Source organism: Peromyscus californicus, unplaced genomic scaffold (assembly GCF_007827085.1).
Source record: "Peromyscus californicus insignis strain IS unplaced genomic scaffold, ASM782708v3 Scaffold_12__1_contigs__length_115047231, whole genome shotgun sequence".
NCBI lineage: Eukaryota > Metazoa > Chordata > Mammalia > Rodentia > Cricetidae > Peromyscus > Peromyscus californicus.
In genome coordinates this window covers 50388040-50460128 of record NW_026294413.1, presented here as the reverse complement: position 1 = coordinate 50460128, position 72089 = coordinate 50388040, and the positions used below count along the sequence as shown (strand labels likewise).

Sequence of the window (72089 nt, the reverse complement as noted above, 5' to 3'; positions counted from 1 at the left end):
TTATGTGTATGAGCGTTTTGCCTGCAGGTATGTTGGTGCCCATGTCTATGCTTGGTGCCTGATGAGGCCAGAAGAGGCACAAGCTCCCCTTGAACTAGAGTTACAGACAGTCGTGAGCTGCCATGTGGATGCTGGGAATGGAAGCCGGGTCCTCTGGAAGAGCAGCCGGTGCTCTTGACCCCTGAGCCATCTCTCCGGCCTCTCTTCACACTTTCTTATTCATTTACTATCTTCCTTGTTGCAGTGATGCAGTTCCTCTGCCTTGTCTTCGAGGCCTAATACTCCGGCCTCTGCTTGATTCCATCTGTAGGGGAGGCTTTCCGTTGAAGTTTTTATTTGAATTATTGAAATTTTCATTTCCAACACGCAATTTGGTTCTTTTTTTTCGGTATTTCTATTTATTGAATTCCGCTTTTGTGTCATTTATTGACTTGCTTCTTGAGTCTGTTTACTTATGTTCTCCTGCCATTCATTCCGGAGTTTGTGATTTCTCTGAGGTCTTTGAGCATTCTTGTAGTCATTTGAATTCTTTGTCTGGGGTTTCATTGAGTTTGTGGCACTGGAAGCCACTCCTATTTGGATAATAGTTTTTGGAGAGTTGTGGTACCTCGGTTTCTCATCTTTCTTGTGCATTTGAAGTTACGCCAGTTGTTGAGCTTTTTAAATCACCCTTATCCTTACAGTGGAAATGTGAGAAACTAGGTTATGTTAGATTCGAGGTGCCATTTTCCCCTGCTGGACCCACGTTAGTACTCTTAGTACTTAGTACTCCTCGACGATAGAATACTGTGTGCAAAGCCAAACTCTTTCAGTGGGTAGGCCCACTATGAGAATACAGTAATAATCAAATAAAAAATAAATATTTCCTAAATGCCAAGAAATAAAGGAACACTGTATTGTGTGAACTAATATATTAGTTACTATGGGTGTAAATGGAAAGGAGATAAAGCAGAGTAAGACCAGTAACTAGTAATGAGTTACAGAGAAAAGACAGAGGGGAGAAAAGTAAATAGAAAAGGGAGCAGACAGGGAGAATAGATGGTTTTGGCCAAAGGTTGAATGAAAAGAAAAGTTAAAGAAATGCAATCCAGCCGGACGGTGGTGGCGCACGCCTTTAATCCCAGCATTCAGGAGGCAGCGGCAGGTGGATCTCTGTGAGTTCGAGCCCAGCTTGGTCTACAGAGCGAGTTCCAGGAAAGGTGCCAAAGCTACACAGAGAAACCCTGTCTTGAAAAACCAAAAAATAAAAAAATATAAAAAAATGCAATCCAGTAATTCAAAACAAGCCCTGCCCTCAGAGGCTGAGACATGCAGACTACAAACCAGGCCAACTAATGTTCTCTCTGGAACACTCATCAAAAGGAAAAGGAAAGCAGAAGAGAAGGTATGTGGGGGAGTGATGAGAACAGAGCAGGACGAAGCGACCCACTAAGCTGACACTGGGTATTAAATAAGATCACCGGCTGTGAAGGGAGAACTGGGTAGAGATGTGGACTCTGAATGCAGTCCTGCCTGCTTTCTGTTCCAGTTTTAGATTTCCAAGAACTTTCTTCTGGGGCCCTAGATGCCTCTTATGTTCCCATGATCCGTTCTGACTTTAGGTCGCAGAAGTTGGGCATTTCCGTGAGTAGTCCTTCCTGAGTCAGGCCAGAGAAGCTGACGAAACCTCCTCAGGCTTGGGTTGTAAGTGCTGTTCTAACTTCTGCTAAGATGGGACGTGGATGGGATGTTTGTGTCTGTGAGTGGTCCTCCGTGGGTTGAGTCACAGACATGGGTTGTACCTCTGGGCGGTCCCTCAGAGACAGGTTATAAATGCTGGAACCTGTGTCTGTGTTTCCCTGCAGCCTTTTTCCAGCCAGATTCTCAGCTTGCCAAATACAATGATTCAGAATTCCTTTCCCTAAGTCTGGAGGTATTCTGCTGGCCAAGTGTCAGCACGTAATCCCAAAAGTTTGGTTCACTGAGGTTCTGGGATGGCCAGACTGCTGATTCAACAGGTGTCTTGTTAAAATGGAATCTCACCGCTGTTCTGGTTGGCAGTGTCAAGATTCCTCCTCACACTAACTCAGGACACTAAGTCTGTCTCCCTAAGACCTCCCACATGGGGTTGGGAGATGGCTCAGTGAATAAAGGCCTGGGGTCATGGAATCAGATTCTCCCAAATTCACATTAAGGATCTGGGCACAGTGGTATTACACAGTGGTATTACAGGATTACATCTGTAACCCCAGCACTGGGAGGTGGAGGCGGAGGATCCTTTGGCCTCACTGGCTAGCCAGTTTAACTGAAATGGTAAGCTCCTAGTTCAGTGAGAGAGCTCATCTCCAAAAGTTAAGGTGAAAAAGCAATTGAGGCCAATATTCTGACATCATACTCTGGTCTCCGTATGCTTCAGCATGGGTGTGCACACCTACACACATATGCATACCACACACACACAGACACACACCCTCCTACAGGAGGAGAAACTGGAACAGAAATCAGGCAGGACTACACTCATGAAGTGCATTGAAACCACAGAGTTTCAACAGTTTACTGAGAGATTTCTTAAAGGGCTAGGTTAGTCTTTTTGACCTTCTGGGAGGATTGAGGGTGTTGGATGTCAAGCTATGTGGAAATAATCTTTAATTTTGAAAGCCTCACTCAGTTCCTGAACGTTATTAAAAATGAAAGCCTGGCCATAATCAGCCTGGTGGGAGCAGAGGAGCCTGAAGTGTAGAATATTATACTCAGTGAAGATGGTGGTTACCTCTGAGGCTGTTTCTATTTTAGTAGGAAAAGCCTTTCTCTCCCTGGTGACAGCATCCACTAGAACCAGTTGTTCTCCGAGTCCCTTGTATGGGGCCATGGTTGAAATCTATTTGTCAATTTTCCCTGGCACAGTTCTCTTACGCTGGGCTGGCTGTAAACGGGGAGGAGGTCTGAGAACCCTCTCAGGATGGGCCTGACAACAGGTGGGTAAAGCTTTGGAAATGGAGCAGGGGTCTAAAGAATGCCTGTGCCTGTGGAAGAGGTTCAGTTAGAATGTGAAGGGTGTTGTAGTTATTGTCAACTTGACACAAACCTAGACATAGCTGGGAAGAGGGAATCTCAGTTGAGGAAGTGCCTCCATCAGACTGTCCTGTGGGCATGTCTGTGGGGTATTTTCTTAATTGCTAGTTGACATGGGAGAGCCAAGCCCAGTGTGGACAGAACCAGCCCTGGGCAGGTGGTCCTGGGCTATGTGAGAGAGGTAGTCAAGCAAGCTTGTAAACAGCACTCCTTCATGGTCTCTGCCTCAGTTCCTGCCTTGCCTTCCTGTGATGGCTCTTCCTGGTTGTCAACTTGACTATATCTGGGATGAACTATAATCCAGAAATGGAGGGCACACTTGTGATCCGGATCTTGAGACAGGTAGACAACATGCCTTTGATCTGGATCTTGAGGCTGGATGGGACACATCTTTAATCCAGACTTTGAAGATGGAAGGCACACCCGTAATCTGGGCCACACCTTCTGTTGGAATACTATATAAAGACAATGGAAGAAGGAAGGGTGTTCTTTGCCTGCTTGCCCTCACCTCTGTCAGTTCATCCATTCCTTATAGATCCAAGAAGCTCAGCTGAGACACCCAGCCTCATGGGACTGAGCTGATACTAGATTCTTGGACTTTCTATTCACAACTAGCCATTGTTGGACTGCAGCCTGTAAGTCATTCCAATAAATTCATATGAATTTATTCCATAAGTTCTGTGACTCTAGAGAACCCTGACTAATACACTTCCCTTGATAGTAGACTGTAACCTGTAAACCAATAAATTCTTTCCTCCTCTAAGTTACCCTTGGTCCATGTTTTATCACAGCAACAGAAACCAAACTAACAGAAACCCAAATGTGGCCTGGTGAAAATTGTTCAGAGTTTTCCATTATGAGCATCCAGGGAGCAACAGCTTGTTTGCGAGGTGGGTGGTGGTTGGGGAGGTGTCCATAAAAAGAGATGATCGATACTGCATGGTTGCTGTGAAGCCCTGATTTAAAGCCTGTTCCATCTCTTGAGGGTGTATTGTAGATGAGGGGGAGTGTGATTGGGAACTAAGGCAGCCTTCGGTGGAAGCGGAGCCATTGGTTTGGTCTGTTGATCCACCTGGTTGTTACCCAGAGAAGCATCAGAGACCTCCTGGTGGGTTTCGCAATGAATGACCACCTGATCTGGAAGCAGCAAAGAGGCCCTTTCCTCTGCAGAATGGCTTCCCATGAACAGCACAGAGGAAATCTGTGTGAATAGTAAGTTTCATCCCCAGCCTATGGTCTCCGTGACACAGATGTCACTAACACCTTATCTTGCCACATAAGCCTGTTTCCACCTGTGATGGCCTTGCCGTGGGGAAGTGGAGAATCTCACATATCCAGTCCAGGACTGGGGGGGGGGTCACAGGAATTCTGTAGAGGCCTCACAGGCAGGTCTGGCAGTAAGGTCATGATATTTAGCCTCTGGAATGTCTTACCATGTGCTCTGGAGTTTGTAGGAGCAGTTCTGGCACTTGTTCTACCAGCTGTGACTCAGTGGAAGGCTCTGGAAGAGTTTCAGAGGTCTGATGAGGCACATAAGCAGTCATACTTAGCCCTAGGCTTAATTTAGATTTCTCTGCTGTTCAAGGAAGTCTAGGGACCATTTTATTTCCAGGGCTTACCCTACTCACTCTCCTTCTGGTCTCTTTAAGGCTTCATAAAGAGATTTAGCTTGCAGGCCAAAGTGGGGAATCCAATTTCTGCAAAATCCCAGCATGACAAGAGAGTCCATTGTCATTGTTTTCTGGCTGGGGTCCCCATAGTCAAAATGAAATCCTTGTGGTTACTGGAAAGGCTCCTTGTGACTGGAATTAATATAAATCCCATTGACTGGCTCTTTTGGTACAAGATTGGGGCTTGAGAGAACTGTACTTTGATCTGGAGTGGGTCTGGGCTGCAGGTTAACATGTCATCCACATATTGAAGGGGTCTCTTCCCAAGGGGAAATTAAGGAAGGACAGGTTTCTAATAGGGCCTGTCCAAAGAAGCAGGGACTTTCTTGAAAGCCAGGGCAGGGAAAATAGTTCATTATTGCTTTGAGTGAGCTCCCACTTTGCAGACTGGGCATGGTTGGCCATTGAGAAAGCTCAATAACCCTATGTATGGCCTTGGGCACTCTTGGATTAACTGTTGTCTTAGGGTTAGTATTGCTGTAATGAAACCCCGCAACTAAAAGCAACTTGGGGAGGAAAGGGTGTATTTCACTTACAGTTGCATGTAACATTCATCATTAGAAGCAGTGAGGGCAGAAACTCAAGCAGGGTGGGAACCTGTAGGCAGCAGCTGATGGAGAGGCCATGGAGGGGTGCTGCTTACTGGCTTGCTCCCTGTAGCTTCATCAGCCTGTTTTCTTATAGAGCCCAGGACCACTAGCCCAGGGATGGCACCACCCACCATGGGCTTGGCCCTCCCCCATCAATCACTCACTAAGAAAATGCCTTTCACCCAGATCGTATGAAGGCATTTTCTCAATTGAGTTTCCCTCCTTTCAGCTAACTCTATCTTGTGGTCCTGTTGACATAAAATTAGCCAGCGCAGCTATCTTAGTTGACCACAATGACAGCAAGAAAGAGTCCTTTTACTCAAGTCTGGGTTGGCTTTCTGGGTGAAAATCCATGATTTTCTGAGATGGGCAAGGAGAAAGCAATCGCTACTGCCATTTAGTCCACCCGCCCTTTTCTCCCTTTCTTCCTCAGTTTGACAATTCTGGCCCTCAAGTCCCTCCCTAGTTAATAGAGATCTTAGAAGCTGTGTCTAATGAAGTAGAGAGTGGAATCTGGGGTCTCTGGGCTGGTTTTTGAAGCCTTTGTCTAATACTCAGGGAAACTTAGCTTATAAAATGTACAGCCAGGTCAGCTTGGCCCTCTGGACTCTGGGTGAGTGTACTGTGCATCCTTCCATCTATTCAGACTGAAAGTGGCCAGGGTCTTCAGAAGATCCCCACATGATATCCCGTAACTTGCTAGAGTTAATAGGCTAGATAGTGGCCCTTTTCATTCCCCCTAATAGAAATGTAATCATATGGTTTCAGCAAATCCTTTCCCACTAATCCTTACATTGCTGGTCTGAGCTGATCGGCAGGGCTCTGTGTTGATCATGGCAATGAAGCCTGAGCAGGCTGGATCTGGGTTATGAGTGTGACCCTTATTTTGCTGGTGTGCCTGAAAGACCAGATTGGGGACTTTTCCTCTTTGCACAGACATACAGCAGGTGGTCTGATGACACAGGCATCATGTCAGGTTATGTCAAAAGCCATAGTAACGTTTTGGAACTCTCTAATGAAGGTGGCAGGATTCTGGCTAAATGACCCTGATCTGGATTTGTCCTTGGAACAGGCCGGTCACAGGGAAGGGAATATCTTGAGTATGGCAAGGTTAGCCACTTCGAAAAGCAGGTGTTTTTCCTGGGAAGAGGGAATGGCTTTTATTTATTTTCGGCATTCCCTGTATGATGTTTCCCAGTGAGTGTGTGACTGAGAGTTCTCCTGGATAGGGATGGGGAGATGTTGGAGAGAGCTCCATGAGTGGAGAGAGGGAAGGAGGGGGGAGCAGGGCTTGTAAGCGAAGGAGTGGCTATTGTAGAGAAGTCAGAGGTTAAACAGGGGCTGCATGAACACAGAGGAAGGGCCATCAAGGCTGTTGTGTGTTGGTTTTAATGTGGCAGCGCTGTGTTATTCATTAAGCGGCACTGTTACCGTGTGAGAAAGGCCACCAGGCACAACAAAACCCATTATCAGAGCTTTATTAGAAGAAGAGAGGGACAGAAGAGAGCATGGCCAGGCCTGTGGAAGACGTGCAGAGAGAGAAGGCGAGGAGGAGAAGAAGAAGAAGGGGAAGGAGTCTGTGATTCGCTTCTTATGGATTCCCCGCACATGCGCATGTGGGCTGATGGAGCTGCGTCACACATGCGCATAGATTTCGTGATCACGCTGTGAGCAAATTATGTGAACTCGCAGTGCACGGATTACGTAGGATATAAGGCCCCTTGCTTGGCTACTGAACTGCGCATGGGTGGTCATATCGCTGGGGGAGTGGCCGGGAATTCCAACATTGTGGAGAGGGACTAGCGAAGGAGAATCTGATGAGGCACTTATGGCCTCTCTCCCCTAGCTATGGGACCTCTTGGCCAGAGGAATGACAGAGTCCTTTCCTCAACCACAGTGCAAGAGGCCTACCTGTAGGCTATTACTGCCGACTGTGCCGCTAGGAAGCCGCGGTTCTTTCTCCTGGCAGAGTAGGAAGGCCAAATTTTGTTAGAAGGAAAATAAGTTTTCTTTTTGAGAATCAGAGACTCAAATTTGTACATTCTTTTTGCGGGGACATTGTTGGGGTGAGTCCGAGGAAATAGAGGATGGGGCACTTATTGGGGTCCTATCAGAGGTGGAGCACTTACCCTGGAAACGTCCCAGAGAGTATCAGATCTCTCTGTGTGTCTTGGATAAGCCCTGGTCTCGTTGAACTGACTCCCGAGCAGTGCTCTCTTTGCAGACATACCCAAGAGAAGCAGCAGCCTCCCAGCCTATGAGCTAAACTGGCCCAACTAGTCAGGCCAGACCAGCCTGGAAGGGATACCCACAAACTGAAACTGGCCAGCGATTAGCTTTGAGGGAGAGGGGACCCTCCCATCCTAGAGAAAGTGAAAACATGTGGGCATCTTGGATCAGGAACATGGCAGATGTGAGCACTACAGCCGCACACAAACACCATAGCCACGTGTCCTGTTTCCTCCCACACTGAAGCACAGAAGGGAAAAACTGAGGGGAGGCAGGACTGAGGGCGTCCTCAGAGATTGTGTGCACCTGCCCTGGACAAGCTGCCCTTGGCAACACTCCTTCATGTTGAGAGTGAGATTGCTCCCGGAAGGAAGAAAAGTAGCCCCCTTGCCTTTACAGACTGTGGTAGACTAACTTTAACTTCATTTTTCTGTTGTCTTCTGGGTCCCACTAAAGCCTTGGGCCTTGGTCAGGGCCCTTCCGATGCAAATAGAACATAAAGCTTTCTACAATAGGCGGAAAGGCGTTTCTTAGCTTTTACCTGAGGGGCAAAGTGGTCTGGAATTCCAGCTCAGAGGCCTTCAGATCCTACTAGAGAGCAGTCCCAGCCAGAGGTCTTTAGTTGCTCCTGAGCCAGTTGGCCACAGAATGGAGAGGCCAAGAGCTTTAAGGAGAGGTCCCAGCCAGGCCACCGAACATGTCATTCCAGGAATGAGGAGTTCCAAGTATGGGGGTAAGTGTTTGCCAGATCAGAATTGATACAAAGATTTTTAAAAAGAATACATGCGTTAAAAAGATTATACACATTGGAGAGATGGCTTAGCAGTTAGAAGCACTTGGTGCTCTTGCAGAGGACTTGTGTTGCTTCTCAGCATCCACATGGTGACTCACAACCATTCTAGTCACTCCAGTTTCGGAGAAACTGATGTCCTCTTCTGACCTCTGGGTACCAGGCATGCCTGTGGTACACAGACATACATGAAGGCAAAATATTCATACACATAAAATAATGAATACTTTTTTAAAAATAGAAAGAATATACCCAGTAGGGGTTGGGACAATTGCTCAGTTGGTAAAATGCTTGCTGTTCAAGCATGAGACCTGAATTCAGATCCCCAGCACCGAGGTAAAAAGCCAGGTTCAGCTCCCACACCTATAATCCCAGTGCTGAGATAGGTTTTCTGGGGCTTGTTGGCTAGCCAGCCCAGCCAAATCTTCAAGCTCTGCAGTTCAGTGAGAGGCCCTGTGCCAAAAACAGCAATGATAAAGTAGAGTGTGATTAAGAAAAACAATGGATACCTTGAGGGAGTGGGGAGGGGCTCTATGGATAAAAGCAAAATGAGAGAATTCTCAGAGAGAAAATCAACTCCCTCTCCAAGAGGGTATGGTGTTCTTTTATGGCAGTTAAAAGAAGTGACATGGTCTTAAGTGGGCCATCACTATCTTATAAATTTTATTTCATTTTTTGACACAAAGTTTTTCTATGTAGCCTTGGCTATCCTGGAACTCTCTTCACAGACCAGGCTGGCCTTGAACTCACAGATAGGAGTGTCGTGATTAAAGGTGTGCACCCCCGTGCCCAGTGCCCAGCTCTTATACATTTTATAACGTCATTTGCCTTTCCTGTGTGTGGCCATTTGGGGTGAGGCTATACTTGTTGCTGTAAGTGTAAGTGTTCCAGCTCTGAAGGGAAGGTATCCTGGCAGTCGGGAGCCAAGGAATTACCACAAAGTCACACTGCAAAACAAAACTCATACAAGAGATTTATTGGGAAAAACACAAGGGGGTGGCTCCTCTGCTCAGGCGAGAAGCAGCAGAGAACTGAGTGGGAGGCAGGCTTATATAGGGTTTCTTAGGGACATAGTTTTCCATGGTAGAGATTTCCAGGGTGGGGATTGGTGGGATTTCAAGTCCTGAGCTTGGGGTGAGCTCAGAGCTCAGGGATTGGTGGGGTTTCAAAACTGGGTGGTGAGCTCAGACTTTTTACCTCACAATAAGACAATACAGGTCACTGGGTCAGGCTCCAAGCAGTCAAGGTCTGATTGAAATAAAGTGTGGGAATTCTGGTTTTTATTTTTGGTCTTTTTTTCTCTATAGAACTTTCAATTGTTTTTCTGGGACATGAACTTCTCATGAATTCTTCTGAGCTTTGGTTTTTGAAAGTCAAAGTTTAACTTCTTTCAGTTCAAAGCCCATACATTTATTTGCAACTTAAAACCCGTCCTTTGCTAACATATATTCCTTTAGAAATTAGAGATTAATACAATCAATTGATTGACTAATTAAATGGAATGAAAGGTAGGAGGTTAAAAAAAATGACAGGTGAGATGCTGGGTGTGGTGATGCTTGCCTTTAATTCCAGAAGATGCAGGTGGATCTCTGTGAGTTAGAGGCCTACATAGTAAGTTCTAGGACCACCAGGACTGCATAGAGAAAATCTATCTTAAAAAAAAAAATATATATATATATATATATATATATATATATATATATAGAGAGAGAGAGAGAGAGAGAGAGAGAGAGAGAGAGAGAGAGAGAGAGAAAGAAAAGAGGTTCAATAAAATGATGGAAGAGTTATGAATCTCAACTGTATTCCAATTCTCATCCTACCACCAGAGTTGGAAACAGCCAAATAGAACGTGAGATACTGGATGACTTACATATTGTTTCTCAGCTTCCACTTTCCCTCTGTAAAATGCAGGGTTGGAGAACTACTAAGAAAATATAAGCCGGGCGGTGGTGGCGCACGCCTTTAATCCCAGCACTCGGGAGGCAGAGTCAGGCGGATCTCTGTGAGTTCGAGGCCAGCCTGGTCTCCAAAGCGAGTTCCAGGAAAGGCGCAAAGCTACACAGAGAAACCCTGTCTCGAAAAACCAAAAAAAAAAAAAAAAAAAAAAAGGAAAATATATATAAGAACTGAACTACCTGTCCAGCAGGCAGCTGTTATTCATGTTGGCCCTCGGGAAAGGTTTGGAGTGAGGAGGGTTGTTTCAGTTTTCTCTACGACACTTTGCACTTTGTACTATTGGTCATTTTTTTTTTTTAAATTCATCTGTTTATTTTACATCCTGGCTGCAGCCTTTCCCCAATCCTCCCCTTCTAATCCCTCCCTCCCATCCCCCACATCCCTCCCAAACCCCCAGCACCCTCCTCCTCCAGGAAAGGGCAGGTCTCCCATGAGTAACAAAACATGGCATATCAAGTTGCAGTAAGATTAAGCACCTCTCCATGTATTAAGGCTGGGCAAGGCAATCCAGTATGAGGAGTGGGGTCCCAAAAGCCTGTAAAAGAGTCCCTTAGTCCCAGCACTCAGGAGGCAGATATCAGTGGATCTTTGTGAGTTCCAGGACAGCCAGGGCTGTTATACAGAGAAAGCCTGTCTCAAAAAAACCGAAAGGGGGAAAACAAAAGAGTCAGAGATGAGTCAGAGACAGCCTCTGTTCCTACTGTTAGGAGTCCCACAAGAGGACCAAGCTACACGACTGTACCATCTATGCAGAAGGCCTAAGTCAGTCCCATGCAGGCTCCCTGGTTGTTGGTTCAGTCTCTGTGAGCCCCCTAGGAGCCCAGGTTAGTTGATTATGTGTATGAGCCTTCCTGTGGTTGTCCTTGACACTTCTGGCTCCTACACCTCTTTCTCCTCCTCCTCCTCCTCCTCCTCCTCCTCCTCCTCCTCCTCCTCCTCCTCCTCCGCAGGATTCCCGAACCCTGCTTAACACCTGGCTGTGGGTCTGCATCTGCCTCCATATACTGTTAGTGATTTTTAAGTCAGCAGTAAGACACAGCTGGGAAGGCTGTGGCCCTGGGCACCAGAAGATGAAGAGGACAACACTTCAGTGACGGGGAAAATTAAAGCCTCCCCCCACCCCCAAGACAGCACATTCTCTCTTCACCCTGCCACTCTTACCAGCCCAGCAAGGGAAGAAGCACAGTAGAGGTCAAAGGTGAAACTCTGTTGCACTTGGCGGACATTTTTCATTTTCTTCTTTATGGCAAAGCCAACTCGGTTTCTCTTCTGCTTCTCACCCTGCTGTCCTGTGCCATCCACTCCATCCTTGAATAAATGTAGGTTACAAACATTTTTGCTGTGAAAAGCATCTTTTGGGTAAAGCAACTTCAGCCTTAAAAAAATAACTCGTATCTGCCAGTTGCATCACTGATATCTACTAATTCATATTAATGGGTTTCTGTGTGGGATTTCCACACTACATCTGTGTACTGAGCAAATGTAACCTCCCTTTTTACTCTCCCTACCCAGTCCTCCCTAGCTTCTATTTTACCTTCAGATCTTCTCTTAACTTGTGTCAGGGCAAGACACTACAGAGGTTCCTCCATCTTGCGTTCTCACTGAAGCCATTTTAGGTTTAACTGGAATTTTATCTACTTGGTGGACAATCCCATTGTAAATTACACAACTCTATCCTAGGAACCCAAGGTCAAGATATCCCAGCTAATTTATCTTAGCTTCTGTTAAACTGATTGCTTGCATAACCACCCCCTCCCCCACCAGCTGTAAAGAGAGATACTAGAATGTGGGTTTTGCCTTTAAAAACCCCTTCCCCTGTGCATATGTATTGTACACATATAATTACATATGTGAATGAAGGAAACAGCAAGGTAAGCATAAATCATATATGAACAGAAATATGTAGATCATACACATATAGTTAAATAGACAGCCAAGGAAACAGCAGGATAAGTGTAAGTCAAGAAGTATTCGTTTCCAAGGCCCTAGAAACTATCTCTAGCTCATCCCCTCTTTGGCTCCAGGGGGAGCCCTGACTATTTTGAAAATTATTTCCTTGTTTTTCTTGGTAGGTAGTGACCTGTGGCAAGGTCCTGTGCTGTTGTTCCCTTTGTGGGAGGAGGGCCAAGTAGGCGCAGAGTCAACAACACAGACTCTGGGAAAGTGTCGAGACAAGCAGCTCAGTTTATTTAGGAAGAGGCAAGCCTTATATACCCTCCACCCCACCCTGGGGGATGGTCTGATGAATATGCATCTGCTGGTGTAACATGGCTGCCTCTCACTGGTCCAGGTCATCTCCAGATCATGTCTCAGCTGCTGTTGCTAAGGCCCTTAGGCAGATCCAGGTTGGCTCTCAGAAAGTGTCTTTATTTTTTTACTGGTTTGGGCTGGCTGGCCCTCAAGTGGGTTAGGGAGTCATCCCACAACAACCGTTGCCAACGCTTTAACGCACAGACTGATGGGTTCTTCTGAATGTAGACTGTGAACATGCTTTTAGGTTTGGGTTCAAGATTAAATTTGTGAGACATAGCATAACCTCTAACGCTGTCTTAAAGTGTCCAGGATTTGCGAGGGACCTGTCTTGTTTTGTTCCTACAACTTCGCATGTTCCCCAAATCTATATGAGGATTACCTGACTTAAAGTGTAAATAAACCTACAGCAAAAACAAACAAACAAAAAACCAAAACAAACAAAGAAAATCCTTCCCCTAAGTGCCTAGTGCCACACTTGGGTCCTGAATACCTGAGTGTAGTCCCAGCCAGCTAGAATAAAGGCTTTCTATTGGCTATAAATTATGTCTGAGTGCTCATCTCTGTTGGGCTGCCCATAATAAAGTTTCCCATGTAAGACAGAGTATTTGGTACTTGTCTTCCAGTATCTGGCTGATTTCTGTTAACATGATGTCCTTCTGTTACCATCTAGGGGTCTCCACTGGGTTTGTTTTCTCTGCCAGTTAAAGAATTAAGAGGCAGGAAAAAACTGGAGCGTTATAGGTAGCAGCAGAGAAATCTCGAACGCGGCCCACAGGAGCAGACAGAATCCACAGTTGCCGGAAGGCTTTTGTTAGGGGTGAGGAAACGCATTTACAGCAGGCACACAGGGGAAAAGACCGTCCACCAAGCACAGGGAGACTCAGGGGGCTGAAAATCCAGTCTCCTCTCCAGGGCTGGGGATTTTAAGTCTCTGAAGAGTCTTCCTCCCCTGATTTAGGGTTAGTCAGTTTGAAGAAAAACAGGCTGGCTGATTGGTCCACAACCGTTTCGTTTTGTGATCTTGTCCTGATTCTCCATGAACTTGTGGAGCTGCTTACCAGCAGGAGACATTCACTGGCAGAAGGAAAAGACCACAAGGCCCTTGTTTCTAGCTGCCAGACTTTTTTTTCTCAGGTTAGGAAGGTAAGGAAAAAGCCAATCACCTTGGAAATTTACTATCTCTATTACCTAGTCATGGCTCCTCTCCCTATCTATCTGCCTAGCAGGGAATCTGTCTATCTCTGAGTTGCTCACTTCAATCCTCTAATTTGCTTTTTGAGACAGGGTTTCTCTGTGCAGCCCTGGGTGCCCTGGAACTCACTCAGTAGACCAGGCTGGTCCAGAACTCAGAGATCTGCGTGCCTCTGCCTCCTGAGTGCTGAGATTAAAGACATGTGTCACCATGCCCAGCTTCAGTTCTCGATTTTAAGGCTGTTTGCCTAATTATAAAACAAAGTTGGCTGGTTCTGGGGAAGCAGTCATTCTTCACCTTCCTAAATTTTTTAAATGGGGTATCTGGGCACACAGAGTGTATAGTTCTAGGTTTACCCACATGTCCTTAATTGCCTTGGACTCACACGGTTAATTGTGCTCTGCTTTTCTTGTTTGTTTGGTTGGTTTTTTTTTCTTTTTTTTGAAACAGAGATTCTCTGTGTAACCCTGGCTGTCCTGGAACTTGCTCTGTAGCCCAGGCTGGCCATCACTAGGGAGGCAGAGGCAGGCAGATTTCTGAGTTCAAGTCCAACCTAGTCTGCAGAGTGAGTTTCAGGACAGCCAGGGCTACACATGGAAACCCTGTCTCAAAAAACCAAAACAAACAAACACAACCCTGCAAACAGATGTTATCAACCTATATCCACTTGTTGCTTCCAGCATCTATAGGGTATTTGTTTTAAGGTTGTTTTCAACTTTTTGGCTGCTGTCAGCAAATGAGAACCACAACACACACACACACACACACACACACACACACACACACACACACACACACACACTGTTCTGGGTCAGGGCATGAAAGAGTACATAGCTTAAGAGTAAAGCTAAGTATTTCACTTAGGTTGTAAAAGTTGATTATGCTGGACATCCAAGACATAGTTAGGTTGGTACATTGTACTCCTAAAGATAGGTTAAACTCGAAACAGGCTAAGCACACAGTAGGATACGGCAGGTTGAATACATAGTCTTAAATGCTCTCAAGGAATAGTATTAACTCAGCTGTGAAGTCTGGAAAAAGTTCAGTCTCTTTGCTGGCAAGAGGGCTTTTCCAGAAAAATGTTATCACCACATCCTGGAACTTACTATGTGGCCAAAGATTACCTTTGGACTTCTGATCCTCCTGCCTCCAACACTTGAAATGCTGACTCTGCAGATATGTGCCACCGTGCCCACTGGTGTGGTGTTGGAGATTGAAACCATGGCTTCCTGCATGCCAGTTAAGCAATCTGTCAACTGAGTTACATTCACAGTACTTCTTCCACACAAGTCAAAACTCAGTGATCCTGGGAAAGGGAGCAGACCCCAGTCATCTGGCTAGCAGGGGGTTTTACGGCCAGTGCATGCTTTTGTGATGGTTGGCTTTAATTATGAATCTGACACAATTTAGAATTACTTGGGAATCGAATCTCACTGAGGGATTGTCTAGATTAGGCTGGCCTGTGGGCATGTCTACGAGGAATTCTTGATATAGGTGGCACTGTTTCCTGGGTGAGGAATCAGGATTGTATGGGAGTAGAGAAAAACAGCTGAGCAGTTGTGTGTGGGCAGTAACCCATTGATTTCTGCTCTTGACTGTGCAGGTAATGTGTCTAGTTGTTTCAGGTTCCTAGCATCTTGATCTCCCACAATGATGGACTGTAACCTGGAACTAGGAGCCAAACAACCCTTTACTGTCTTCAGTTGCGTTTGTCAGAGTGTTTTATCAGAGTGCCAGGAAGTGAAATTAAGATGATGTATGTGTCTGCTCCACCTAGAGACTCTAATAAAAATGTTCTAATTTCCCTTGCGGTGGGGCCTGGGGTGCTTTTCTTGCTTTGCTTTTTCATTTCAAACATTTTAATTAGCATATGTTAGGATATATCAACTATACATAATAATAGGTTTCATTACAGCATTTCATACTTGTTTTTAATACATTTTAAATTTTCATTTTATATGTATGGGTGTTTTGCCTGTATGTATACCTGTGTACCTGTGTACCACTTGCATGTCTGGTGCCCTTGGAGGTCAGAAGAAGGCGTCAGATCCTCTGGAACTGGAGTTACAGATGGTATGAGCTGCCATGTGTGTGCTGGGAATCACTCAGTAAGTGCTCATAACTGCTGAGCCATCTCTCTAGCCCCAATATAGAATGCATTTTGGTCACATTCAACTGTTTTCTTCTGTTTCCCTCCCAATTCTGCAGATCCCCTTCCTCTTCCCAAATAATCTCACTTCACTTTCATGGTTTTTCTTTGATGACTGAATAGGTTTCAGTAGACTCACTTAAAGGAGTATAGGCTACTCCACTGAAGAAATTGGCCATCAACCATTAGCTGTCAATTAGTCTCAGGGAGGGGTGGGGCCTCCTGAGACTCTTACCCCTTCCATGACAGGATGCTGACGGGTCCCATTTATATTGGGATATTTCCCCACTTTTTTCTCTTCTCTTCTCCTTCCTTCCTTCCTTCCTTCCTTCCTTCCTTCCTTCCTTCCTTCCTTCTTTCCTTCCTTCCTTCCTTCCTTCTTTCTTTCTTTCTTTCTTTCTTTCTTTCTTTCTTTCTTTCTTTCTTTCTTTCTTTCTTTCTTTTTCTTTCTTTCTTTCTTTCTTTCTTTTTCTTTCTTAAGACAGGGCCTCATTCAGTTTAGAGTAGTCTGGAAGTCTTTAAACCTGCCACAGCTTCTGGTGTGCTGGGGGGTCGCAGGCATACATCACCAGGCATGTGTAGGGTGGGTATATTTTTAAAAACTAGCATACAGCTAACAGGTTTCCTTACGACATTTTTATATGTAGTTTTGGTTGATCCCCTCCTCTCCCTTACCTCCCTGCCCCTTCTCACCTGTGTCCTATTAGTTACCACACCCCCCACCCCAAGCATATTATTCTCTCCTCTGTGGTTTCCTGGCCTTAGCCTTTACTCACACATAAATACACATAAAAATGTAAAGATAAGATATTTAAATGAGAAAGAACAAGTAACATTTCTTTCTGGGTCCTGGGTTATGTCGCTTAATATATTATCCAATTCAGAAGTGATAGTATTTTCTTTTAATTGTATGTGTGTATTGCTGTATGTATGTGCACGCGAGTACAGGCACCTAGGGAGGCCAGAAGAGGGTTTTTACCTGCAGGTCAGATCTTTGAGTTACAGACAACGTTGTTAGCTGCCAGGTGGGTGCTAGAATTTGAACCCAGATCCTTTAGGGAGAGCAGTCAGTGCCCTTAACCACTGAGCCATCTTTCCAGCTCCCTAGAAGAGGGTTTTTAGATCCCATAGGCAGTGGTGTGCTTCCTGACCTGGGTTCTGGGAACTGAGCTTAGGTCCTCTGCAACAGCTTGTACCGACTCTTAACCACTAAGCCATCCCTCCAGCTCTCTTTCCAAGACATTTTGCTCATGTTTCCAGATTGTAGTCAGCTTTGGTGAGTGACAGACTTTCGAGTATCAGGGCGCTGTCTATTTTTATTTTATTTAAGCTATTTATTTTATTTAACCTAAAGACTCAAAGCATACATTCACTATCACGAATTAATCTCTCTTTTTTTTTTTTTTTTTTTTTTTTACAGGTGAGGCCACTAGGGCTCAGGAAAGATAAGTGGCGACGCTGCAGTTCTCTAGGAAGCGTTCCGGTGGCCCTCTGGCCACAGGGCACACTTTGAGGCTGAGGTGAAAGTTCTGAGGGTCAAAGTTTGCTCTCTCTTGGCCGAGCCAGGCCAGCCCGGCAGCGGCAGGGTTAACCCGAGGCCCCGCCCCGGAGCTTGTCCAGGTTCGCGGACAGACTCCGTGCGCGTCGGAGGCACTTGCGTCTCTGCGCCTGCGCGGTGCCGCGGGGACCGGTCGGACTCAGAAATGGCGGCGTCCATGTTCTACGGCCGGCAGTTGGCCGCCGCCGCCCTGAGGAGCCACCGGCAACAGACTACGCTGCGGGCCGCCGCCCAGGTAAGTCCGCTCGGTCCACTTCAGCCTCGGGGGGGCGTGGGCGGGCGAGGCGCGGGGCGGGGGTCGCGGCCCGGCTGGCTGGCTGCGGGGCTGTCCGCGGCGCTGGCACGTCCCGTCCCGGGTGCGGTGCGGGGCTCGGCGGTGGGGCTGCGAGCCAGGAGTGCGAGCCGGCGCTTGGGCAGCTCCTCTCCGCTCCAGCCCGCGTCCCCCGGAGGCCCGGCCCGGCGCCTCGGCGGCCCGGGCTTCGACTCCAGGAACGTGGCAGGGCTCGTCGAGAGGAGCCCGGGGTCGCCCTGGCCCAGGCCCGACGCTTCCGGGGCCCCTTTTGGGTTAGGGGGATGCCCTTCAAGTGTACTTTGGTGTCCCGGGAGCTGTCGTTGCGGGGAAGGACTTTGGAACACTAGCAGAGTCGGCCTACCTCCCCTTCCCCAAGTAGTTGTGTTCTGATCAGTCAGTCCTGGTAGCGAGGGCTAGGGACGAGTTTTAACTTTTCCAGCTGATTAGCCGGGAGAGTAAGGAAGGAATCTTTTAGAGGACTTTATTTCTGGACAGACTCTGGAGTAGTACCGACTTCTTTTTTGTTGCTTTGTTTCTTGATGTTTAGAGTGTGACAGATGTTGACCTGAGGTCATTAGGCTTGTCAGCAGCACCGGGGTTGTCATTAAGAACAATTGTCATTGATGATGATCGTGTGGCTAAGAGAAGTACTTTGGCCTGAGAGACAGACAACAGCAGACGAGGTGAAGGCTGAGTTTAATTTCACAACTGCTCCTTTCAGAAGCTGTGAGTGTGCTTGTGTGTGCTCTCCAACGCCAAGAACATCAACACTGGGTGCTGGGGATGCTGTTCATTTTGTTGAGTACCTGCCTAGCATAGGAAGCCCTGGGTTCCAGCCCCAGCATCTCTGTAATCCTGGCATTCTAGGTGGAGGCAAGCGGATCAGACATTCAAGGTCATCATCTTCTTCATAGAGAGTTCAAGGCCAGCGTAGGCTCCAGGAGACCCTGTCTCAAAACAACAAACCAATTAAACAAGCCCCATAAAAATTGGCCCTTGATGTTAATGCCTTAAAACTTTCAGAGCAAGATACGTTTCTGAGATAGTTCCAGAGTTTTTGGTTATGGTCTGCAGTAACTCTTCAGGCACACTATAGTTGAAATAGATTTAGTCCCCCCACCCCACTTCCTTAAATGATGATGCCTAGTTTTTAGAGAATAAGGATTTAGTGAACAGATATGTTTTCATTCTAATAGTTTTCATCTGTTTGGAAATCCCATTAAAAACACCTTCGCCTCTCCCTGTGGGATGTGTAATATGTTGTCTTTGTTACAGCTCCTGTCACTTGAGCATCAAGAGTGTATGTTTGGAGTTTGTTAGTAGTCTTGACACCTTGCTTGTCCATATGGACACATGTCTTAGGAGGAAACTTGTTCAAGGTCACACATTATATTTAGCAATTCAGTTCTTTAAAAAAATTCGTGGGTTTGTTTTGGAGTTGGTCACCTTTTCTTTTTCCTTAAGTTTCCTTTTAGTTTTTTAGTTGATCTATAATATTTTAATTCGTGTGTACTTAATGATTAAATTAGGGTAATTAGCATTTTGTTACCTCAGATATTTGTTGGTTTTTTGTGATAAGAGTATACATGGCCATCTTTCCAGCTGCTTTAAAATAGAAACACATTATTATTACCCACAGCCTCTGCAGTAGAACACCTAAACTCCCTCCTCCTATCTAATTGTAACTTCTGATGCTGCCCAGTCTTTGGGATTATGCAGGGATGGTATAGCTAACAGAATTGAAAACTGATGAAATTTGAAGTTACAGCAGCTAGTGCTGCAAGGAAGCAGTTTACCTAAATACTTCAGACATTAAAACTCTTTTAAAGAGCTGGGCATGGTGGCACATGCCTTTAATCCCAGTACCCTGGGAGGCAGAGGCAGGCGGATGTCTGAGGTCAAGGCCAGCTGGTCCATAGAATGAGTTCCAGGACAGCCAGGGCTACACAGGGAAACCCTGTCTCAAAAAACACAAATCAAAAAAGCCAAACCAAACTCAAACTAATTAAAGTGTTCCAACATTAGTACAGTGGATACTTGTGATGCTTTCACCTAATTTAATATTTTGCATCCCCCCCGCCCCCAGGGTTTCTCTGTATAGTCCTGGCTCTGTAGATCACTCAACTCACAGAGATCTCTTTGTCTCTGCCTCCTGAGTCCTGGAATTAAGGGTGTGGGATGCCACTACCACTACTTGGCTTCATATGCTTTATCTTTAAAATATTATATGCATGTATCTAAGAGTCAGAGACCACCTAACAAAAACCCCAGTACTGGACACGAGAAGCCCTCTTTTGAATTGTTGTCCAAGAAACTCCAAAATGTACAGCCTATTGCTGTTGCCCTTGGTTACCACTTCTACCCCCAGAGGTGGAAGGTAAATCTGTTCCTGAAGACACCATGTATTTCAGAAACAGGGCCCAGAGACCCCTGATCTGGAACTGATCCAGTTGCCCTCCCTGAAGACTGGCTTTCATGAAAGGCACCATGAAATCTCCCCAAAGGAGGAAGGCAACCAACAGTCCTACCCAACAGTCCTCCCCGACTGTGGTGCCAGTGAACCACATCAACAACTAGCGTGGTACTCTTAAGGCTGCGGTAGTGGCACACATGCCTTGATGGTGATCAGCAACTTTCTAATTAGACTTAGGATCTGCTCAGTAAGAGAGAGACTACTTTATACTGGAAAGCCTAGCTACTACTCAGTGCTGTTGAAGTCATGGTTATTGGAGGAGAATCTACAGCCACTAATTTATTAAACCAGCATAATCCCTAACAACAGTCTATAAACATTTGTCCTTATACCCACAGATTAAGTGTAGTCTTCATCCCTCATCAAGGGAATTTCTCTTTGCAACAAATAGAGACCCCCTATAAAAAACCACAATCAATCAAAACGCAGAGTTGTGTAGCCCAGTCCCAGTGGATACATCTGCAGAACATCTCATACCTAAGGCTCAGGGAACATTGAGGAAGAGGGGCCATAAAGATCGTAGGAGCCAGGGAATCAGGATCAGGGAGTCTGTTTTGAGATTGTGTCTCAGTAATATCAGAAGCTGTACCCATAAAGTCTCACCGACATGACTGCTCAAATGTGAGCTGAACAAGGATGACAGCAGTGGATGTGCCAAACTGGATGAAGAAAAGCCCACAAGGCTTCCACCCGACACCAAGAGCTACAGGCAACTGAGGAAAGCTGGAAATGGGAGAGGTGGCCTTCCTCAGGGAAGAGCACATCTATTAGTTACTCAGTGTTGAATAATCATCCTTGAAAACATACATACAGGTAGCATTAGATGGACTGAACATATAGTAATATATATTTATATTATATATTTAGGAATATATATGTATATGTGAATACGTATTTGCATACAATAACAACTAGTGAAAAAAGAGGCCATGAATTTGAAGAAGATTTGAGAGGGGTATATGGGAGAGTTTAGAGGGAGGAAAGGCAAGGCAAGAGATAAATATTGTAATTATAATCTCAAAAATTATATATGTATATAAAATCATACCATTTCTTTTTGCTAAAATACCTGAGAGTAAGTTGCAGGTATCATGGCATTTCACCCCTGGATACTTTCATATCATATCAAGGTTTTTTTTTTTGAGACAGTGTTTCTCTGTGTAGCTTTGGAGCCTTTTCTGGAACTCACTCTGTAGACCAGGCTGGCCTTGAACTCACAGAGATCCACCTGCCTGTGCCTCTCGAGTGCTGGGACTAAAGGCGTGCGCCACCACCGCCTAGCTCATATAACACTTTTAATCCTAGCACTTGGGAGGCAGAGTCAGATAGAAGATCTCTGTGAGTTCAAGGCCAGCCTGGTCTACAGAGCAAGCCCCAGGACAGCCCAGGCTACACAGAGAAACCCTGTCTTGAAAAACAAAACAACCAAAACCAAACAAACAAAAAGAATAAAACATTTTGGAACCCTTAATAAGTATAGTACCAGCTACCCGGGGACTGGGATATCAGGATCACTTGACTCCTAGAGTTCTAGACTGGCCTGGGCCACCTCAGAACAAACAAATAAACCAAACCAAGACAAAACACCCCCAATCCTCAAGGAATAGGACCTTCTCCCAAATAACCATAGTGCACTCATATATGTAGGAACTTCATTTAAAGTGAATATCTAATGTGTAGTCCCTACAGTATCCTTTAGATTTTATGTTTTAGGAATTGCGATCCTTTTCTGAGGTATTTTCTTTTTGATGCATGCAGCTGAGGAGGTGCCATCTAGTGGCATGTACTGCTGATTGACTCTTTTAAAAATTATTTTGTTTTTAATTATGTATGTATGTGACTGTGCATGGGTATGTGCACATGTGTGCCGGTGTCTGTAGACTCTGGAATTGAGCACCTGATCCCCCAAAGCCGGAGTTACATGCAACTGTGAGCTGAGTCCTCTGGTATGTGTGTTAGTATGTGCTCCTAACTCTCTAGTCCCAGCATTAAAAGTTTTAGCATTAGTGCCACACTGTCTCCTATAGAAACATTAAAAAAAAAAAATGAGTGTGACAACCTTTACTAGGTTTATCTATGTTCTTCTTCCACCTTTATTTTTGAGGTATAGTTTATGTGCAGTAAAATCTATGATTAGATTTAATGGTTAGATTGATTTTTATGTTTGTGTACAACTTCTAAGTCATCACTCAGGTAAGATGGGTGTCTGAGTTGTCAGCTCCCGAGAGCTTCTTGTGTTCTTCCTTTACCAGTACTCCCTTGAAAAGTAACTACTGGCTCTGGCTTCTGCCACCACAGGCTAATTTTTGACCGGTTTGAGCTATGTAAAAAACACAGGGGCTGGCAGGATGGCTCAGTGGGTAAAGGTATGTGCCACCATGCTTGAAGACCTGAGTTGGATCCCTGGGACTCCCATGGTGGAAGGAGAGTACTGACTCGTGCAAGTTGTCCTTGGGCCTCATGTGTGCCATGACCCGTGGACTCACATACATAAATATAAAAATGTAGTAAAAATAGGAAATATCTTGGAAGTTTTTATTCTTATCTTGGTGTCTTTACTTCAGCATTACATTTGTGACTTTAATTTACTATGTGAACAGCAGTGTTTTTTTTTCCCCTCTGAAGTATCCTATTATATAACTATTTATAATTTATTCTGTTGGTGAACAATTAGGCTGTTTACATTTCTGTCCTATGAGTAAGGCTGCTGTGAATGTTACTGTATATGTCTTTGGGTGGTGTAAGACTCATAGCTGTTGGTGATATCTAGGAGCAGGTCAGGAGGTAGACATCCAGAACAGTGGGAAGTTGCTGCGTATAATTTTGGAGTGACACGGAACTAAGGTATTGAGTTAGCCAAATGAAATGTTATCCAGGTTTAATTTTATTATTGTTTGTTCTTGCTCTCGTTCATGTTCTTGTTCCTCTTCCTCCTTTCTCAATGTTTCTTCTTCCTCTTCTCCCTGTGTGTGTGTGTGTGTGTGTGTGTGTGTGTGTGTGTGTGTGTGTGTGTGAACTCTGTGCACGTGGCGTTCAGAGGACAACTTTGTGGAGTCGTTTTTCTCCACCTTTACTGGTTTGGGGCTTGAATTCTGGTCACTAGGCTTGTATGGCAAAGCCACTTTTGTCTACTGACCCATGTTGTGGACCTTAGCCAGGCTTTTAACTAGATGAGTTAGTGGTAACTTGCTCTTATATGGGATTGGCTTGTTAGGTTAGAGGTTCTCAAACTAGGGCCTTAAGAATCAACTAAGTGATTTATTACCAGTTCAGATTTCTTTGAGTTCAGTTCAGAGATTCTGGTTTTATAGAGAATGGAGTCCAGGAAACTTCATGTTAAGAAAAGTTTTAATTTTGATGTAGTAGATCAAGAACTCATTTCAAGAAATGGACTTTATGTAAGGCTCTTTAACTCTTATGGGACTGTACTTGATGAGAATTATGTTTTGGTGTGTTGGGTTTCATGTGGAAGTAATGGGAGTGTACAGCTAAAGCTTAAGAGTCCCATTGCAGCGCAGTCTTGAAAGGGTTTTGTGGCTAATTTGTTCTGTATATTGCCTTGGAGGGTTGAAAGGGTTGAGGGTTTTCAAAGGGAAGGCAGGTATTTTAACATTTTATTAAGTTTAGCTTAGACTCTGACTTGAAGTATTGGGACTGAAAGATGTTAGAGCTCTAACTGATGAGTATGCTTTCTGAGTTGTGGCCTTCTCCAGGAAGCTGAAAAGCTAGCTGCATATTTCTTTCTTGTTCAGCAGTAGAGATTAGAGATTTCTTTTTGACATTCTGTTTAATAAGAAAAAATTGTGTGTGTGTGTGTGTGTGTGTGTGTGTGTTTGAGTGAGAGAGAGAGAGAGAGAGAGAGAGAGAGAGAGAGAGAGAGAGAGAGAGAGAGAGAGATGTCTCTGTGTGTTGGGTGTGTGTGTGAATGTTCCCAACAGGGCATGTGTGGAGGCCAGAGGACGACTTTCACTTTTTTTTTTTTATTTCTTTTTATTTTTTTATTTTATAATTTAATTTAATTTTACATATCAACCACAGATTCCCCTGTCCTCCCTCCTCCCACGCCCCCACCCACCGCCCTCCCCCCAGCCCACCCCCCATTCCCATCTCCTCCAGGGCAAGGACTCCCCTGGGGATTCAGCTCAGCCTGGTAGATCTGTCGAGGCAGGTCCAGTCCCCTCCTCCCTTCACCCAGGCTGAGCAAAGTGTCCCTGCATAGGCCCCAGGCTCCAAACAATCAGCTCATGCACTAAGGACAGGTCCTGGTCCCACTGCCTGGGAGCCTCCCAAACAGTTCAAGCTAATCAGCTGTCTCACTTATCCAGAGGGCCTGATCCAGTTGGTGGCTGCTCAGCTATTGGTTCATAGTTCATGTGTTTCCACTAGTTTGGCTATTTGTCCCTGTGCTTTCTCCAATCATGGTCTCAACAATTCTCGCTCATATAATCCCTCCTCTTTCTGGCCGATTGGACTCCTGGAGCTCCACCTGGGGCCTGGCCGTGGATCTTTGCATCCGCTTCCATCAGTCATTGGATAAGAGTTCTAGCACGACAGTTAGGGTGTTTGGCCATCCTATTACCAGAGTAGGTCAGTTCGGGCTTTCTCTTGACCATTGCCAGTAGTCTATTGTGGAGGTATCTTTGTGGATTTCTGGGGACCTCTCTAGCACTTTACTTCTTACTATTCCCATGGGGTCTTCATTTATCATGGTCTCTTTTTCCTTGTTCTCCCTCTCTGTTCTTGATCTAGTTGGGATCTCCCGCTCCCCTAACATCTCTTTCCCTCGATCCTTGCCCTTTATTACCCACCCCCCACCCCCCACCCCCCCGCCACGTCCAGTTTGCTCATGTAGATCTCATCCATTTCTCTGTTGTTGGGCGATCCCTGTGTCTTTCTTAGGGTCCTCTTTTCTAGGTAGCCTCCCTGGAGTTGTGAGTAGCAGTCTAGTCATCCTTTGTTTTACATCTAGTATCCATCTATGAGTGAGTACATACCATCTTTGTCTTTCTGAGTCTGGGTTACCTCACTCAGGATGATTTTTTTCTAGATCCATCCATTTGCCTGCAAATCTCATGATGTCATTGTTTTTCTCTGCTGAGTAGTATTCCATTGTGTACATGTAACACATTTTATTTATCCATTCTTCAGTTGAAGGGCATCTAGGTTCTTTCCAGGTGTTGGCTATTACAAATAATGCTGCTATGAACATAGCTGAGCATGTGCCCTTGTGGTATGATTGAGCATTCCTTGGGAATATGTCCAAGAGTGGTATAGCTGGGTCTTGGGGGAGATTGATTCCCAATTTTCTAAGAAAGCACCATATTGATTTCCAAATCTCTACTCCACAAAACTGGAAAATCTAAAAGAAATGGATAATTTTCTGAATAGGTACCACATGCCTAAGTTAAATCAAGACCAGATAAACTATTTAAATAGTCCAATAACTCCTAAGGAAATAGAATCAGTCATTAAAAGTCTCCCAACCAAAGAAAGCCCAGGACCAGATGGTTTCAGCACAGAATTCTACCAGATCTTTAAAGAAGAGTTAATACCAATACTCTTTAAATTGTTCCACACAATAGAAACAGAAGGGACATTACAAAACTCCTTCTATGAGGCTACAATTACCCTGATTTCTAAGCCAAACAAAAATGCAACAAAGAGAACTACAGACTAATCTCTCTCATGAACATTGATACAAAAATACTCAATAAAATACTGGCAAACAGACTCCAAGAACACATCAAAACAATTATCCACCATGATCAAGTAGGCTTCATCCCAGGGATGCAAGGGTGGTTCAACATACGAAAGTTCGTCAATGTAATACACCATATAAACAAACTGAAAGAAAAAAAACCCACATGATCATCTCACTAGATGCTGAAAAGGCATTTGACAAAATCCAACACCCCTTCATACCTCTGGAGGCATCACGATCCCTGACCTCAAGCTCTACTATAGAGCTACAGTAATAAAAACAGCTTGGTGCTGGCATAAAGGTCTTGGAGCAATCAGGAATACAGGGAACATACCTAAATTTACAGCACGCCAACAGCCAACATCAAATTAAATGGATAGAAACTCAAAGTGATTCCACTAAAATCAGGAATGAGGCAAGACTGTCCACTCTCCCCATACTTATTCAATATAGTACTTGAAGTTCTAGCCAGAGTAATAAGACAACATAAGGAGATTAAGGGGATACAAATTGGAAAGGAAGAAGTCAAGCTTTTGCTATTTGCAGATGACATGATAGGATATGTGAGTGACCCCAAAAATTCGACCAAGGAACTCATACAGCTTATAAACACCTTCATCGACGTAGAAGGATACAAGATTAACTAAAAATCAGTAGCCCTCCTATATACAATTGACAAACAGGCTGAGAAGGAGATCAGAGATACATCACCCTTTACAATAGCCACAAATGATATAAAATACCTTGGGGGTAACTCTTAACTAAGCAAGTGAAGGACCTATGTGACAAGAACTTTAAGTCCCTGAAAAAAGAAATTAAAGAAGATGTCAGAAAATGGAAAGATCTCCCATGCTCATGGATAGGCAGGATTAACATAGTGAAAATGGCAATCTTACCAAAAGCAATCTACAGATTCAATGCAATCCCCATCAAAATACCAACACAATTCTTCACAGACCTGGAAAGAACAATACTCAACTTCATATGGAAAAACAAAAAAACCCCAGGATAACCAAAAGAATCCTGTATAATAAAATAACCTCTGGAGGCATCATGATCCCTGACCTCAAGCTCTACTGTAGAGCTACAGTAATAAAAACAGCTTGGTGCTGGCATATAAACTGACATGTGGACCAATGGAATCGAATTGAAGACCCTGACATTAATCCGCACACCTATGAACATACAATTTTTGACAAAGAAGCCAAAACTGTACAATGGACAAAAGAAAGCATCTTCAACAAATGGTGCTGGCATAACTGGATGTCAGCATGTAGAAGGCTGCAAATAGATCCATATCTGTCACCGTGCACAAAACTTAAGTCCAAGTAGATCAAAGACCTCAACATAAATCCAGTTATTCTGAACCTGATAGAATAGAAAGTAGGAAGTAGTCTTGAATAGAATAGAAGATCACTTCCTAAATATAACACCAGTAGCACAGGCACTGAGAAAAACAATCAATCAATGGGACCTTTTGAAACTGAGAAGCATTTGTAGAGTAAAGGACACGGACACAGTCAACAAGACAAAGTGACAGCCTACAGAATGGGAAAAGATCTTCACCAACCCCACATCTGACAGAGGGCTGATGTCCAGAATATATAAAGAACTCAAGAAATTAGACATCAAAATGCCCAACAGTCCAATCAAGAAATGGGCTATAGAGCTGAACAGAGAATTCGCAACAGAGGAAGCTCAAATGGCTGAAAGACTTTTAAGGAATTGCTCAATATCCCTAATCATCAGGGAAATGCAAATCAAAACAACTCTGAGATACCACCTTACACCTGTCAAAATGGCTAAGAGGCTGAAAGACTTTTAAGGAATTGCTCAATATCCCTAATCATCAGGGAAATGCAAATCAAAACTACTCTGAGATACCACCTTACACCTGTCAAAATGGCTAAGATCAAAAACACTGAAGACAGCTTATGCTGGAGATGATATGGAGCAAGGGGAACTCTCCTCCACTGTTGGTGGGAATGCAAGCTTATACAGACTTTCACTTTTGTAAGGGATCTGAGGATTAAACTTAGGTTACCAGGTGTGCACTGCTAACACCTTATCCTCTGAGCCACTCCTTTGGCCTTTTTGGCCATAATTTTGATTAAACTGAAAACATATTTTAGTATCTCTCTGTATGACCCTCTTTCTCATTCTTATTGCCTTCTGGCATGTTTGTTTACTGCCTGTCCTTGTGTACAAATACACACTAGAATTAAGCCTTTGAAGATAATTTCACTGTCCTATTTCTAGTTCCTACATGCTTTAAATGTTTAATAGAATGAATGAACATTCAACATGGATTGAAAAGGGAGCCAGGCAGTGGTGGCACACGCCTTTAATCCCAGCACTGGGAGGCAGTCAGGCGGATCTCTGTGAGTTTGAGGCCAGCCTGGTCTACAAAGCAAATTCCAGGAAAGGCACAAGCTACACAGAGAAACCCTGTCTCGAAAAACCAAAAAAAAAAAAAAAAAAAAAAAAAAAAAAGAAAAGAAAAGGGAAGGAGTTTGTAATTGCCATGTTCTCTTGGAAGGAGTATGGTTCCAAATCATTCAGCAATCACACATCTAATGCCAGGTGATAGAGATCCCAGAAAAGGGTAGAGAAAACAATTGGGAATCAGTTTTAGTTTTGTGGAGAAGATGAGATTGGCCTTAGAACTTCTGAATTTATCATTCAGTTAGCCATTTCCTGTAGGCTAGTGGAGATATGGTAATTAAGCACAGATGTCAGATAAGGACTAGGGATGGATGATAAGGAAACAGTTAAAAAGTTACATGGGTAGCTAACATTTGATAATTAACTGGTAGACCAGGTTTCAGTTTTATATTATAATTCAGATACTCGCTGTGTTTGGATGATTTAATGTAGCAATTTTGTTGTAGTTAAGAAGAACCAAGCACTCTATAACCAAATATGAGGGGTGGTTCATTTGCTTGTTCATTCGTCCTTCCTTCTTTCCTTCCTCCCTCCCTCCCTCCCTCCCTCCCTCCCTTGTAAAACAACTGCTAAACCACTGTCATACTTAAATATGTCTCCATTTTTTTTAGGTTCTGGGGAATTCTGGGTTGTTTAACAAGCATGGACTCCAAATACAGCAGCAGCAACAAAGGAATCTCTCGCTGCATGAATACTTGAGTATGGACTTACTGCGGGAAGCTGGTATCTCAGTTCCCAAAGGCTTCGTGGCAAAGTCATCTGATGAAGCTTATGCAATTGCCAAAAAATTAGGTACTTACAAACAAAAACAAAAACACCTTAGTCACCTTGACACAGAAACTTGGATAAGATGTAAGCTTTACTTGTGGTTTGATGACTTTTGACATTTTTTTATTTCAAGAGGTAGGTTCTCATGTTGCCAAAGATGTCTTTGAACTCAGAGTCTCCTGTCTTTACCTCCTCAAAATGCTGGGATTAGGTGTGTGCCACCACATTTGACTTGGCTTTTTTTTTTTTGAGAAGGTAGGATTTTACAACTGTTGAAAATTTACAGTTATTGTGAGATGATTTTGAGCTGTGGTGTTAGTGACTTAAGAACCACTTACATTGGTGCTAGAATGCAGAAATCCTCTTTTTAGCTGGAACAGACTTATGGGGAAAGTGATTCTCTTTGTAGCTTGAAGGATGGTGGCTGTGAGGAGGGTTTTTTGTTTGTTTATTTATTTTTTTTGTTTTGTTGTAGAAAGATTCTGAAGGGGAATCTTAGCTGTTTATGTGTGTGGTTGTGGAGAAGGTGGTGTGCACTTCCTTGCTTCCAGTGTAGGAAACAGACAAATGCGAATGAAGAAGCTGAGCTCTAGACTAAGTTCCCTCCCAGCAAGCTGTGTCTAACCTGCTCACTGACCCATCCTAAAGGCGTAGAAAGATGTCTGAGAAGTAGGAAGTAGTTAGGTAGTCAGTACACAGTCGAGTTTGTTGAACGAGTTCAGGAGTTGCTCATATTTACTAGTACATTCTTTTATTGAGAGAATCCTTAATAACTCTCATTAATTTGAATTTGTAGAAATATCTTAAACAATTTTTGAGTCTAGGAAATAAGCCTAAATTTACATTTTCAAAGATTTAGCATGAAAACATAATGAAATAGTGTAGTGTCTGTGTGCTGTTTTCTGTACTTGACATTGGACCAGTTTTTAGGTAGGTGAGAGAAAGTTTGTTCTTGTTACGAAAGACTGAAAATGATGAAAGACCATTGCCAGTCTGTAACAGAGATAGCACTGAGGCTCTGACAGGAAAGGCTGGGATTCTCTCTTCCCTCTTGTGCCTGCATCTTCTATGTGCGTCTGTAAGGAGTTTGTTGCATGAATTAATGGAGTTGGTTAAACTTTTTAATCATTTGACCCCATACTTAATTTCTAATTCTTCTCCCCTTCTGTATATCATTGAATGGAAATGAATATTTCTAAAATACTAGAAAATCCAGAGTTGGCAGATAGCTGGGGAGAGCTAGAATGAATACAAGCTTTTTGTTTTAGTGTGAACAGTGCCTATCTTCTGGTCCCTGAGGCTACCTGTTGATTTCTGATTAAGGACATTATTGTTATCTTTTAAATTAATGTTTAAACTGCTTTTAATTATCTATTACTAGTTTTCAGACACTTGTGAGTGGTGGAGTCTGTGGCATATTGAAAAGGAATGGTTTTTCCTAAATAAGGCACTTCTGAGAGGCTAATATTTTCAGTTCTGGGTTTTTCAGGAACAGTGGAAAATAATCTAGATTAGATTTAAGAGAATTCTGTTCCTTGTAAATGTGATCCTTTTTCAACATTCACCTGGATGTGTCTTGGGAATTCTAGGAGCAGCTTATAAACATCAATGATTACAGCTAAAGTTCTGCTGCCTGGAGCCTTGTTCTAGTGGGGAAGCCAAGCAACAAGTGAGACAGAAGGAAATTATGTATTATGTCAGAAGTTGGTGAATCTCTGGTGGGAAAAGCAGATCAGAGAAGAGAAATTGGCCAGAGTAGGCAGATTGCATTACTAACTAGGCTTGTCAGCATAAGTAAGCCTAAGGCTCACTGTGAGGCTTGGAGAAGCTGGACAGGACAGTTGACTGAAGAGTACCTCAGATGGTACGCTAGAGCGAGTCCTTGGGGCAAGATGAAAGGAGTGTGGCTGGAGTGCAGGGATGGCCCAGGAGCTAAAAGGGCACAGTCTAGGCTCTAGGGCCTTGTAAGACACTTGTAAATAGTGAGTGTTTGAAGCAGTTGTAAGTAGAGTATCATCTGCTCATTGGCCACTGCTTCAAAGTCATCCAGGTGAGAAGAAGGCTGGCCAGGGCAGGTGTTCAGCTGTAGAAAAGAAGCAGCGGAAAGAAGATACTGCATCATGGCAGTGGGAGTGTTCTCTTTGTTCCTAAATACTACCGTTAGGGCCATGTTCTATTTAAGTAGTAAACATTTCCAGTGTAGGCTAATTTACATCATTCATTTTGTAAGTGTTCTTTTGTAGTAATCCTGTATGTAGCTTACTTTTTGTTTGTTCATTTTTGTTTTTCAAGACAGGGTTTCTTTGTGTAGCCCTGGTTGTCCTGGAACTTTCTCTGTAGTCCAGGCTGGCCTCGAACTCAGAGATCCACCTGCCTGTACTTCCCAAGTGTGTAGATCAAAGGTGTGTAGCTCTGTACCTGGCTTAGTTCACTTTTTATTTGATCACCAGAAGCATTTATTATCTCATTTATTGATTTGTTCATTCTGCTTTGTGCAGTAGAAAATGGCTTTTTCTCATAGTAGAGTACCTATCTTCAGCCTGTTCAAATACATATTTATAGGGTAGTGGTCATATCCCAGAGATGATTTTGTGTTAGAGATACATCAAAGAGCACTAGCACAAGGCCCTATATAGTTTGCCATAATATGGTAAATGATGCTACACTGACAGGGTAGGCAAAATGTTCAGAGAGGCAGAATGAAGAGGATCAGAAGTTCCGCATGTCTTTGTGACAAGAGAATGCCTTTCTAAAAGGTATTACCCTTGATTATGAACAGTGAGTATTAACTATCCAGTTTGCTAGGTTTGGGTATGAATGCCTCTGTGTAGGTGCATGTGAGGCCAGAGGATCAGTGTTAGGTATCTTTCTTTATTGCTCTCCACTTAAAAAAAAAATTACCGGTGTGTGTGTGTGTGTGTGTGTGTGTGTGTGTGTGTGTGTGTGTGTGTGTGCGCGCGCGCGCGCATCTATGTGTGCATCTGTGTGTAAACCAGAGGACAACCTTTTAGTTCTCTTCTGTGGGCCTGGAGATTGGTCTTAGGCCCCTAGGCTTGTGTGGCAAATGCTTTACCTGCTGAGCACATTGTTAGACTCCACAGGATGTTTTGGAGACAGGGTCACTACTGAGCATGGATCCAGTATCAGTGAGTTGGCTGGCTAGCAAGCTTCAGGCTTCTCCCTGCGACTGTAGATGTGCACCTGTGCCTGACTTCTTGTGTGGATGCTGGGACGTGAACCCAGGTCCTCATGCTTGCACATCAAACACTTTACCCACTGAGCCATTGTCTCAGCCCCAAGTTTGCTAGTTCTGTACAGTAAATTGGAAGTGGGGGGAATATAGTGTTTTTTTCTGCTGGTTAAAGAAGAAGTATTATACTATTTATTTATTTTATTTTTTTAAGGATTTTTTTTTAAAGATTTATTTATTTATTATGTATACAGCATGTATGTCTGCATGCCAGAAGAGGGCACCAGATCTCAGTACAGATGGTTGTGAGCCACCATGTGGTTGCTGGGAATTGAACTCAGGACCTCTGGAAGAACAGTCAGTGCTCTTAACCGCTGAGCCATCTCTCCAGACTGTATTATACTATTTATAAGCTATGTGAATGACATATGAGCATAGCATTTGGGATTTTTTTTTTAATATGCCTATCTTCCTAACTCTTAGTAAGTAACTCTTTGTAGCGTCACTGCTCAGTGATGTATGGTAACAGAATTTGCTCTTGTAGGGTTTAAGGCATCACCAGTCCAGGTACTGGAATTATCCCAAGTCCTGCTTAAAGTAGTATTTGTAACTCAGCATTTACAACATAAGTTTACATCTGAACAGAGAGACTGGGAAGTTTTTTTTTTTTTTTTTTTTTTGTAATTACTTAGATTTGTTTATATATGTGGATGTTTTGTCTGCATATATCTATATATGTATATTACATGTATTCCAAGTGCCTGTGTAGGTCAGAAGAAGGCATTGGATCATTTGGAATTGGAGTTACAGATGGTTATGAGTCACCATGAGGGTGCTGGGAGCTAAGCCTGGTTCTGCTGGAAGAGCAACAAGTGATCTTAACTATGATCCATCTCTCCAGTCATGGGAAGTGTTAAGAAAACATTTTAGTCTTAGTATTGTGCTTTTAATACCTTCCAAAGCATTAGTCTGAAAATTGCTAAACTACTTTTAGTACACTATTTCAGAAATGATTTAATGTATGTCTAATCTTTCAAAGGCATAGATCTTTTTGTAAAAATTTGTTCATTTATTCTTTCATATTTACATCCCTAACTACCGTTTCCCCTCCCTCCTTTTCTCCTAGGCCCTCCCTCCACCTCCCCTTTCCTCCAGATCCACTCCTCCTCCATTTCCCTTTAGAAAAGGGCATTCCTCTAGATAGCTGCCAAACACGGCACAACAAAGTTACAATAAGACTAGGCACATGCCCTCATATCAAGACTGGATGAGGCAGTCCAGTAGGAGGAAAAGGGTCCCACGAGTAGGCAACAGAGTCAGAGACAGCCCTGCTCCCACTGTTGGGAGTCCCACAAGAACACCAAGCTATGGAACCATAAGCTATGTGCAGAGGACCTAGGTTAGACCCATAAAGGCTCCCTGAGTATTGCTTCAGTCTCTGTGAGTCCCTATGAACCCTGGTTAGGGGATTCTATGAGCTATGTTATTAGGTTGTCCTCGACCCCTCTGGCTCCTCTTCCATGGGATTCTCTAAGCTCAGCCTAATGTTTGGCTGTGGGTCTCTGCATCTGCTTCTATTAGTTGCTGGATGAAACTTCTCTGATTGATGATGATTATAATAGGCTCTGGTCTAAGAGTATAGCAGAATCATTTCATTTTTTTTTTTGCCGGTCATGTTTGGTGTTATCCTAGGTCTCTGGGATATCCAGCCTCTGGTTCCTGGCCCTCCAGGCAGTGTCAGGCATGGACTCCCTTTTGTTGCATGGGTCTCAAGTTGGACCAGTCATTGGTTGGATATTCCCACAAGTTCTAGGCTACCTGTACCTCAGCACATCTTGTAGGTAGGACAGATTGTAGGCTGAAGGTTTTGTGGCTGGGTTAGTGTTCCAGTCCCTCCACTGGAAGCCTTGTATAGTTACAGATGATGGCCAGTTGAGGCTCCATATACCCCATTACTAGGAGCCTTTGCTAGGGTCACCCTCATAAGTTCCAGGGAGTTTCAATCCAACTAGGTTTCTACCTCACCCCCAAAATGCTTCTCAAGTCCAGTTTTCTCTCCTAGTACTCTCTCCCTGCATCCTTCCACCCCTATTTGATTCCTCCTGTTTCTATCCCCACTTGTTCCAAGTGCACCCATGAAGTCTGTTTCCCCTTTCTAGGGAGACCCATGCATCCCCCCCCCCCCCCCAGCCTCCTTGTTACTTAGCCTCTCTGGATCTGTGGATTGCAGCATGATTATCTTTACTTTACAGCTAATATCCACTTATAAGTGAGTATATGTCATGTTTGTCTAATCTTTTAAAAGCATAGATCTTTTAGATGGTGAATGTTCTACTTTTCAAATCTAGAAAATCTTTATACATGGAATACCTCAGTCTTAGACATTATAGATTAATGGGACTTCATTTAATAACACTATTTAATAATGAGTGTTAAATACTCTCTTGTGTGTGACTCCCTGTTTCCTGTCTGTGTAATAAGTATTTTTCTTCTAGGATCAAAGGATGTTGTGATAAAGGCTCAGGTTTTAGCTGGTGGCAGAGGAAAAGGAACGTTTTCAAGTGGCCTCAAAGGAGGAGTGAAGATAGTTTTCTCGTAAGTCATAGTTTTTAAAAGAAAAATCTTATTTAAATTATCAGATTGTTGAAAACACTGAGATTACCTGTGATATAGATTTTTCTCAATTGGAGAACAGAAGAATTTGAATTCTTTTTCTTATTATAGTCCAGAAGAAGCAAAAGCTGTTTCCTCACAGATGATTGGGAAAAAATTGATTACCAAGCAAACGGGAGCAAAGGGCAGAATATGCAATCAAGTTTTGGTCTGTGAGCGGAGATATCCCAGGAGAGAATACTACTTTGCAATAACAATGGAGAGGTCATTTCAAGTGAGTACTTGTAGACAAGACACATGAGGATTTATTTGTGACATTCAATTTCAGAAGTTGAACATTCCATGTATATGTATATATATATATATATATATATATATATATATATATATATATATATATATATATATGAATAAGAAGTATTATCCATAACTCACACAGAGAATTTGTCATTTCTGAAAAACAATATGGCAAAATTTATATAATTTTTAAAAAGCTATAGGAAAAATCCCACTGTAATACATTGGGTATTCAAGTTGTTAATTCACTAGAAATAGCTCAAATCTCTGGAGATATTTGGGTTAACAGACTGAGAAAACTAGTTTCTTGTATAGCAAAATAGTCTTACCAAAGATGAAAGTCAGAATAAATAAAAATGTGTATCTTTTGTCATCTTTTTCTTTTTTCACTTCTAGGTATATTTTATTTTATTCTTTGTTATGTTTTTTGTTTCACCAGTTTATTTGGAGTGAGTTGAAGGTGACATTAAATAGTGAGTGATAAAGGCGCATTAGTACTGCTTTCCTCTATGGAACCTAAAGTTCAAGCATTGAACATAAGCATCAGCTTCAGTTAAACCCTTTCACAGACAAGATGCATGGAGGATATCCTGTGGGTGTCCAGCTCTGACCTGTCGAAGGGTTCTTGTGGGGAGAAGAGAGGAGTGAGGAAGTATTAGATAGAAAGATGGAAGGAGACATTAAGAAAGACAGAGACACAAGATAGCTTCAGGGGGGTCCTGGGTCAATACCCAGCCACCTTGAGGTTTATTCCAAAGGGCTTTTTATACAGTGCCAAGGGGCGAGGCAAAAGACCTCCTTTTTTTAAGATCAAAGCACAATGTACAGCCAAGTATAGAATCTTTAAAACACCTGGTAACCATGTCTGTGGCCAAACCATTCCAATATGCAGCCCTGCTGGGTAAAACAAGCTCAGATTCTGTGACCGTGAGTAAGATCTTACTAGGGAGCCCTTATGTGCTCCAACAAAGTCCCCCTTCTTAATAATATAAAGATCTCAAGTGAGGATGCAGAGGTTAACTCTATGCAGCTCTGAATCAGCTTTCCACTAAGAGCTTTCAAGTAGCTGGAATAACCATAGCAATACATCTGCTCCTTATGGCTGCTGTACCTCCTAGTAAAGGGGTAGAGAATGATAAAGGTAGAATGGCCTTTTTGAATGGGTCTAAAATAACTACAGAAGTTTCAGCTGCACCAAGCCCTTTTTTAAATCAATAAATTCCTGATGCAACTGCATCAGATCTAAGGACTCAGTATCACCATACTATGGTTTATTAACATTAGCAGGTTAACATCATAATTCTAGTATGAATTACTATACACAATTACAGTTCTCACAAACTTACATCCAAAAGTAAAAGCAAACTCTTAATAGAATTAATTATACTTTCTAAACTTTAGCAAACATCCAAAAACAGTTTTTTTTTGTTTTGTTTTTTGTTTTTGTTTTGAGACAGGGTTTTTCGAGACAGGTTTTCTCTCTGTGGAGTTTTGGTAACTGTCCTGGATCTCGCTCTGTAGACCAGGCTGGCCTCGAACTCACAGAGATCTACCTGGCTCTGCCTCCCAAGTGCTGGGATTCAAGGTGTGTGTCACCACTGCCCAGCCCCAAAGCAGTTTCTTAATAGAACTTTATGCATTTCTTGCTAACAGAACATAGGGTACATTAATGCAGGCTAACATTATCCATACAAAGAACTCCAACTCATCAGTACATTTTTTTTTTTTTTTTAAATTAAATAGACTGAGGAATATAACAACTCCTCTTTACTTTATATTTTTTGAAGCTGCATCTTGAGCCTGGGTAGAAAAAACAAACTTCTCTATTTCTACACCAAACAGTTCCATCCAATCCTACACAGCAGTTCCATTTCTATACAAAACAGTTTGTGAGTCACCGTAGTTGATAGAGTATATATGTGTAGATGAGATCAAAATTGTCCCATTGCAATTGAACCGCTCTTGTCCTTCTGTAGCTTAAGTTTTCCTGCCTGGCCCACAGTCAGGACAAATCTCTGTCACCCGCCAGTCCCACAGCTGCTCAGACCCAACCAAGTAAACACAGAGACTTATATTGCTTACAAACTGTATCGCCGTGGCAGGCTTCTTGCTAACTGTTCTTATAGCTTAAATTAATCTATTTCCACAAATCTATACCCTGCCACGCGGCTCGTGGCTTACCGGAGTCTTCACATGCTGTTTGTCATGGCGGCGGCTGGCAGTGTTGTTAGAGTTTTCCTGCCTGGCCCACAGTCAGGACAAATCTCTCTCACCCGCCAGTCCCACGCCGCTCAAACCCGATCAAGTAAACACAGACACTTATATTGGTTACAAACTGTATGGCCGTGGCAGGCTTCTTGTTAACTGTTCTTACAGCTTAAATTAATCTATTTCTATTAATCTATACCTTGCCACGTGGCTTGTGGCTTACCGGTACTTTACATCTTCCTTGTCCTGATGGCGGCTGGCAGTGTCTCTCCCACTCAGCCTTCCACTTCCCAGCTCTATTTTCCTCCTTGTCCCGCCTACACTTCCTGCCTGGCCACTGACCAATCAGTGATTTATTCATTGACCAATCAGCAACACATTTGACATACAGACCATCCCACAGCACCTCCCCTTTTCTTTTCTTAAAAAGGAAGGTTTTAACCTTTACACATCTCCAAAGTCAGCTTGGTATATTTGGGAATTTGGGCGTAGCTTTTCTTATTACTTCCTGCTGGAGGGGGGCGCTGTATCTTCTGGGGAAACAAAGAAAATTTTAGGATATATCGTCTGAGCCAGTTGCCTTGAAACGGTTCTGGATGTTGGATCATCTGTGCCATGGTGTCATCGGAGACCTTTTAGGTGGTCTTGGCTGGTCAAACCTGATGTGTCTTAATCTGGAACAAATCCATAGCCTGTGGCTTTCTGTGGAAACAAAAGCAGAATCTCCTTTCCAAAGCAACATATCCTTATATCCAAATTTTGAAGTCAAGGTACCTTTAAAATATACATTTTGGCATAACTCAACAGCTTTTGTAATCAAATGTTTTTCTTTAGTTACGAATATCAAAGAGAACATAATCCAGATTCTTTGTGTGGTAGCCATCTTTACGTGGCTTATTTTTTTATATTAGCTTGAGCCTATTGCTTTGAACTGTAGCCTTCTAAGCCTGAAACGGCGCTGGTGCTGTGGCTGCTGGCTCCGCCCACTTTAGCTTCCCAACATGGCGACGGCGGTATGCTTACCGCCAGTTCTGGGAGCCATCGTGGGTCTATGCTTTTATCCAAGCAGCATGTAGCCCAGAAACCTCTTTTTTTTTTTTTTTTTTTTTGTACTAGCAAAGGCTAAATCCACCACACAGTTTAATGTGCCACTTGCAGAGGCCTCATTCCCGCCATATGGTGGCAGGTCGAGCACGCACACTAGGAACCCGCCAGTAGCTCAAACCGCAGGCTGCCGCTAGCTTAAAAGAGACAACTAGGAGCTGTTTTTAGCTCCGTTTTAGAATCTTTTTTCTCAGGTTTTAGGTGGAAACTCTTGCCACCACGTTGGGCGCCATTTGTTGTTAGAGTTTTCCTGCCTGGCCCACAGTCAGGACAAATCTCTCTCACCCGCCAGTCCCACGCCGCTCAAACCCGATCAAGTAAACACAGACACTTATATTGGTTACAAACTGTATGGCCGTGGCAGGCTTCTTGTTAACTGTTCTTACAGCTTAAATTAATCTATTTCTATTAATCTATACCTTGCCACGTGGCTTGTGGCTTACCGGTACTTTACATCTTCCTTGTCCTGATGGCGGCTGGCAGTGTCTCTCCCACTCAGCCTTCCACTTCCCAGCTCTATTTTCCTCCTTGTCCCGCCTACACTTCCTGCCTGGCCACTGACCAATCAGTGATTTATTCATTGACCAATCAGCAACACATTTGACATACAGACCATCCCACAGCAGGCAGTGTCTCTTTCTGCCTTCCTGTTCTTTCTTTTCTCCTCTCTGTTAGTCCCACCTATACTTCCTGCCTGGCCACTGGCCAATCAGTGATTTATTGACCAATTAGCAACACATTTGCCATACAGAACATCCCACAGCATCCTTCCCATTTCCTAATTCTGAAAAGTTCAAACAATCAATTCTGATACCAATCTTAATGTTCTACTGAAAGCTCGAGATCAGGGCCTGGCTCACCAGCTGTCTTGAGGTCTTTGTAAAGCTGTCCAAGTCATAATGAATCTGAAACAGAAAGCTCCAAATATGAAGAATCTCACAACCAAAAATTTGTTGCAATTCTCTTGCATGCAACAACTCAGTTCAAACAAGAGTCTCTGCCAGCAAACAGAAGCTGCTAGCTCTGTCCCTTTTCGGCATTTACAGTCCTGATCTGTCTGCACCTCCCGCCTCTGACCTGCCAGCCCTGAGACCCTGGTGTCCTGAGACCCTGGTGTTCGAGCCCCTGCCTCATGCTGCATGGCTCTGCCTTACCCTGCCATTGGGAACTCTGGCTGGCCTGGGTTCCAGTGCATCTCCGCTGCCATGCAGCTTGGAGTGTGGCTCTGTCTCACTCAGCAGTTCCATCACTACTGCTGCTGCTGCTGCTGCTACTGCTAGGGTCTCAGTCCTTGTGCTCAAAACCTCAGCTGCACTTTGTATGCCTGGGCATGTCTCCATAGGTACCTCGATGTCCCCAGAACACACATACACTCAGACTTGGAGGCACCTATTCCCTGGCCTGTCAGGTGCATGCCCCATGGGCATCTTTTTCTGGAGGCTTTGTTTCTCGCATAGTGGCCAAGGTGCCCTGCCCACTTTTACCCTCCAGCTGCCCTCAGCTCTTCCCAAGCTTTCCTGGGGCGTCCCTCATTCAGCTCTTCAAGATTGCGGAGCCACTTTCTAACAAACACCCTGGCTGATTGCACTCTCCTCACTGAGGCTCCACTATGGCAGAAAGCACACAGACACTCGCTGCTCCAGACCCTCACTGCTCATGCTGGCTCTCTTGGTGTCTGCTGCCGATGATGAGTTGATGACACAGGTGTCAGCTGCTGCTCCTGCTGCTGCTTTTTGAAGCTGGCATTCTCTGAAGCAGCTTCTCATTCTTGGACTGCTAAGTCTGCAGTGGCTGCTCAGTCCCAGACGCTGCTTTCTGCATCTCAGGTTCTGTGCTGCCTGAAACCTACTCTAAGTTAAACCTTCTTAGCCAAGTCTTCACCATATCCCTATACCTAAAGCCTATCTTTCTCAAACCTCACCAAAACTTTTATGACTTAACTTATATACAACTTTAGACCTAACTTGAGAGAGAGAGAGAGAGAGAGAGAGAGAGAGAGAGAGAGAGAGAGAGAGAGAGAGAGAGACTTGCTGCAGCCTAACTTCTACTATTACCCTGTGTAGCTAGAGTTTTTCCTGCCTTGCCCACAGTCAGGACAAATCTCTGTCACCCGCCAGTTCCACAGCCGCTCAGACCCAACCAAGTAAACACAGACACTTATATTGCTTACAAACTGTATGGCCATGGCAGACTTCTTGCTAACTGTTCTTACATCTTAAAGTAATCCATTTCTATAAATCTATACCTTGCCACTTGGTTCATGGCTTACCAGCATCTTCACATGCTGCTTGTCATGGCGGCAGCTGGCAGTGACTCCTTCCGCCTTCCTGTTCTCTCAGTTCTCCTCTCTGTTAGTCCCGCCTACACTTCCTGCCTGGCTACTGGCCAATCAGTGTTTTATTTATTGACCAATCAGAGCCACACATTTGACATACAGACCATCCCACAACCTGTTCTTTATTTACAGTTTTACTCCTGAAGAAAAGAATATCACCGTATCCCAATTAATTATTGAGCACACCTAGTTAACCTGTAGTGTTCCTTCTCTTTTATCCTCTATACCCAAACTCCATGTTCAGGCGCCATATGTGGGAGTCTAGCTCCGACCTGTCAAAGGGTTCTTAGGGGGAGGAAAGAGGAATGAGGAAGTATTAAAAAGATTGAAGGAGACGATTAGAAAGACAGACAGAGGATAGCTTCGGGAGAGTCTTGGGTCAGTACCCAGCCTTCTCAAGGTTTATTCCAAAGGACTTTTTATACAATGCCAAGGGGAGTGGCAAAAGACCCCCCCCCCCAGATCAAAGCACAATGTACCGCCAAGTGTAGACCCTTCAAAACACCTGGTAACCATGCGTGTGGCCAAATAATCCCATTATGCAGCCCTGCTGGGTAAAGCAAGCTCAAATTCCCTGACCTTGAGTAAGGTCTTACTAGGGAGCCCCTGTGGGCCCCCAGGATATCCTATACTGTAACTGACCTTTTGAGCTCAGTTGGTTTTTATATACTCCCGAAAACAATAATAGATCCAGCCTTAATTGTTTTCTCCCAGGGTCCGTGGAAGAGTAACAACCAGCTGAGGGTTCTAATCTGAGGGATATTCAAATGAATCTAAGCACATTGAGTTCTTTACTCCATTCACTTTCTTCTTCTAAGTCAATTCTATCTACACAGTTTCTTTTTTTCTCATTCTTAGCTCTCTCAGTACCTTCTGCTCTTTTCTATTCTCTTATCATTCTACCTAGTTCTTTCTATCTCCGTCCTCATCTTTGTTCTAAACCAATTCCCCTAGTGCTGTGAGAGAACCAGTATATATACACATGCAGTAATTCTTTGGCAAAGCAATTCGAGGCTTGAAGTTTTCAGGGTGGCAGAGAGAGGTGATAAGGATCCACACATAAAGCAATAATCGTCAACTTCCAATTACAACCCAAAAGGGGAGTGACTAAAAGGGAGTTCTCTAGTAGGGTCAACTAATGGCTAAGATCAATTAGGGAATTCTAAATTCTTGTGTAAATAAACCGGGATGAAGGTAAAGAGTTGAGGATCTTACTGTTAGTGGTTATTTTCTGTTACCTGTAAGTGAGATGAGCAAATCTGTAAGTGAGATGAGCTAATGTTTATCTGCATTTGTCCTTGGATAAAAAGGTATCTTAGGTGAAATACTTTTGTCCGGAGAATGGCCCTGGCCAGATGTATGTAAAATAAACACAGCTGGGGAAAGTTATCTAATTATCCCAAATGTATAGAGAAAGTTATGCCCCAGCTTGAGATACAATCATGAGATTACATGTCCACATAACATGGAAATGCACAGTAAATGGGGAGAATCATAGCTGTTATTGCACAAGGGTTTACAAGAAGAAACAGCCAATTCATTCAAAAGGCAGTAATTCCATAACGCCTTGCATGGTGCTTTCCTCTAGCAGAACCCTTAGTTCTGATAGGTTGACCTTCTGAACTCTAGTTGTCACTTGCTGTATACTCCTATGGTCTTTTGCTATCAGCTGCTCTCAATGATATTCTACTTGGTATGTTAACTAGTAATGTTTGGTTAAAACAAGTGTCTAAAAATTTTAAATTTTTATAAGGTATTTCTTGAGGTATAACACTAGGTGGTAGTAAAAACTCACTCAATGTAATTTTAAAAAGCATTCTTTCATTCTTCAGTGAGAGCTGTAGAGATATCTCTGTGTGGTATAATTTAACTTTGTAAGTTATCACATAGATTTGCAGGAGGTGTGTTTTATGCATTTACTTGCTTTCTTTATACATTCTTTTCCTACTTAGTATACATCAGTAACTATTGTGTTAGTAAATGTCTGAACAAACTAATAGAGACTTTATTTTTTTTTATTATGTTTGTTAGCTAGTGAGTATGTGTGTGTGCATGTGTACAAGCATGCATAGGTACATGGGACATGTGTGCCATGGGGCTGTATGGAGATCAGCAAGCTCCCAGGACCCACTTGTCTCCACCTGCAGTGGGTTATGGGATACTGTGTTGTGCCCAAAGCCCATTTTGAAGCTCATGCTAGCCTTAGACTTGCATGGATCCTTGTGCTTTCTGGAGTATGACCAGCTTTGGGAAAATCCTATGGATAGGTCTTGGTTGAGCAAACAAATCAGGCAGCAACTGGGAACACAGCTCAGTGCATGAATAGCATGAATAGGCACTAGGTTTTAAAACCAACTATATCAAAAGTCAGTTAGCAATTAAAGCTAGGAAGCAAAGAATAGTTTTTGATTGAATTAAAATTATATACACATCTAGGTATGGTGGTGCGTGCTTATATTCCCAACACTGAGAGGAAACTGAGGTAGGAACCAGGAGACTCTTGAGTTTGAGACTACTTGGGCTTCCTAGGGAGTTCAGGCCAGCCAGGGCTCCTTTTGTCTTTTATACTTTAGTTGGGGGTTCCTCTGGTCTTTGGTACCAAAACATCAGAATACTTGGGCAGGTATATCTGTGAGTTGGTGTACCAGAGGGACAGACATCAAGTTACCCATTCTAACACGTTTTTAAATGAGAGTTACTGACATTGCCTACTGCCTTTTGGTATTGACTTTGTCCTGAGAAAATCAAATTCATCAAATGACCTTTGCTATTTTACTTTCCTAGTAAAACTTGATACCATCTGCTGAATAAGTGGTTCACCTGACTGTCAGATTTTGGCTTTGCCTGAAATAGATGTGTACTAAAACAATTCCATTTTCTTAAATAGATTTTTATTATAGTGAGTGACTACTATATACTTCAAATTCAAACTTAAGGTAAGGATTCGTGAAAGACAAAAAGGACAAAGAAAGGTTATGAAAGTGAAAATAACATTATTAGTATAAATATATTTGAACTTACAATTATTTCCTAGAAACTAAATTGTTTTGAAATATTATAACATTTAAAACTAAAAGTCATTCTGAAGTGATTTTTTCAAATGCATATAGAAAATGAACAGATTTTTATTTGCTTGGGAAGGATGTCATAAAATTAGTATGAATAAAGGCTTTTCACCTTCTTTTATGTATTATTCCATATGTATCTATTTTTAAATTGGAAGACAATTCTAATTCCTTTTTCTTTTTATATTTTTATTTTATTTTGTGTGTGTATGTGTTTGTGTGTATGTGCAAATGACTGCCCACACTCACTGGTGTCTTAGTATATGGGTTAAAGTCAATACAATTTAAAGGATTCAGTTCTTTCCTTCTCCCTCTCCTTTGTAGAACCAGGGGTACTGAACAAAGATCCTTGGGTTTGGGGGTAATATCATCGCCTGCTGAGCTATCATGCTGGTCCCCTCCCTCTCTCCCTTCCTCCTCCCCCGCCCCAGCCCCCTCCCCCCCAGACAGGGTTTCTCTGTATAACAGCCCTGGCTGTCCTGGAACTCATTCTGTAGCCCAGGTTGACCTTAAACTCTGAGATTTCCCTGCTTCTGCCTTCCAAGTGCTCGGATTAAAGGTGTGCACCACCACTGCCCGTCCCACCTTCTATCTTTCCTTTCCTTTCCCTCCCTCCTCCCTTTCTCTCTCTTTCTGCTGTTTTTGTTATTTGAATCTTAGTCTATTTGAGAGTTTATTAATGTTGATCTTTTTAGCTTTCTAATTCTTAGTTTTGTTAATAGTTTTTAAAGTGTTTTAAAATCGCTGTCATACTATCACCAAATGGCCATCATATGTTCTAGAATGTTACCATTGGTTAAGTTTTATGATGGCCGCTTAAATCAGCCCTCTTCTGAGGCACTCTGACTACTGCCCATCCCTTGTCAGCTGGAAGCAGTTAAGAACAGTGTATCAGTTAGCGTTTCGGTTGCTGTGAAGAGACACCATGACCATGGCAACTCTTATAAAGGAAAACATTTAATTGTGGTGGCTTGCTTACAGTTCAGAGGTTTGGTCCATTTTCATCATGACAGGAAGCAAAGCAACATGCAGGCAGACGTGCTAGAGAAGGAGCTGAGAGTTCTTACATCTTACAACAGAAAGTGGTCTGTCTCACTGGGCGTGGCTTGAGCATATATGAGACCTCTATAGTGACACACTTCCTCCAGAAAGACCACACTTACTCCAGCAAGGCCACATCTCTTAGTAGTACCACTCCCTTTGGGGGCCTTTTTCTCTGAAACCACCATAAGCAGTATACACCTCAAAACTCCTAACAGCAGTCTGGGTGGTGGTGGCCCACACCTGTAATCACAGCACTCGGGAGGCAGAGGCAGGCAGATCTCTTGAGTTCTAGGCCAGCCTGGTCTACAAAGCGAGTTCCAGGACAGACTCCAAAGCTATACACAGAGAAACTCTGTCTTAAACAAACAAACAAAAACAACAACAACAACAACAACAACAACAAGCAAAACAAAACAAAAAAAACAGTCGAACAAACAAAAAAACCCTAACAGCATTTAAGGTGACCTCTGAGAGTGAGGAATGAGGTGCTAGGAGTTAGACAGATTCCCTGATAGACAGGTAATGAAGATGGTTAATTTCCAGGATAGCTGCTGCTTCATTCTTCTGCGCAGAGACAAGCCTGGCAGCTTCAAAAGGCCTTGTGGGCTTTTCCCCTGACAGTGAGGCTCCTGCTGATTTAATCATTTGTACTTAGGCCCTATTTTCTTAGTTGTTCATGGCGGTAGCCAGGGCTGTTCTTGCAAGGTGATTTCTTTTCTTTTCATTTGCTTGTAGGAAGACTAGGAGCTCAGAAAGCCTGCAAAATTTTCCTTAGAGACTTTCTTCTTTTCACTTAAGCAATACTTCAGTGTCTCTTGAGATTTATGTGAAAAATGCATAAGTTAGATTTCATGTATTTGATTATGTTTACTTTTTGGTGTAAGAGTGTGTGTGTGTGTGTTTATTTTATCTTTTTCTCTTGCAGGTAAGGTATCATTTTTGTTTTCTTTTTCTGTTTCTTTTCCATTTTTCAGTTAAGCATTTATAGTGGTTAATTGTTGGAGATATGTTATTTTGTCAAAGAAAGTTTAAATATGATGTGGAATCAGTAGATACCCAAATCAGACAGTGCACTGATGAGTTTTAAAATTGTATTGAGTCTAAAGTAAAATTTGATTTGTCTTCTTCATTCCTTGTAGGGTCCTGTATTGGTAGGAAGTTCACAAGGTGGTGTTAACATTGAAGATGTTGCTGCCGAGAATCCTGACGCCATCGTTAAAGTACCTATTGATATAATAGAAGGCATCAAAAAGGAGCAAGCTGTGACAGTATGTTATGTTCTGAAACATCTTTAGTTTTTAATTAGATAATTATAATACTTAAGTAAAGATAGTTAACTTTGTAAAACACAAAAAACAATTAAAGCAGTTTAATTTCTTTTTTAAAATTGCAGTTTTTGAAAGTACCTACAGTACTTTTCTTTGTAGGCTCCATAAATATTTCTGTGTTTCTTTGAAAAATGGGGATTTTTTTTTTGCGCCTTTCCTGGAACTCACTCTGTAGCCCAGGCTGACCTTGAACTCACAGAGATCCGCCTGCCTCTGCCTCTGGAGTGCTGGGATTAAAGGCGTGCGCCACCACGGCCAGCTGGGGATGCTTTTAAATGGGCCACTGTGCCATTGCTGTATCTAGAAACATTAGCAGTAATTCTTAATGTTTTCACATATCTAGTCATTCCTAATTATCCTGTTACTGCTTCTTATAGAAGTTACCTGAGTCAAGATCTGTAAGAGGTCTTTCATTGTGACTCATTAACATGGCCCACAGTACCTTTTTTGTAATGTATAGGTCTCCTTTCCCTTACTTTTAAATTTCAGTTTATTTGTTGAAGAATCAGGGGTGATTATCCGTCATTGCTTTTCATAGTGTGAGTTTTCTTAAATGTTCCCTGTCCCCATTCTTTCCAGTAAATTATGTACGGTGATGGAGAGGCTGTCTTAAACATACACACACACACACACACACACACACACACACACACACAGAGTAACATTTGTTTATAGTTTCTCTGGTTTTCTGTACTGTCCTTCCCTCCCCCTCCACCTAGCCTTTATCTGTCTGCTCCTTCCCAACAAACAAAGTGCTGTGTCTGTAAGGATTGCTTGATGTTTTACTGATGTTGTTGAATTAGATTATTTGATTTGTGTATAAAAGTAAGTTAAATTGTTTGCTGTGGATAGAAACACAAGGTTTATCAGTTGCTGTGAGAAAACACTGCTAAAATAAACTTAGTTATTTAAGTATAGCAACAGCAGGCTTTGGCTGGCATAAGGCCCACAGGACAGGAGGCATTTCTCTAGTGAGACCAGTGGTTTAAACAGATTTATTAGGAGTTATATGAGAGTGATGGCTAGAGTGTGAAGTTTGGATGAGGAAGCAAGTATGTGATTTTTTTTTTTTTTTTTTTTTTTTTTTTTTTTTTTTTTTTTTTTTTTGGTTTTTCGAGACAGGGTTTCTCTGTGTAGCTTTGCGCCTTTCCTGGAACTCACTTGGTAGCCCAGGCTGGCCTCGAACTCACAGAGATCCGCCGGCCTCTGCCTCCCGAGTGCTGGGATTAAAGGCGTGCGCCACCACCGCCCGGCAAGTATGTGATTTTTAAGAGCTAAGATAAAGCATTTTGAACACAGCAAGAACGGTGCATTTCTCAGTGCTTGGCAATATAATGCATATTGGATTAATGAGAACCATTTTGTAATTCTCAAATATTTGTCTATACAAAACTAATGAAAATCTTTATAGTGAAATGGTGCTTTTGTAGTATTATTTTTAATTTTAAAAAGCTCTTCACCCAAATGACACTTTTTTTTTTTTGGTCAGCTACTTTATTTTTTGCTATTTGGCTCTTTACATGAATTGTATTCACCCTCAAAGGATTTAAGATTTTTCTGTTACTGAAAATCAAGAATGTGTTGCAGCTTTTGATAGTTGAAACAGAGGAAAGAATTCTCATGTATCACTTTTGAAATTTCTCATGGCACTTTGAAATGGATAATTTTTCCAGCTGAGAAAATAGCTCGGTGTAGAGCACTTGGCATGCATGTAGGAGGTCCTAGGTTCAGTACCTGCTAGCAACCTAGCAAAAGGGATGTATACTTGCTTCATCATAGAAGTAGTGAACTAGAACTGCTTGCTTGTGACTTTGATATTTGTTGTTTAAAATGCTCCTAGATGTCTCTGATTCAGATTTCTGCTCAGCTCTGTAACTCTTCTAGATGAGAGACTTAAATACCTGGATCTCTAGGACCTGCCAGAGTTGAGTTTTGAATGGATGAGATAGTGTCTTTAACTGTCTCTGACCTATTGGCCCAGCAGACACGCCTTCCATTCCCTTAAAAGGGAAGTAGGATGCTTTAATAACTTTGGTTAGTGTTTGGACATTATCGACCTACTGTTTAGATGTAGTTTACACATAAAAGTCTTTGTTTCTTCTCTGTATCGTTCTGATTTTTAGTATATGTGCTACTGAAGTGAGCACACACGTTTCTGTTTCAGTGTAGGTTGACTGTAAGCTTGGAGGCAGGGGGGAAGGTATGGAATGAACGCTGGGACTGGAGTCTAGGAGAATAGCCAGCACTCGACCTGAGTCATTTTTTGATTGGTAAAATGGGCACAGAACCTACCCTGTGAGGATTTTGAAGCAATAAGTTTTATTGTTTGAATCTTTATTGGCAGCTCTTCAGTGATTGTTAACTATAGCTTGTGTTTATCTTTTTAAATGATAAAGTTTTTATTTGCAATATTTTAATGCTGATTGGACATACACAACCTACTACTGAAAAAGGCAAATTACTTTCAGCTTGCACAGAAGATGGGATTTCCAGCTAATGTTGTGGATTCTGCAGCAGAAAACATGGTCAAGCTTTATGAACTTTTCCTGAAGTATGATGCGACTATGGTAGAAATAAACCCAATGGTAGAAGATGCCGATGGACAGGGTAACGTATCTCCTATCAGATGGTGCCGTGTGTCATCTGTTGTTCGTGATGCAGAACGAGCAGGCAGGACTTGTTCCTGTGTAGCAGCTTATGTTCTCATGAATTAAATGTGAGCAGATTGGAATGAAACCTACTAAAAAAAATTAGAGTTGCACTGCCTCATATGGTGACCACCAGTCAGTCACGGGTGTCTGGTTAAATTAATGAAAATGATAGCATTTGAAAATCCAGGTGAGTAGTCACATCGGTCACATCCCAGGGCATCATATCACATGGGACAGAAGTGGAGCATTTCTGCCTGGGCAAAAAGTCCTGAGGGCCAGCTCCTGGTTGGAGTAATGAGGGCTGTGGCAAGAGTTAGTTGTGATCTGGGAGAATTAGCCATCCAAGTTTGCATGCTTGGATCTTTTGTGTGAAAGAATATGCTCAGGCATGAAGTCATGCCAGTATTTGGAGCCACTAAAGTGTAGCTGATCTGTTGTGGGCTCTCTTTAGCATATGTGTAACTAGTACATCATTTCAACTGCTGTGCCCTACAAATAGAGAGTTTTTTTTTTTTTAATGTAAGTTTTTTTTTTTTTTTTTTTTCCCAGACATGGTTTCTCTGTGTAGTTTTGGTGCCTGTCCTGGATCTCACTCTGTAGACAGAGACCTACCTGGCTCTGCCTCTTGAGTGCTGGGATTAAAGGCGTGCACCACCACCATCTGGCTAAGTTGTTGTTTTATCCTACTCTCATTTCTTCTTGATATTTTGTATTAACTGCTTCCACTGCTGTAATTTTATTTGGTTTTGTTTACAAACTGTTTGGACAGTTAACTCCCCTTAAGTATTTGTAGTCTCATTTTCACTTTCATACCTACAGTTATTCCTGTTCTTTATTTAGTCATTTATATGGTAATGTAAAGAATGAATAAACTGTCTTATAATAGTAAATACAATTTGTAAAACAGAATATAATGAAACATTTTTTGAAGAGTGATGGATTAACCATGTAAAGCATCTGGTGTTACTGTTGTGATTATGTTATTTGAGAGAATAGTCAGTTAACACTGAAAACAAACCCATGGACTTGTTCCAGCTGAATTACAGCAGCTATGAGCTGCTGTTGTGGGAATGCCTTCGTGCTCTTAACTTAGTATGCTTGTTTTTAGGTTGTCTTCAGGTTTTCTTAGTGTACTTAAGTGTGTGTTTAGGACAGTGTGTGCTTATTAAAAATGGCAGTGCACGGGGAAGAAGTACTGCAGCCCAGGACTATCTGTATGTGCAGCGCCTACTGGGCCGTACTGCACTCTATTGGTGCCTTTCACCTCTTACCCTTAAAATATAGAAGTATCTTTTCTAGTTATTTTGACTACATCTGTGATTGTCTTTCATACAGAATTTAGAAGATTTTTGGGTCAAATAGTATTTTTAAGGTATGTTTTGATCTTTCAGTAATAAGATTTTGTGATATCTTTTCCCAGGTAGATTTCTTCTCATTCCATCTTTCCCATTCCTTTCTTTTTCCATTATTCTAATATATTTTCAGATTCAGTCTTGTTGCATACTGTAGCTGGAAGTTTTTCTGTGTCCCTCCCAGTCATGCGGTCCCTTAGCTGCTTATAAAATAATCACTCAGAAGTTATATTAATTACAGCTGCTTTAGCTCAGGCTTATTACTGACTAGCTCTTACACTTAAATTAACCCATAATTTTTATCTATATTTAGCCATGTGGCTTGGTACCTTTTCTCAGTTCTGCATTGTCATCTTGCTTCCTCTGTGTCTGGTTGGTGACTCCTGACTCAGCCTTCCTCTTCCTAGAATTCTCCTTGTCTGCTTATTCTGCCTATAGTTCCTGCCTGGCTACTGGCCAATTAGCATTTTATTTATCAACACATATTCATAGCATATAGAATGACATTTCACAGTTCCCAACCTTAAAATCCTCTCTGCCCTCACTTGTTCCCTCTTTGTCCTAATTTTGGTTGTCTTTTTCTTTTTTTTTTGTCTACTATTTATTTTTAACTAAATAAATATTTAAACATTAGAAAGTATATTCATAATTATTCCCATAAACATTGTAAACTATATGCACTTTGCATCTTTCTTTATTCACTTAGTCATGTATCCTGGTGACATATCCAGGTATACAAGCTCTTGGTTTATTAAGGATGCTAACTTCTTTTTTGGCATTTGACCTGCATATTTTACTTAATTCTATTGTTTAATTTTGCTCACCTTGGGGGAACTTATTAAGGGTTTTAGGTTCTGTCTTAGAGTTTCTACTGCTGTGAAGAGACACCATGACTATGGCAACTCTTATAAAGGAAGACATTTAATTGGGACTGTCTTACAGTTTTAGAGGTTTAATCCATTATCATCATGGCAGGAAGCATGGCGGTGTACAGTCAGACATGGTGCTGGAGAGGAGCTGAGAATTCTACATCTTGATAAGCAGGTAGTAGGAGGAAGGCTGTCTTACACTGGGTGTAGCTTGAGCATATGAGACCTTAAAACCTGCCTTCACAGTGACACACTCCTCCAACAAGGCCACACCTACTTCAACAAGGTCATACCTCCCATCCTGCTGCTCTTATGGGCCTAACATTCAAACACATGAGTGTATGAAGGCCATTCTTATTTAAACCACCTCATTCCACTCCCTGGCCCCAGTAGCCTTATAGCCATACCATAATGCAGAAATGCATTAGTTCAACTTTTAAAAAGTTCTCATAGTTTATAATAATCTCAGACTTGTTTAAAAAATCCAAAGTTCAAGGTCTCTTCTGAGATTCATGCAGTCTCTTAACTACAATTCCCTGTAAAAACAAAATCAAAAAGCAGATCACATACTTCCAACATGGCACAGGATATACATTACTGTTACAAAATGGAGGAAAGGGAGCATAGTGAGGAAATGCAGGACCAAAGCAAGACCAAAAGCTAGCTGAGCATACTCCAAACTCTATATCTCCATGTCTGATGTCAGAGTGCTCTTCAGATTTCCAGCTCTTTTCAGCTTTGTTGACTGCAACACACTTCTTTCTCTGGGGCTGGTTTCACTCCCTATTAGCAGCTTTTTTCAGCAGATATCCCATGACTGTGGCATCTCTAACATCTTGGGGTCTCCAAGGCAATCCAGGCTTCACTTTCACAACTTCACACAATGGCTTCTTTGGGCCTCCATGCAGGGACACCCCTGACTCATGCATTGCCTCTGTGGCTTTCCTCAGATGTGGAGGAAGATTCTATAACCCCTTTTCTTCGATCCCTGACTTATAGCCAGAACCACGTGGCTGAAGCTGCCAAGTTCTACTGCTTGCTTGAGCTGGAACATGGCCCCCTTATTCAATTATATCTTCATTTACTTTTCTGTTTTAATGGTTTCCTTCACTACCTAAACTTACTTATCCTGGAACTTGCTTTGTAGACCAGGCTGCCCTTGAATTTAGAGCTCTTCGAGCCCCTGCCTTCTGAGTGCTGGGATTAAAGGGATGCACCACCATACCTGGCTCTTAGCTTTCCTTTAATTCCTTTTCACAAGTTGGAAACTTGGATTGGGTCTTGCCCTGAGGTCACCACTCTCTTTAACATCCAGCTCTTTAATCAGTTTATGTCCTTGAACACAGGATTTAGCTCCATTCCACTTCCTGGTGCCCCTTTTCTCCTCATTCAATATATTTGGTATTTTTACTTGCTCAGCATTCTCCTTTTTGTTATAAAGTGTTATATAATGTTCACTTCATAAGAATGAATATTAGTAACCACATGACAGAGTCTGTACTAGGCTGTTTTGAGATTTTATTTGCCAATTCAATTAATCCAAAACTCTTCACTTTAGCTTCAGGCAGACTTTTTTGGACAAAGACAAAAAGCAGCCATATTCTTAGCCAAAGTATCATAAGAATAGTCTCTAGGCCATCTACTAAAATTCTTTTCCTCTGAAACCTCTTAAGCCAGTCCTCTACAGTTCAAATTACCCTCAGCACCAGTCTTCTTCCATTTTTCTGCTAGTACGGTCCATTAAGCACCCCTTAAAGAATTCCACTGCTTTCCTAACCCAAAGTTCCCAAATCCACATTCCTCCAAACAAAAGCATGGTCAGTCCTGTCACAACAATATCCCACTCCAGGTACCAACTTCTTAGGGTTTCTACTAATTTGAAGAGACAGCTATGACCATGGCAACTCTTATAAAGGAAACCATTTAATTGGGGCTGGCTTACAGTTTCAGGGGTTTAGTCCATTATCTCATGGCAGGAAACTTGTCAGCATGCTGAAGAAGGAACTGAGAGTTCTACGTCCTGATCCATAGGCAGCATAAGGAGGCTGTGTACCACATTGGGCATAACTTGAGCATATAAGAACTGAAAGTCCCAGGACTTGGGAGGCAGAGGCAGGTGGATCTCTGTGAGTTCGAGGCCAGCCTGGTCTCCAAAGTGAGTTCCAGGAAAAGCGCAAAGCTACACAGGGAAACCCTGTCTGGAAAAAAACAGACAAACAAACAAAAAAAAGAACTGAAAGTCCACCTTAGTGACACACTTCTTCCAACAAGGCCACACGTCCTAATAGTGCTACTCCCTGTGTACCAAGCAATCAAACACATGAGTCCTAAGGCCATCCCTATTCAAACCACCACATATTTCAATTAGACCCCTGTTTGATTTCTTTCATTTTCCAGATGAGATTATTTCCCCATACCTCAAGAGCAGTAACTATTAATATGTAATGTGTTCTTTTGTTATTGTTTCGTTTAACAACTTTTAAGCTCAAAAAAAAAAAAAAAGTTAATCCCAGCTCTTGGGAGGCAGAGGCAGGTAGATCTCTGTGAGTTTGAGGCCAGCCTGGTCCACAGAATGAGTTCTAGGACAGCCAGGGCTACACAGAGAAACCCTGTCTTTGAAAAACACACCAAACCAAACCAAAAACCCTTTAAGGTTTTAGAGTTAATAATTTTACTTGGGTTCTGCCTCTTCTAAGTATGTACTTTTTCTAATATTGTTAAATAAAATGTTTTTCTGTTTTTCTTTGGTCTGTAAATGTGATTGTTCTTTTTTGTGGAGTACACTAAGTATATGAAAAGTCATACACAGAGAAAACTTGTGATGTCACTTAGATAAGAAATTTTAAAATATTCAGCTCATAAGCAGAGTTAGAAGGGTGGTTTCCAGGCTTGTGATGGTGGGGTAATGGGAAGATACACTGGTTATAATATTAACTTTGAGCTATGAATATCTCTAAGACCTAATTATGGCAGGTGATGCATAGCACATTAAAATGAAGGAGAGAAGTTTACTTAGTTCACAGTTTGGCTTCCCACCTGTTGGGCTCCTAATGAGAGCCTCTCTTGGGCATGGTTTTACAGGGATAGGAACATATTGACAAGTCACACCATGGGGGCAGGAAACCAAGAAGATCCTGGTGCAGTCTTGCTCTTTTTACTACAGCTTGCTCTCATATAAACTAGCCAGCTCCCAAAAGAACCATGTTAACCCATTCAGAGAGCAGCACCCTCTAATGGTTGGCCGCACTAGCCTTTCCTCTTCAAGGTTCCAGCACTTTCTACATACCACACAGGACTGAACCTCTACAATACAGGACCTTTGGAGGATGCTTGAAAACCATATTCAGACTGTCAACACTGACGCGGGTCTCTTGTGCAGCAAGCCCTCTTACCCATAGAGCAGATTTCTAGCCACTGGTTGCTGTTTTGAATGAGATCTTTGCCATCATTTCTACTAGAGTGAGACTTTGGTGTTTACTATAGATTTTAATTCTACCTTATTGTTTTTATTTTTCTTAGTTAAAACAAAAAGCCTTTTGTGTAGCTTCCCCTCCATGTTTTTTTAATCTTCTTTTTCTTATTAAACAGTTTTGAATTCTGACCTTACCAACATGCATTCTAAGTATAGTAGGTTTCTATAGTAAATTTAAAAAATCTATTTTTCATTAACAAGAATATACTGTTGTAAGTACAAATGTGGACCTCTTTAGTTCTTTTAATATTGACAGTACTTCTGTGAGGTAGTTATTATTGCTATCTTTATTTTATAGGTTATGAAACTGGGAATCAAGATATCAAGCTTGCCTGAGGAATTGTGACTAGTTGTAAAGATGTACTGTCAACCCCAAACCAGTGACCTGTAGGACTTGAGCGCTTGATTACAACACAGTTGCATGCCAGGGATATTTATGTTAGGGAAATGTATATTGCTATGTTGGGAGCAGAAGGAGATTAGAAATAGGGTAGACTTTAGAAAGCTGTGTTGTAAGGTCTAGTTACAAACATTACAGATTGACAGATGGTACATACTTAGTTTCGAAAGTATTTGTTAAATATTTATCTTTTTGTAAACTGTTGTTATAAAACATAATATATAGTGTAAATTTGGACAAGTTTCCATATCAGTCTTTAAAATAGTAGTTTGAAGACATTTTTGGTAACTAAATTTAGCATTGCCGTTTTGTGTAGTTTTTTTGGGAACATATCTACTGGGTAGGATGAAGTATATCTCGTAATGTATACAGTGTAGTTGTTTGAATAATGGAAAGATGGAGACCTAAGAGTCTATTTTTTAAGTAATGGGAAAACAATGTCTAAAAACAGGATTATATAAAAAAATAATACAGAGTTGGGCATAGTGGTATGAGCCTTTAATCCTAACACTTGGAAGGCATAGGCAGGCAGACCTCTGTGAGCTTGAAGCTAGCCTGGCTTGCATAGTAAGTTCCAGGCCAATCCAAACTACATAGCGAGACCCTGTCTTAAAAAAAAAATCTGAACAGATTTTGCTTAAATGGCTTATTATCCATTGTCATTGGATCTCCTTGAGGTCCTTCAGTGATTACTTCCATTCCCTGCCAGAATTTCAATCAAAATGGATGTGACAACTCAATTACAGAATTAGATAATCTGTGTACTCAAATGCTAGTCAGTAGTAGGACAGAATTTGCCCTGGAATAGCAGGTAACTGTTCTCCTGGGCAGCTCACTCTAAGAGAACATAGATTTATAATATTTGCTGTTATTAGGCAGATAATTTGTTCTTCATCCTCTGGGAAGAAGTGAGTATAACGAGGAGGAAATGGGCCAGAAATCATGTTAATAGTGAATCTTCATTTTCTTGACCTTACCTCAACTCTGGTATATTGGAGTGGACATAGAGCTCTTGACAGGAAGATATTCACTTCCTATTTGGGCTTGGACTTGGTGGCCACTCTTCCCAGTCTCAACTTGTTTACCTTTGACTAGTCTCCAGGCACACCTATGGCAAGCTCAGATGTTTTCTCCCAGAAGTTTCTAGTAAATAATATACTCATTACAGCTAGGAGAAAGTGTTAGATGCATCCTGAAAATGTATTTTCTTTTCCCCATAGTAAATTATGTTTAATTATTTTGTTTAATGCAATATCAAGAATTCCTGCAGTGAGGTTAAATTAGGGAATTAAGATATTCTAACCAGGCTATGGTGGTACATGTCTTTAATCCCAGCACTTGAGAGGCAGAGGCAGGTAGAGTTCAAGGCCAGCCTGGTCTACACAGAGAAAGCCTGTCTTGAAACAAAGATATTCTAAATATTGCAATAATAAACTGCCTAAGGACACATCTGGAACCCAAAGACCAAATGTGGTGAAGCCTACAGGCCCTTAACTGAAGCTTCTGCATCAGAAGTCTATAGCCATGTTCTGTTTTAATTTTTTGTTTGATTATTACATAGAGAGATGATTAACAAATTAGAGGCAGAGTTAGGATTGTTTCAGTCAGTGTTCCTGCTTCTCCCAGGAATGGGCAGTTTCTTCACAGACTTAGAAATTAAATTGTTTGGATTTCAAGTCTTTTATTGTGCCTTACTTTGAAAGCAATAAGATATTTATAGACCCAAGTGTCTCACAGCTTTGGCTTCTCAGCACATTTACAGCAGCAGTAAAATCAAACCTGTAAGCCCTAGCCCTTGAGGGTCAATCACCAGTTTCCCAGGCAGTATTTGTCCTTCGACTTTCTCTCAGCCCTTTTTAGTGTTATCAGAAGTCACATCAAGTGTGTAGTGCTCATGGTGAGGAAGATTATCAAATGTGATAAGCAATTTCTTAGTAAATGATGTAAATTTAAATACCCAGGAATTATGCAATAGTGCATCAATATGCAGTTCATGTAGGAAATGAAAGGTAAGAATTGTCATTTTCTTCCCCTTGTCAGTATTAGTTTAACATGATGGGTCATTTATTAAGTTAGTCACTGCCTCCTCGTGTGTGTGTGTGTGTGTGTGTGTGTGTGTGTGTGTGTGTGTGTATATGTGTGTTTAATTTGGTTGATTGATTCTTTCATTTCCAGAGTTGTATTTGGTTCTTTTTCAGCACCTCAATTTCCTTGCTGAATTTTTCTTTGAATTTCTCCTGTGAGTTATTGATGGTTTGTCTACCTTGGTGACTTTCTTGTCTAGGTCCTGAGTTGATTTTCTCTCTTTCTCCCTCTCCATTTTCACTGACCCTTTTTGAAAGTGGAACTCCACAGTCTTTTTCTGACTGTTGGAAAGTGGTTCCTTGTGGCAGTGTTACGGTAGACTATTGTCCCATGTGTCTGAGTTTCTTTGTTATGTTTAACACATCTGGTGAGATGAGTGTGTCCTTGAGTTTTCTTTTCCCCCTTTTCCAGTGTTTTTATTTGTTTTAATTTATGTGAGTCCTCCAGGAGAGTTGGCTTTACTTGGATTTATTTTCAGAAGGAACACTAACTATCTGTAGCAAATATAGTGGCTTGATAACCATTTTAGTGTTATGTTTGAATAGTACAAGACACTTGTGAATGTCACCTGTGCCCCAATAGGTTCAGAGACAGCAGCACAAGGGCACTTGTTGTGGGAAATGTAGTTTATAGGTTTCTCATTTGATTTTTTTGAGGTTTATTTTTATTTTTATTTATAAGTGTTTCCCTGAGTGTATATCTGTGCCTCTCATGTGCGCAGTGCCTGGGGATGCCAGAAGAGGGAGTCAGTTTCACCGGGACTCTAGGTACAGTTATCAGCCACCATGTGGGTGCTGGGAATTGAATCTGGTCCCCTGGAAGCATAGCCAATGCTCTTAATTGCTGAATCATCTCTTCAGCCCTGTTCCTTCTTGTAGAGCTAAGGAACCACTCAAGTAGCAAAGTGAACAGGGAATGGGCATAGGAATAAAGACTTGAAGTAAATGGAAAGGAAAATATGTGGGTTCTGGAGTTGAGGACTAGTAGTAGAGAAAATACTGAGCATTAGGTTTAGAAAAAGGATAGGCAAAAGCTTTTTCCAGAGAGTTACAGTTAAAAATAACAAAGTATAGAAGTGTAAACACTAAAATTAATTAAAAAAAACAAAGCAATAAAATGAAATATTGTGGTTCCTAGAACATCCTAGTTAGGAAGATTGAAGATGTACCTGCCCCACTACACTGGCCCTTTCTCCCCTCACTGGTGGGGGTGAGGGCTGCAGTCTGAGGAGTCAGAGAAGTCAGTGTGTCCTTTGAAGCTGATGAAGATTTCTATGAATGACATCCACTTTCTGCCAGAACTCTCTGATCTGACTCGTTAGGCCTGTAGATTACAGCCTCATCTCTGGTGCCTTGGAGATCAACCTATGCAGGGCTTTCTGTGACAGAGGCTGTGAGGGTGTGGGAAGACCTGATCACCCGTGTTAAGTTCCAGCTTGCACTTCCCATGGTCAGGCAGTCACTGATGGGTGTGTTGGATGTAGAGATAGTAACTCTGAAGCATTGAACATCTCCAACTCTTCTCCAAGTTGATAATCTCTCAGCTTCTGAATCCTGTGCCACACTTCTGCTTCTGTGTTCTTACCCTATACTGAGAAGGGTTAGGCTCCTGACAGATGAAGTCAGAGAAATCACTTCATAGAGCTCTTGGTGTTGGGCTTGGAAGCTGAAGGGGGAAGAGTGTGAGTTTGCCTTACAATAAGACCCTGTCTCAAACAACCAAGGGTTGGGATGTAGATCACGGGTAGAACTTCTCTACTATGTGTTGTGCTCTGCGTTAGATGCACATAATACCTCAAAAAAAAAAAAAGTGAGGGAAATAAAGGAGTGAATGATAGGAGCAAAATTGGAGCACATAGTTTAACAGGTTGGTAATTCCTAAGTACTTTGTGCTTTATCAGCCATTTACAATCTTGAGATTTGGAGTTTTTCTAATTTTTGTTCCCCTATTCTCCTATTCTACTTCTTATTCTTAGTCTTTTAAAACTGTGAATTACATTCTTAGTTTACAAGTCATAATAGAAATAGGCAAAAGCCATCTGGTCCATGGGCCATAGTTTGCTGACTCTCACCTCCTCTTAACATTCAAGTCTTTAGGGTTTCTGCTGCTAAGGATGAGAAGAGTGAGGAGGAGGGGGGGGCGGTTGAGGGAAATTTGCATCACTATTAACACTATTTTGCAGGTCAGTGGGATTTAGCCATTATGAAAGGGGGAGTGGGTTTAGGATTTACCAGAAAACAGAATATCCTTGAGTGATAAGAGGGCATGGTATCTGGACCCAAGGGAAATGTTCTTAGCTAAGAACGCAGCCAGTTAATTCTTGGAAAGGTTAAAAAAAATATGCAATGTCTTTGAGGAAAGTTTTTTTCTTTTTTGTTCCTTGGTTCTGGGATAGCTGCAGAAAAAATAACTTTGGGGTATTTTAAATTCCTATTTTTCATTAGGAAACAGTTTGAATTCATTGTGAACATAAATTGAAATATTTTGAATAAATAACATTAAAATGTGCTCTTTGCCCTTAAACTAGACCATGTTTATTGTTGGATAGTTTGTTGTGCCTGCCATAAAATTAAGATTACTTTCCTCATTTTCCTCTCTAAGTGCTATGTATGGATGCAAAGATCAATTTCGATTCAAATTCAGCCTATCGTCAAAAGAAGATCTTTGATCTTCAGGACTGGAGCCAGGAAGACGAAAGGGAGAAAGATGCAGCTAAAGCAGATCTTAATTACATTGGCCTTGATGGGAACATAGGCTGTCTAGGTACCTACTGTGTTTTCATGTTACAGTTGGCTTTCTAAAACTTAATGTATTTTCTCTGTTCCTTATACAAATCATCTTTCCCTCTTGATAGTAAATGGTGCTGGGTTGGCTATGGCCACAATGGATATAATAAAACTACATGGAGGGGCTCCAGCCAACTTTCTTGATGTTGGTGGAGGTGCCACAGTCCAGCAAGTAACAGAAGCATTTAGGCTTATCACTTCAGATAAAAAGGTAAGTTAGGTGGGGCTTATGTGTTAGAATTGGAGTTGTGAGAACTAACTTGATTAATTGGTAGATGTCATTATGCTAATTCAACATTAAAATTTAGACTACTACAATAGTTTGAAAAGAAGAATTGAAATCTTTAAGTGAAATACAAGTTAGAGAACCTTTGATGGAATTAATGTTGAAATTTAGCAAACAGTGAAGAACTTTGATAAAATTAGATAAAGATATTAATGCTTCTGATGAGCTAGCATGGGAGCCACTCATAAGGAAAATAGTCTTGGTGGTATTATTTGACTGCAGAAGCCTGGGATTGTGAAACATGAGTTGAGTACTCATGTATAATTACTTAGTTCATTAATAAATATTGTTGATGGTGCTGACAGTATTTAGGTTTTTGGCATTAGACTTATGAAAAAGGAAATCACAGAAGATGCTAGAAGGTGGAAAATATTCCTTGTTCCTGGATAGAATTAAAAAAGATTTTTTTTTACTGTCTTTTCCTTGGAATCTCATAGAGTTATTTACCATATATATATATATATATATATATATATATATATATATATATATATATATATATATATTTTACACTAAGGATTCAGCTGAAATGAGGCGCACTGGGAGCTGGTGCAGTTGTACTGCAGGGGCAGTGGTTAAAGCTTTTGGAATCGATGTGCTGAGCTTGAGTTGTGTTGACTGTCTAGTAAACAATTGGCTGTAAATATGTTTACTTTTAAACATTGTATTCTCGTTCATGTATATGTGTGTGTCAGTGTGTATATGTGCAAGTGGGTACCCATAGAAGCCAGAAGAGGAGCTCCTGAAACTGGAGTTACAGGTGCTCGCGAGCCACCTAATGTAGGTGCTGGGAGCTGAACTCTGGTCCTCTGCAAGAGTAGCAGTCACTCTTATCTGCTGAACTGTCTCTCCAGCCCCAGGATGTTATACTTCTTCAAATGATTGGAGATGCATTTGAAAGTCCTCAGCATTTGGAAAACTGAAGTTCTTAGGAGATTGGGAGATGAGGAAGACAACAGAACCTGTCCCCCCAGTGTTGTACAAAAAGAATAGCTGTGGAAAGAGAGAGAATAAACTGATAGAAGTAAGATCACATCAGGAGAGGTTGATGTCTGGGCAGACAGTGTAAAGAAGTAAGACTATAAGCAACGGTGAAGAAGAGGAAGGACTGAAAGAACTCCTGAGATTGGCAAGACCAGCTTGTCAAAGACTGAGTTTTGATTGGCTAAAGGGGCTGTGATTCAGAGGAAAAATAGTTGTGTTATGACCTGGGTTTGAGTCAATCAAACATTGGTTGTATTGATAGGGCTGAATGAAGAGAATAGTAGATGATAGATACTACTGGTGGTGCTTTCTGTGACATTGCTGTAGGATATGATCTGAAATGATTGTGTTGGTAAATAGGAAGAAGTAGATTGAATTACAAGGTTTTATCGTATGGGATATAGTAGAAAACAAATATAAGCAGGCGTTGCAATTAGCAGAAGTAAGTTGTGGTTGGTAGTGGACTGAAAGAAAAGAAAATGATGGTTTTATCTGAAAATGTTTCCATGGAATTGATTTTTATAAGACACGTATACTACTGTTTTGGGAGAAGAGGACAAATACTTATTCCTTTAATTTACTTTATTGATAGGTGCAGTCTATTCTGGTCAACATTTTTGGAGGAATCATGAGATGTGATGTTATTGCACAAGGGATAGTTATGGCAGTAAAAGATTTAGAAATTAGAATACCTGTTGTGGTACGGTTACAAGGTGAGTGTTAAAGATATTGTTTCTAATTGTTTAAATGATGTAATTGTAAGGAGCACAGTTAATTTAAAATATCATTTTACAAATAACTATGTCCTTTCAGTGAAAGTATTAAATATAAAACTTGGAAACTGTGTTAGTTATTTTTCTGTTGCTGTGATAAAATACCATGATCAAATGCAACTTAAGGCGTGGGTAGTGTACACCTTTAATTCCACCACTCAGGAGGCAGAGGCAGGCGGATCCCTGAGTTCAAGGCCAGCCTGGTCTACAGATCGGGTTCCAGGAAAGCTGGGACTACATAGAGAAACCCTGTCTCAAAAAAGCAAAACAAAAACAAAAAGGCAACTCAAGGAAGAGTTTATTGTGACTTACAGTTACAGAGGACAAGCTAGCCATAATAGCAGGAAAGGTACTGTGCAGGAGCAGGAAGCTGAACTCCCATCTCAGTCACACACACAGTGAAGTAGGAGGAGGCTGTAAACCCATCTCTAGTGATGTACTTCTACCAACAGGTCTCTCTATCCTAAAAGTTCTGTAACCTTCGCAAGCAGCGCCAGCAATGGGGGACTCATGTTCAAATACATGAGCCTGTAAGGGTCATTTCTCACTCAGACCGCCGCAATGATTTTTTTTTTTTTTTTTTTTTTTTTTGGTTTTTTGAGACAGGGTTTCTCTGTGTAGCTTTGCGCCTCTCCTGGAACTCACTTGATAGCCCAGGCTGGCCTCGAACTCACAGAGATCCTCCTGGCTCTGCCTCCCGAGTGCTGGGATTAAAGGCGTGCGCCACCACCGCCCGGCTCGATTTTTTTTTTTTTTTTTAATTTACTACACTGGGCAAAAACTCAAAGTTTTGCTTTGCGTAATATGACGTGTTAGACTTTTCTTCTGGACTACCAATCAGCTCCTAAATCATGACATGGAGACTCATTATTAGTTATGAATGCTTAGCCTTATCTCTTATTTTAATCTGTCTCTCTTCATGTCTTGCCTCAGGGCTTTTTTTTTTGTTTTTGTTTTTTTAACCTTCCTTTCTTTCTGTATATCTCACTTTCCTGCTGTCTCCATGTCTGGCTGGCGGTTGCCTGGCTTCTGGCCCCAGGCATGTCCCTCTCTTTGTCCCTTGTGCTTCCCTCCTCCTCCTCCTTCTCCTGCCTAGATTTCTCTTGCTTATTCTCTGTGCCCGCCAGTCCCACCTAGCCCTCTCCTGCCTCGCTATTGGCCCTTCAGCTTTTTATTAGACCTACCAGGTGCCTTAGGCAAGGTGAAACAGATGCAACACCTCTTTACATAATTAAACACGCATCCTTACATAGTTAAACAAGTGCAGCATAAACAAATATAACACAACTTTACACAGTTAAAGTAATATTCTACTACTTAAACAAATGTCACACATCTTTACATAATTAAAATAATATTCCACAACAGTGATGTTTTGTGACTTTTTTCTGAGATTCTGACTTTACTTTTATTACTATGGATATGGTAAAATGAAATATTTCACAAGGCAGTTTTCAGCTCTTACAGTATTTTTCTTAATAAGTATTTGTGTTAAATAAATAATAGAAGCTCCTTTGCTGAAATACAGTGTGAAAAAGATTTTAAATGCTTTTGTGTGTGTTTATACATATATACACGCACACATACATATATATGTATATTTAACTCATTTACTTATATTTGTATAAATTGTTTCCAGGTACACGAGTTGATGATGCTAAAGCACTAATAGCAGACAGTGAACTTAAAATTCTTGCTTGTGATGATTTGGATGAAGCTGCTAAAATGGTAAGTGGGCTCTGATTATCTAAGGAAAAATTTGTATGGAAAGGATCTATAGGTCTTTAGATTCTAAAATGATCTAGCAAAGTATTAATACTGCTAATATTAGTGCTTAATCTAAATATATAGAAAGCAAGCTTAATTCTGGGGAGTGACAGCAATCTCTACATATTGCTAAGATGGAGTTTACAGTGGGGGATAAAGATTGTACTCAGCCTCAAATGCAACAGGAAAGGCGGGGATTTCTATCCAAGGATCCAGACCAGGTGGTCAGCAAGTGGGAGATTACTAAAAGAAATCAACGTAAGAGATTCTTGTTCAAACCGGACAATGCAGGAGAGTTTGGAGGCAATGAGAATTGAAAAAAAATATTCTTTTTAGAACCTCTTATACCTTATATCTATTGTTTATCTTAAACAATGGCCAGTTTGTACCCAATCTGGTCTAATCTATATTCTTTCCTATTTCTTCTCTCATTTATTATTAGTTAGTAAATCTTCATGTATATCATTTTATACATCCCAATCATGTATATGAAGGTGAAGTAGTATAATGATGTAAAGGAATTACTGTTGTTTAAATAGGACCTTGACCAGGTGGTAGTTGCAAGCCAGGTAGTGGTGGCGCATGCCTTTAATCCCAGCACTTGTGAAGCAGAGGCAGGTGGATCTCAGTGAGTTCAAGGCCAGCTTGGTCTACAAAGCGAGTTCTAGGACAGCCAGGACTATATAGAGAAACCCTGTCTTGAAAAACCAAATAAATAAATGAATGAATGAATGAATGAATGAATGAATGAATAAATAAATAAATAAATAAATAAATAAATATTAAATAGGATGCTGGCGTTCCTGTTGTGAAAGTTCAATAGTTATCTCATACCATCTAGGTTCTTTGTTAGACGTGAGGTCAATCTGTTTGTACTGCATGCAGTTGGGTAATATATAACTGCATTTTTAAATCTGTAGCCCTCCTGTTTTAAAGTAATCCTTCTCTGGAGTTTATTTGTTAAATACTGTGTTAAGGTCCTGTAGAGTCTCCCTTGGTCTGAAGTTAATGGTTGCAATCCTGGGTATCATCTATTTATTATGTTCTTCTGTTCTCTATATTTTCTCCTAAACTGGAAGTTCAGTCTGTAGTACTGACTAGGTTTGACAATGCTTCCCGCCCCGCCCCCCTCAAGGATTCTCCTGGTGGTAAAATTTCCATGTATATGGATGAAGAAATAGCTTATATAAATTCACTTATTTAAAGTCATGTTCCTCTAACCCTAGACTCTTTTTTGTAACTGCTTTACTGGGAGAGAAGCTGAATTTTGGTTTTAGACATGTCTAATTTGTATGACATTTTGTATGGAAACAGATATTCTCATATCTTACAGGGCATTGGAGTTTTTGTTGATATCATTACCTCATAGAAAACATACCAGCAATTCTTATATCTAAACTCCTACCCCAATATTATCAATTAAGCTTGTAAGCTTTTTCAAAGTAGATTTTATTTAGTTTTGCTTTGAATTGTGGTATCTTACGAGGGTACTCACTGTCTTTGTCTTCAAAATCAAATTTAGGTAAGATGTATCTAGTTATGTATCTTTATCAGAACATATTTAGTTGACTATATGTTATGAAAAATGTCAGACTTAGCAATCTTGCAAGTGTCAGTTCCTAAAAGACAGTTGTGTCACTAACAGCAATGTCAGAATACCCCTAGTGTTTTAAATGAAAAATATTCTGTATTCATTTTGCCTTGGTTTATAATGTGTGTTCACCTTTTTATGAACATAGAATCAGAGATGCCCTGTTCTCTCTTTCAGGTTGTAAAGCTCTCTGAAATAGTGAGCTTAGCTAAAGAAGCCCACGTGGATGTGAAGTTTGAGTTGCCAATCTAAGCAAGAACTTGGTGACTGGCTGAGGTGTTAATGTGCTGTAATTCTTTATTATACTGTGGTCTCAGCTATTGTCCTTTTTTTTAGTGTGTGGAGAATGTACTTGCCATATAGCGCCTCACAAACCTTTAAAAGCATTTGGTCTGCATTTGATTCTGCTGCTCAGAATGAACTGTTTGTATAAAGAATATATGATGCAAAGTGCTGATTTCTTTTGTTGCAACCATCTTTTTAGCTTTCTCTACAGAATGTCACTTGGAGTACACCTCTTTTCTGTTGGATCCAGAGTTCTTCTTTGCTAAGAGTCTTATAAATAAAATAACTACAAAGACAAAGCTTTATTCTTTAGTATGAAAATATATCTAAGAACTGCCTCATTAGAACAGTGGCATGTTAAAACATTGTTTTGTGTAAGAAATATTTATCGTCAGCATCAAATAGATCCTAACTGTATCTTAAATGTATCAATCATTATTTATACACAGAACTTTCAAGCACTCCTCAGAATATCTTCTAAGTATTTCAGAGAAGTAGCATGTTGATTATTTGAACATCATTTTCATCATTACAGGACAATGATAACTGCAAGTCTTCATGATTCTGTGGTAGTAAAAACACCTGCAGGTTGAGATATAAGACATCATTAAGAACTTGCTGGGCAAAATTAAAATTGCCAATTTAAGTTAATAAAAGTTTCCCAATGTAATTTGGAGTAATGTATTTTCTTTTCTTTTGAAATAACAGTTGTAGGTGATCATTTTAGTAAGTAGGTCTAAGGAGCCAGTTTGTAGATTGTACAGCTGTATGTGCCAGTACATGCTCTAAAGCTTTCTATAGAGGATTCAGTAGAATTCTACTGTTCACAGACATACTTTCTAGTATATGTATCATTGTTACTTCTTACGTGTATGTTTGTATCTTTCAATTTGGAGAGGGTATATGGGGATGCTTTTCTCTTTATGGCCCTATGTACCTCTTCCTTAAAAAGCCCATTTTAATGCTTAAAATCTCTAGTTTATAGTTAAGTTATAGTCCATATACACTACACTAGTTTCTGTGGAGACTGTAACAAATTTTAAGTGTGTGTGTATCTGTGGTTACATAGATGATTTGGGGGTTGGAATTTATGGCCTCCTGTGCCAGGTAAACACTTGACTGCTGAGCTACAGCACTAATCCTAATTTTGCCTCTTCATTGGCTTGGTAGATACTAAATCTCCTCGATGATATTACTGTAGCAGATGTGTGTGGTCGGGAGGGAAAGCAAAAACAAAGCTATGCTCAGGCAGCATACTAAAGCTGCTGGTGGTGGTGACATGTACTATCCAGCGAAGAACTGTATTTAGAGAAAACTGTTAGATGAAGGCCATTGTAAAGGACTGTAGTGAAAATCTGTGCTTTCTGTGGAAACAGGAAGGAAAGAAGTGTGTGCTAATCAGTTTTCAGATTTTAGTAATTTGTAGTGTGAAAAAATGTAAAATTGAAGGTTTGATTTTAAAGAGTTGAAAAGGAAAGAGTAAGACAGTAGTGTTGATTTAGAAATTGGTATCTAAAATGACATTGAAGAGCTGGGATTACAAAGCCATGAGTTCCTGGAAACCAGGATCGGCCTCACTGACTAATATCTGTACTCATAGGAGGGTCTCTGTCAACCGGAGCCAACCTGGTCTACATAATGGATACCAGATAGTATTCTGCTATCTCCTCTATTGAAGTTCCCCCCTCCTCCTGGCTGCCTGACTCTCCAGACACTCCAGGTTAAAATACAAGTCTAAAATGTCAATGCTAGGCTCCCACATGCTAGAGAGAACTTAGTGTTTGTTGTCCTGGGCTTGGTTATCTCTGATTTAGTTTATTTTCCAGTTTATTCCATTTTCCTTAAAATTTCCCAAGTTCATTTTTCCTTGCAGCTGATTAAAATTCTGCTCTGTACATGTAGCACACTTCATTATTCATCAGTTGATGAGTATCTAGGCCGATTGTTTCCTAGCTATAGTTAGTAGAACAGCAGTGAACATGGTTGTGCAAGTCTCTATTGCAGGTAGGATATGTGTCCTTTGAATATATGATCAGAAATGGTATTGCTAGATCATACGCTAGTTCTTGTTTTCGCTTTTTGAGAAACCTCCACACTGATTCTATAGTGGCTATATTAATTTACACTCACATCAACAGGCCAAGTGTCCTCTTTCCCCATCTTTACCAGCATTTGTTGTCATTTGTTTTCTTGATGATCACTGTTCTGAGTGGGGTGAGGTAGAATCTCAAGGTAGTTTGAACTGGCATTCTCTGATCACTGAATATTAAATCATTGCTGAACACTTAAAAAAAAAAAAGCCTGTTAGTCGTTTGTATTTCTTTCGAGACTCTGTTCAGTTCCCTTAAAATTGTTTTTTTTTCTATATTTTTAGTTGCTTGATTTATTTGTCTATTGATGTATAGCTGGTGAGGGTTTTCTCACATTTTCTGGGCCGCCTCTTCATTTATTGACAGTTTGTGTTGCAGTTTCCTGAGGTCTCATTTGTTGATTATTGATGTTATTTTCTGTGCAATCAGTCTTCTTTAGAAAGTCCTTACTTTACCTGTGCCTAGACTTGAAGTGGATGCCTTAGACTTCTAGCAGTTGCAGGATAGAGGGTCTTATGTTGAGGTTCCTAATCCATTGTGCAGGTTGAGAGATTAGGATCTAGTTTCATTCTTCTAGTGTAGATACCAGTTTTTCCTCAGCACCATTTGTGGTTGATGCTCTTTTCTCCGGTGTGTATTTTCGGTATCTTAGTTAAAAATCAGGAGGCTGTAGGTGCATGGACTTCTATCTGGGTCCTTGACTCTATTCCACTGATCTTTGTGTCTGGTTTTGTGACAGTACCATGCTGTTTTTTGTTTGTGTGTTTGTTTACTATGGATCTGTGGTAGATTAGAATCAGATAATGGTGGTATCTCTAGCATTATTTTTGTTTAGGATTTCTTTAGCTATCTAGAGACTTTTGTGCTTTCACATGAATTTTAAGATTTTTTTTTCTGTTTCTGTGGAGAATGTCTGGAGTTTTGATTGGGGTTGCACTGGATCTGTAGATGGTTTTTGGTAGCATGACCATCATCACACTATTAATCATACCAGTTCATGAGCATAAGAGGTCTTTACATTGTTCAGTGTCTTCCTCAGTTTCTTTGCTGTTTTAAAGTGTTAATTGTAGAGTTCTTTCTCCCAAGTTTATTTGTTTGTGTTTTGTTAATTGTGAATAGAATTGTTTCCCGGATTTCTTTCTCAGTATACTTGTCCTTGGTGCATACAAAGGCTGTTGATTTTTGTATGTTCATTTTGTATCCTGCTGACTTAAAGTGTTTATCAGTTCTAAGAGTTTTCTGGTAGACTCTATAGTGTCTTGTATATAGAATCATATAGAGATACTTTGATATCTTTTTCTGTTGTATTCCTTTTGATTTTTTCTCATTGCTCTAGCTGAGACTTGGAGTACTATATCAATAAGAGCCGAGAGTGGGCACTTTGACTTGTTCTTGATTTTAGTAAAAATGCTTTGAGTTGTCCTCTATTTCATTGGCGCTCAACCTGTGGGTCGTGACTCCCAGGGGGTCAAATTACATTTCACAGGGGACCTGTGGACCCCTTGTCACCTAGGTCATTGGAAAACACAGATACTTACATTATAATTTATAACTATCAAATTTACAGTTATGAAGTGCAACGAAGATAATTTTATGGTTGGGAGTCACCACAACATGAGTAACTGTATTAAAGGGTTGTAGTATTAGGAAGGTTGAGAACCACTGCTTCTATGCATATAATACAGTATTGGCTGTGGGTTTGCTATATATAGCCTTCATTGTGTTGAAGTATTGTTCCTCCTGTTTGAGTTTCTTCAGGACTTTTAACATGAAGCAGTTATGACTACTCATGACCCTGATTTCTGTTCTTGAGACAATTCATATAACTTAGAGCATTTATTGATTCATGGATATGAACCATCTCTGTGTTTCTGGAATAAAGCCAACTTGATTGTGATAAATGATGTGTTTTTAATTCTCCTGGCAAGTATTTTGAGAATTCTTGTCTGCTTCTGAGGGAAGTTGGTCTACAGCTTTTTGTTACATCTTTATCTGGTTGATAGGATGGTACTAGTTTTATAAAAAAAAGTTTGATGTTCTTTCTTTTCTTTATTATGTAGCAGTTTGAAGATGTTGATATTTGTTCCTTGAAGATCTGGTAAAATTTACCAGTGAATATATCTGAGCCTGGGACTTTACTTTTAGTTGAGAGATTTTTAATTATGACTTCAATCTCATTGCTTGTTATAGACCTGTTTAAATGTTATCGTGTGTTAGTCTAATTTTGGTAGATCATATACATACAGAAATTCATTCCCTTCTTTCAGATTTCCCATTTTAGTGGAATGTAGGCTTTTTTAGGTAAGATCTGATGGCTTTCTCAATTTCATTGGTATCTTGTATGCCTCCTGTTTATCTCTAGTAAATTGAATCTGTTTAGTTTGGCTAAGAGTTTGTCTATATTATTTACATTTTCAAAGAACTCTTTGTTTCATTGATTCTTTGCATTGTTGTTTTTGTTTGCATATCATTCCTTTCTACCCTAATCCTAGGGAGCTCTTTCTGTCTCTGGTTCTTCTCTTTCCAAGGCCTTAAGATTAACCATTGTGTTAGTTATTTTTCTGTTGCTGTGATAAAATGTCATGACCAGAAGCAGCTTTGGCTACTGTACCAGACAGGGTTGTCTATAATGGAGAGGAAGACATGGCAACAGGTAGCTGGCAGGAAGCTGGCTGATTACATTTTTGTCCTACAAAAAGCAGAGGAAGAACAAGAGGTGGAATAGGGCTGTAGAGCCTCAAAGCCCACCCCTACTGACATACTCCACAATTCCATAACTTCCCCAAACAATGCTACCAGCTGCAGACCAAGTGTTCAAATACTTAAGCTTATGGAGGACATTTCTCATCCCAACTACTATAGTCATTCAGTTCTTTATTTGGGAGCTTGTGATTTTTTAATGTATGCTCTCAGAGCCAAAATAAAAATCACCCCAAGACTGCTTTCAGTGTATCTCAGGTTATTTTGTGTTTTCATTTTTGTCTAGGAATGTTTTTATTTTATTCTTGATTTCTTTAGGGACCCACCCACCGGTCAGTAGTGTGTTGTTCAGTCTCCATGGCTCTGTGTGCACGCTAAGGTTTCTCTTGCTTTTGCTTTGAAGTCTTGCTCCATTGTGATCAGATAGATTACAAGGAATTATTTTACTTCTCTTATTATTTAAGACTTGCTTTGTATCCTAATATATGATCTATTTTATAGAAAGTTCTGTGGGCTGCTGAGAAAAAGAAGTTTGTTAGATCCATTTGACCTGTGATGTAATTTGATTCAGGTATTTCTCATTAGGATGGCCTATCCATTGGTGAGAGTGGTGTATTATATTGATGTTGCCTACTATTACTGTGCTGGGGTGAATCTGTTACTTGAAGTCTAGTAGTATTTGTTTTATGAAATTGGATTTATCTGCATTTGGTCCATACATGGTTAGAATCTTAATGTCATCTTGATGGATTGTGCCCTTCAGTGGTGTGAGGCAGGCTTCATTATCTTTCCTCACTAGTTTTGGCTTATGGTCTGTTTTGTCAGATAGTAGAACAGTGACACCTGCTTGTTCCCTAGATCCACTTGCTTGGAACACCTTTTTATACCTTCTCCTCCTAAGGTAGTATATGTCTTTGTGGTGAGGTGTGTTTGTTGGAGACAACAAATAGTTCTTGCTCTTTTTATCCGCCAACTTGTCTTAGGGTTTTCTGGAGGGACAGAATGAATAGAATGAACATATATGTGGGATTTATTAGAGTGACTTACAAGCTGTGGTCCAGCTCGTCCAATAATGACTGTCTCCCAACAAAAGGCAAGAATACAGTAGTTGTTCAGTCCATGAGGCTGGATGTCTCAGCTGGTCTTTGGCCTATGTTGGAGTCCTAAAAATTGGGTTCTAGTACCAGTGGAGGAATGCCCTAGCATTGGGTTAGATGAAGTTTCCAGCAAGAGTAAAGGCAAGCATGCAGAAAAACAAAACACAAAAAAATGCTTCTGTCTTTGATATCCTTTTATGTGGGTTATCCGTCCCCACCCATCCAGGCAAGAAAATCCTCACAGGTGTGCCCAGCTAGTTGCATTTTAGTTGATTCCAGGTGTAGTGGAAGGAACCAAGGTCACTAAGGTCTTGAGTTTATTTCTCAGCCCTCTTCCCCCAACAGCCATATTTGCCTTGACAACATATTTGGGATTTCCACGATCCTGGCCAAGGTCTAGACGCATTAACCAAAATAAAGTTTGTATCAACTAAACATAAACTAAAGTAACTGATAAAGGTATAAATCAAAATTGTGGTGTTGTGTCTGAAGTAACTGCTCTGTTCTGCTGAAATAGATCTTGCAAGGTTGCTCTGCCCCTCAACTAACATTGATGTAGTTGTGGTCTGTGTGTTTTTTGGCTTTAAAAACACTGTACCC

General features: G+C 41.4%; 1 protein-coding gene across 1 annotated transcript; it reads left to right on the top strand.

The window, feature by feature from the left end:
• Nucleotides 1-17541: 17541 nt before the first annotated feature.
• On the top strand, nucleotides 17542-66272 carry Sucla2 (succinate-CoA ligase ADP-forming subunit beta). The gene is made up of 11 exons (XM_052732759.1): nucleotides 17542-17673; nucleotides 28961-29141; nucleotides 34803-34902; nucleotides 35032-35194; nucleotides 46113-46241; nucleotides 48770-48908; nucleotides 59732-59893; nucleotides 59985-60127; nucleotides 61779-61899; nucleotides 63599-63687; nucleotides 65495-66272. Exons 1-11 carry the CDS (start codon nucleotides 17584-17586, stop codon nucleotides 65567-65569), a joined length of 1392 nt encoding a protein of 463 aa, XP_052588719.1. The 5' UTR covers nucleotides 17542-17583; the 3' UTR covers nucleotides 65570-66272.
• The last annotated feature ends 5817 nt before the right edge of the window (nucleotides 66273-72089 follow it).

What these genes read in the sequence shown, in the direction of transcription:
- Sucla2 (XM_052732759.1), top strand. Translation starts at nt 17,584, where the DNA reads ATGGCGGCGTCCATGTTCTACGGCCGGCAGTTGGCCGCCGCCGCCCTG. An exon ending in AAAAGGAGCAAGCTGTGACA is followed by an intron (nt 46,242 to 48,769) that starts GTATGTTATGTT and finishes AATTACTTTCAG; the next exon opens with CTTGCACAGAAGATGGGATT. An exon ending in TGGGAACATAGGCTGTCTAG is followed by an intron (nt 59,894 to 59,984) that starts GTACCTACTGTG and finishes CCCTCTTGATAG; the next exon opens with TAAATGGTGCTGGGTTGGCT.